Genomic DNA, 72089 nt, shown 5'->3' on the forward strand with positions numbered 1-72089 from the left:
GAGGTCGGGCAGCCAGGGTCCACTTATAAAGGGCCTTGTGCCCACCCAAAAGATCTTATGCTTCATCTTGAGGGTGCTGGAAGGCTCACTCGGGGGCTCTATGCAGGTCAACTGAGGGAGAGAGGGACCCAAGGAGGCAGGGACCATCCTGAGTAGTCCTGGAAGCTTGGTGGTCAGCCCACCAGTCACTCACCTGCCCATGGCAGGCTCTCCCTCTCGTGGGCAGGAACATCAGATCCAGGTGGAAGGTCCTGGAGCTCAGAGATCCCTGGCAAGCCCTTCTGGGCAGTCACGTTAGAAAGCGGTATCAGGAAAGGAATAGTGATGGTCAGAGGTCTTGGCAAACTGCAGTCAGTGGGCTGGAAACATGGAGCAAGTGGAATCTAGTTGTCATTTTGGCGGTGTCCACTGCCCCGTCCTAAGAGAACTCTGACCCCCTCTTTAGAGATTGCCTCATCCCTACTTCCCTCAAAGAGAGCCATGGGGGCCAAATCCTTCCAGCTCCACCCCCACCCCAGCCCAGTCTTGACAGGCACGTGGCCTCTGCCTGATCAATCAGATGTTCTTGCCCAGGACTTCAGACCCTGAGTGCGTGAGCTGAGGGCAGCAGGTGGTTAGAAGTCATTTAGGGAAGGAGTTACAGGAGAGGTGACTGCAGCTTTGGCATCCTGAGTGACCTCTGGGTGGCTAGAGCTCTCAATTCCTGACTTCCCCAAGTCTGGACTCCCTGGTCTCTTGTCCATTTTGTGAGCCCTCCATCCCCTGTGGGCTTCCACTAAATTCTCCTTTGCTTCAAAATTAGCTAGAGCTGGTTAATGGCTTACAGACAGAGAACAGGGCCCGAATCAACCCCTCACCTGATGTGTTGATGTGTTGGTAATTGGGAGCTGGTTGGAGTACCCCACACTTTTCTCTCTGCAGTACATCTTGTACCTAATTCATCCCCCATCACCTCCAGCCAGATCTGTGTTTTCTCACTGCTGGACAACTGCAGCAGCTTGCTAGCTGGGCTCCTTACAGCTCACTGCATCCTAAACTCTAATAAGTGTCACTGTTGCACTTCATCCTGTGGCTTCCCTGCTCAGGAACCTAGTGTGACTCCTGATTGCCTGTAGGTCCAGTGCAGACGTGCATAGCCTTCTGTAATCTGGTCTTGCCCGTGCCATCTGCCCATAGGAGCTCTGTGGTCAGGCTCCAGGTGGGGACCCACCTTGGCTCATTTTGCTGCTGGAAAGCCTTGTTCTTGCTCATCTGTCCAAACCCTGGCAAGGATTTGGGGCTGAGAGTTGGCTCTCTGGATCTGGTTCAGTGCCCTCAAGAACTTGCCTTGGTGAGGGAGTGGTCATTGACTCTCCCTGGGGGTGCTCCTGTTATCTATAGAAGGCCTGGAATGGTTGCTGGTGGTTTCTCACAGTTCTGAATTGAACCAGTACTATTCAAGGCCCCTTCCCCTGCTCCTTTTGTTCACCCTTTTTCTTCCTGAGGCCCTTGACATGCCTTTTTCCTCAGTACTAGGATTTTAAGGCATGCTCAACTAAGAGTTAATGTTTTTGAGAACAAACTAAAAATGGGAATAGTTTTTTTTTTCCTGATAATTAAAGTAATAAATGCAAAAAGTAGAGAGTAAAAGAACTCTCTCTCCTGAAAGTTTTAAAGTGTGATAATGGCATTCGAGTTATACATTAAATATACATTTCTCTTTCAGGGATAAATACTAAGATATTTAAGGATAGACATATGATACGATGACTGGTGTTACTTCAAATGAGATGGAGGTAAGGAAATGGAGAGGTTTAAATGAAAACAAAATTGCCCATGAGCTGATAACTGAAGCTAGAGATGAAAGTTCCTTTTAATATTCTACATTTGTATATATTTGAAATTCTCCATAATAAGTTACCAAAACCCCCTAAAAAACCCAGCCACCCTAGAATCCAACCCCCTGGAGAGAACCTCTATTAACTTCTTGGGACATTTGTCTCTCAGTTTTGACATCTGAACCCACTTCTTACGTTTGGGGGATGCCCTAAGTTGAAGCAAAAATGCCAGGCACTCACGTTCCTAGCCTCCCTTGCACGGGCGCATGACCAAGCCTCCAGCAATCACACCCTTCTGCCTAGGCCTTGAGTCACAGGCTAATAATGATGGGAGGGATTGTGTGGAACCCATTCCAGCCCGAGTGGAACAGGCCAGACTGCAGCGATGAGCTCACCAGCTCTTTTCTCTTGACTCTTCATACTGATGGGATTACTGTGCAAACTGCTCTGTAAGGTGTCTTTTTTCCTCTTCTACTTGATAGCATGTGGAAGTGTCTTTGTGAGTACAAAGACCCCCTCCCTCCTTCATTTTCACAAACACAGTTGATGCTGCTACAGGAGCAAGGGTTTCCTCTTTCTTACCTTTGCCACAAGTGGGTTGGTAGAGGGAAAGGAAGGGTTGTCATAATAAAAGTCACTTTCGTCTCAGTGAGGCAGGGTGGGGACTGGGACAGCCTGAGGGTGTGCCCGGTCAGCTGCTGCCCCTCATATGGGCTCCTGGCAAGGCCCCAGGAGAGGGGTATTCCTCACACGCTATAGGCAGGTTGTGCTCAAGCCCCGAGCAGCTGGTAGCCTGGCCCACTAATGACCAAGGGAGCAGAGATGTTGCTTTCCATGGCTCCATGAGACTGATGGAAATCAGGAGCCTCCAGCTCACAGCCAGGCCTGCGCCCACAAGAACCTTTAGTTTCCCACTTCGGGTCAGGCACCTCATTCAAGGTGTCTCCTAGTCCAGCCCTGTGGCAGCTTTTGTGGGTCGGGTCTGCACTGAATGGGCTCCCCTCCCCATCAGGGGACCATGTCCCGAGGATGAGACGGGCTGGGCAAGGGTGGAGCCCTGGGGCAAGGGACAAGGTCAGGAAGGGCACGAGGGAAGACTGGATACCCCAGTTTGTCTTTAGAGGATCTGGTTCCTCAGGTCCTGGGTGACCCTGAGAGGCGGAGGAAGGAGGGTGCTGCTTGGAGGGGACGCCCTGCCCTAGGAAGGGTTGTCAGATGCCTTTCAATGCTGCTAATGTGAGTAATCCTAATAGCAGGAGCTGGCAGCTCCTGAGCCCTTGCTATGTATGGGGCACTTTTCCAAAGCTTTTTGGACACCATTCGTGATGGTTCAGCATCATAGCAACTCTTTGAGGCAGCTGCATCGCCCCGGTTTACAATGAGAAACAGAAGCATAGAGGTTCAGCACTAACCCAGGGTCGCGCAATGGTATAGACCCAGGGTGGGATCCAGGCTGGTCTGAACCTCAAACGGCTGGGCAGTCATGCTGGGGGTGGCCTCTGAGCTGACAGCCACCAAAGGTGGTATCTGCTGGTCCTTTGAAAAGTGATCCTTGAAGTCCCCTTTCTTGGAGCTTCACAAGCGTTTGGTCACTGTACCCATGTCCCACCCCAAATCAGCTGGAAATGTGTTCTAAACTTAATCATAAATTGCTTTGGACAGGGTTTCCCAGCAGGCTTGGAGAAGGCAGAGCTTTCTCTCTCCTTCGCTGGTGGGTGCCTGCCGTTTGCTCTCAAGAATCCTCCGGGGACAGCCCTTGAGCTGGATCCGGTGTCTGGAGCTTCCCTGGCAGCCAGAGGCCTCCCACACTGAAGCCTGGCCTGCCAAGACTGTGTCCACAGTTCTGGGTGAGTTTCCTACGCGCTCTGTCAGTTACTTTTCAAACACTCCTAGGAGGTACGTTTCCAACTTTTCTGATAAGGAAATTCTCTAAAATAAAAGTACTAGTAACAAGTAACTTTTCAGAGTTAATAGGGGTTTACGTGGCCGGCGGAGCTACTTGAGATTAAACAGCAGCAGCAGTGGGCAATGCCAGTGGTTGAGGATCTTCAAGTGTCCAGCAGATGAGGAGGCCCCTGGACCAGCCTGATGAGAAAGAGCTCTGGAGGCAGAAGGGGTGAAGTTTGGGTCCCAGCACTGCCCCTCTTCTTGGTTGCATCACCTGACAAGTTGCTAAACTCTGAACCTCAGTTTCCTCATCTACAAAATCGGGATAATAATTCTGCAGTCACCCTCCTCCCTGTAGTGATCACGTATATAAAATGCCTGGCATATTGAGACATTATATCTATTATTATTAGTCAGCAGCAGCTGGATTACATGGGTACTTTGTAGTGGGGATTTGTGATTGTATCTAAGACTTGTCAATTATGGGTAAAGTGATGGAACATATAAAACTTGTTGTTTGATCCCCCTCCACTTCCTCTGGGCTCCCTGGGTACAGTCTCCTCTGTAATAAGCTCCCTATTGGCCCACCCCTAACACTCACCTGTCATTGCTCATAGATTCATGTCCTGGATTTTTAGTCTTTTTAATTTATCAGAATGTGCCTGTCATGTGTCCTCGTATTCCTCAGGACCTCTAGGCCTAATGGCTAATCAGTGGAGGCTGCCCCTAGTTTACTGTCTACATTAACATGACTTTATTCTTCTACTGTTCATTGAGATAAGTTTGCTCTTCCAGGACACTCTTGCCCAGACAAATAAACTTGATTGTTGAATTACAGAAATTTCCTGAAAGACCCATCAGCTCTTTAACAGGAAGCATCAACAGATAGTGCATGCTGGAGATACTTCAAAACCCTCACCTCGAAATCCTCACCTTGCTGTTTTCAACCCCAAACTGCTATATCAGGAAGTTGCCCCAGTCCTAGTCAAGCCCCTGAATGGAAAGACCTGTTTTAAGCCACATTTGAAATTCTCATTGAGATATATATGCCCTTGCCTCTCCCCGCTCAGGGTGCGGTGGGAACACGGATAGAGAGCCAAGTACAGAAGTTCCCTGGGGATACTGTTGCTGCATGCCTTGGGAAATGCTGCACACACAATGCTGCATACACCCCATAAAGACCCTTCCCCGGTGAATCTGCTGGTGGGAGAGTCCTAGTTCTAGCCTCAAAGAGGTGACAGCTTTCTATTCCATATGACTTGTTAATTACATGATATTTACATTTCTGTAGTTTAGACCTCACCAAGCCAGAGGTTTACTCAGTGTTTTGTGGAAGAGAGCAACTGAGTTAATTGCAAATACACGTAAAGGTTTTTGGAGCCTGAGCTACCCCACTGGCTAGGCCCCGTGTGACGTGCCATGTGGCAATGTGCTGCCTGGACAGTTGCCTCTTAAGGATGGAGGTGGGAAAGTCGTTCAAAGGAGAATTTTAAAAACCAGCATAAAACTGAATCAACAGTAGAGCATTTCACCTGAAAGAAGATCATTCACTGGTCTTTGGAAGTTGCATTTGCTTGTTTGTTTTGGGTTCCCCTGGAGATGAACATTAAAATACTGCAAAGTTTTTAAATGTCTGACCAAAATGTCTAATGTAGTGACTTTAGGTAGACCTGGCTTCAGTTGGGAACAAACATAGACCACACAACTGGAAACTCCTGGAAGGAGACACATGCCTCATTTCCTTTTATTTAGAATCATATAAAACTTGATACTGAACATCCAGAGGAGATGAATTAGGATTCGGGTCCAAATCTGCCTCAGTCCCATGCGATTGTTTGGTTTACTGAGGTTTCCCAAGGTCTTACATCTATCTTGTATGCTCTGCATTATTATGGAGTTTTTATCAGATAATCTTTCAGTAAGCAGCCCATCGAAGTTCAAACCATCCTTAAGTAATATTTATCCAATTTTGAAAGGACAAAAGTAGCAAAGGTGTAAGAAATAAAATCAGAATTGATGACCTGAAGTCATTTAGTTAATAGGAATCTCTATGCATGTTGGGAGCTGCTTTATACCACAAGCTGGGAATGTGAACCCAGAGCCCACCCAGGCCTGGAGCTTCCATTTACTGTCTGTATGACGTGAGCTGAGTTTCTTAACATGGCTGTGCCTTAGCTTCCTTTACAAAAAATATGAAAATAATAATAGTACCTACCTCACAGAGTAGTTTGAGGATCCCAGGACTTAATATTTATAAACCACTTAGAATAATGTCTGGCATAGAGCAAGTACTATGTACATGTGTAATACTGAATACATAAAAGTAAATTTAGGGACTTCCTGGTGGTCCACTGGTTAGAACTCTGAGCTTCCACTGCAGGGGGCAGAGGGTACAAAATGAAACTATAGCAACTTAAAAGCTTTCCAAAAATTTATCTTCAAATGGCTGAATGTTTTCCATATGGACTATATTCAGTGAATTTCTGAAATTAGGAAACATGAAATGCTGGCAACATTTAAGGGGAAGTGATTCTTTAAGGTCTTCCCTGATGCAGTGTAGTCAGTACTTGTTAAGGCTTCTCATGTGCCTTTTTTCTATTTTTTTGTTCCTTTGATTTTTTTCTTGTTAAGGTGTCTCATATTCTGATAAGGATATTGTAGGGACTTTGTCATAGGGAAGCCAACCCCTCGTTCCATCTTCTCGAAGGAGGCCTGGTCAGGGCCCCTCCCAACACACTGCAGCAATCTCATAAAAGAGACAAATAACCTTCTTTTAAAGCCAGCTTTGCTTCTTCTTGGGCTTCCTTTGTGGCTCAGCTGGTAAAGAATCTGCCCGCAATGCTGGAGACCTGGGTTGGGAGACCTGGGTTGGGAAGATCCCCCGGAGAAGGGAAAGGCTACCCACTCCAATATTCTGGCCTAGAGAATTCCCTGGACTATACAGTCCATGTGTACATGTATACAGCGTTGCAAAGAGTCATACACAACTGAGCGGCTTTCACGTTCTTCTTCTTAATTAGTGACTTATTCACCAAGTGCATTTCCTTCATGCTTTTGTCCTTTTCTTAGACCTCAGGTGATCACACTTTTGGCCTTTCATTGTATCAGCTGCTTTCCTTATTATTAAAACACTTACCTGGTTCGATGGCAGGTTTTTTCACCTTGGCCCCTATTTTAATGTCAGCCCTCAGGATCCAGCCCTTCTTTGCAAAAGACATACATTGCCGGATGCTGGATCATCCTCAGGAGCAGCTGCAGAAACGCTTGTCCAGGCTTGTCAGTGGTACCCAGGGGGATGGCCGAGAATTCTGGCTTTAATAAATAACCAACATAACAGTGTATTCAGAATGTTCCTCAGAGTGTGGTCCCCAGGCCAGCAGCACAGGCCTTGTCTGGGGACTTGTTAGAAAAGCAAGTGTCAGGCCAGCCTGGGACCAAATGAAATAGAAACTGTGCTTCAGCAAGATCTCCAGGGCACACAGGTGTACATTCGAGTGCACGCTGAGTTTGAGAAGTGCTAGATTAGGGAAAGGGGCAACAGAGGATGAGATGATTGGGTGGCATCGCCGACTCAATGGACATGAGTTTGAGCAAGCTCTGGGAGATGAAGGACCAGGAAGCCTGGTGTGCTGTAGTTCACGGGTGCACAAAGAGTTGGACACGACTGAGCGACTGAACAACAGCCAGCTAAGGCACGCACATCATTTGTCATTCATTCCATTGCTTTCAGGCTCAGCTCTGGAATCTCAGAGCTCACAGAAATGCAAAAATGAACAGTACAGTGTGCTGTGGAAGCTTGCTCTAATCCCATCCCAGAAGTTAGTTTTGTTCTGAGCACAGCTTTGTTTCCTGTACTTGTTGAGAGGGGCCCACTGGTCACTTGGGATATAAGAGGGTAGTTCTGGCCTGGGGAGCAGATAGCTAACTAGGGTGTAATCTCTTGGTCCGCCTCTCCTGCCACATTCTGCCCTGGGGGCCGCTGATCCGAGTTCACATCACATTCTGTGCCTCATCCTGTCATCCTCTCTGCTATGTACTATCTTTCTCTCCACCTGAGCAAGGAGCTCTTTGAGGCAGAGGCCATTTTTGTAGTCTCTTGCACCTAGCACAGGGCCTGGAGAATAATAATGCTTCGTCATGCATTCCCTCTAGGAGAGAAACACACATGGGTCATCCAGTTTCAGTTTCTGTGATACTCCCTTCAAATGGGGAAATGAAGTGGGATATTCTAGTCCAGGTCCCAGAGGTTGGAGAGTGCTTCTTGGGTATGTTTCTGACTGTAGTTCCACTCTGACTTTTCTTGCCAAATGAAACTTCAACTTTACCTAGGGCGAGTTGATGAAAATCGGGAGGAGAGGGGGCGAAGCAAGTACATCTCACTGACTCAGTTCTAACTGTAAGCGTTTAATCACTTCCAGTAGCAAATGAAGTTTCAATGCAAATGCCCCCCGGCACCCGGCCTTGACATCTCTAGGCCCCACGTGAAGGAAAGTCTTCAAATTGCTCAGACTGGAGTTTGTCCCATCTTTAAAGAAAAACCCTTCCTTCTGGAAATGACTTATCCTGAGGATGAGGCAGGCGAAAGGAATCAAGGAACTAAATTCAAGGAAGTTGCTGACATGATTTTTATTCCTCTCTTGTACCACTTCCCTTCTCCCCAAGGCTCCTATGCTTCTACCTGTCTTGACAGGACCTTTGGCTTCTTGGAGAAAATCAGAGCGCATAGAAGGCCGCCAGTCTGTTGAATTGTTTTCTTTGAAAACTTGGGTTCTCATGTGCTTAGAAATTTGCAAGGGAGAAAGTCTAAGGAAGATTTTCCATGGATTAGAATGTTTCAGTTCTAAAGTTTTTATTTCGGGAACTCCAGGCTCCAGCCACCAACCAGTGGTATGAAGGTAGGGTAGGTTAAAAAAAGAAAGGAGATGGAGGAACAGGAAGATGATCCAGAGAGGAAAGAAACTGAGGCCAGCTACTTCCAGGTTTATACAGACAATGGAATCCACTTTGGAGATTAGGGTCCAGAAAAGCAGAAAGATTGAATGAAGCCAAGAAGGTGGAAGGCTGGGCGCAACTGGGTCAGAAGAGGCCCTTCTGTGCTGTGAGCCTGGAAGGTCATGCCTCTACACATAAGCTCGTCCCCAAGGAGCCTGAGGACAGGTGGGCCACTTCTGTTTGTCCCATCTCTCCAACCCTCTAGTGTAGAACTGGAGTGACTTGTACACTCAACCACGAGGGGCAAAGAGGCACATCTGACTGAGACCCGCTAAGGGAATCATTCCAAAATTGGGAGCCAATTTCCAACCTTTGTTCTTTGAGATTGGAGGTGGATGTCCCTCCCCTCACTCCTCTGACCGCTTATGTGTGTCAGTGGAGGGCTGAACCTGACATTCATGTGTTAGATCATGTAACACCTGTGTTCAGGTGCTCTAAGAGGGACAAGGAGTTTCAGCGAGGGCCCTGTAGCACCTGAGAGAAGATGAGACAGGTAGAGGGGCCACCACAGTGCTCAGCTCTAGACGAGTGAGGCTGCAGGAGGGGTACAGAGCCAGCTTTGACCACATGGTCCAGTCTACAGCAATACTCTTTACATATGAAAGATTCAGGAGGTATTGGCCCCTTTTTGGTCTAAGAAGATAATTATCATATTCACTTGACTGTGACATCATTTATGGGTCCAGAAGAGGACAACATAAGGGAAGAATAATGTCCTCTTAGGCATAAGCCAAAGTACATGAGTTGTATTGATACACCATTCTGCATTTTCTGCAATGCTATAAATTTTCCTTTACTCCTCTTTCTGTCTAGGCAAGAGATGCATTTTAGGGATAAAAACTTTGATAGCATCTAAACCTAAACTTCACAAGTTACTGATTTCTTGTGGAATCTTCTTCTGTAGAATCATTGAGGAGAATCAGATTGAACTGATGAAAAGACCCAGACTTTGTCAGTTTTATCCTGCAGCTAACAGTACAATAGGCTGCTTTGCAGGTGGATGGTGCTTAAAAGCTGTTAATCACTGAAGACAAGAGTGCATTAACTAAGTTAACCACCTGTGTGTCCTGAAAGGTGACCCCAAACAGGACATTCTCTGTGGACTTATTCCTTCCCGTGTGAAATACAGGATGTTGTGCAACGGCTTGTGTTTTTTCTTCAGCACTAGGTGCCTGGCACTGTTATGATTTTTGCGCAGATAGCCTTGTGCAATCTTCAGATGGTCCAGTTTATAAGCAGGGAAACAAAGGCCCAGAGGTGGGCACCTGCTAACATACGTTAGCACTGTCCTATTCCTAAGCCCCCATCCTCAGGAACTTCTCATACAGGAGATCTTTCGCAGCTCTAGAAAATGTAAACTCCACATACTACTCTTGGCCAAAATAATTTCCTAAAGCTGAAGTAAGGTCTTGGAATAGCTTAAACCAAGAAGATAAAAGCAGGCGGCAATGAAGAGCCTTCCAGCTGTGGGCCAAACAGCCTGCCCAGCCCAAGCCTGAGACTGTTTCCTATCACCTTACAACAGCCTCCCTCCCACGCACTGGGCCGGGGCTGCCTGCAAAGCCCAGCTGGGAGGCTGGTGTCAACAGTGTGAGAAGCTGCTCTGTGAGAGGGTTCCGTGGCTGTGGTGAGTTCTCCCACATGCTCTCCACCTCCGCCTCCGCCTGGGGACTGAATGACTCTCAGTGTAGGAGACCCACAGCAGCCCAATGAAAATGATCAGGATAACTCTGTTTGTAAAAATCTGTTTAATAAATATACATCTTAAAAGTACCAAAATAATTACCGACAAAATACACTATGTGCACTATTTACAGGAGGGGAACACACACCTTGACAGGTGGTGACTTTTAACTCCACCCCCCCGACTGGTTTAACAACACACCTGATGGTTACATGTCACTCAGCTGGTGCAGCCACAGAACCCATGGTGATTCAACCAATAAGCATAATAAATAAGAGTCCTTTCATCAAATTTTGAATAACCTTCCCCCTGAAACCCCACCAAAGGTGACATTTAAAAGAGGTTTTCTCTGAATTACAATGATTTTTCTTGCCCCCTCTTCCAGAGTTTACGAAAATGACAAACTGAGGGTTAATCCAGAGTAAAATGTTCCAGACCAGGCAGTGTGGCTGTAAGTACATCCCTCCCTTTTTTTTTCTTTTCTTTTTTTTTTAGAAAAATAAAACTCTCTTTTTGTACAAATATACAAGTCCATGTTCTTTTAGCTTCTTTCTGAAGCTCATAACGTCAGACGCTGGCCTCCAAGCACACAGTCATCGTAGGGAAGCTAAAAAGAGAAAAAAAGGCATGTTAAACTTGCAGGGCTTTGCCGAGGGTGTTAGGATGATGGGGTGGGCTGTTACTGGAAATAACTCAAGTATTCTTGGACTCCATTCTCTATACACTGAATGTAAATGAATTTCCTGGGCTGAGGGGGTTTTCCTTTAAGGATCCTCCTTCAACAAGAGCCAAAAAAAAAAAAGACATGCTCTTGGGATTCTGCTTACACATACTCAAGCTTGACAGGCTCATTACATTGAGACCCTCAGGATAAGGAGGAACTCTAGGAGCCTTAGAAGGGGGAGGGGGAATGGCCTCTCTCCTTTCTTTTTGCAAAGCCATGAACAAGTTAATTGGGACTCACCTCGTCCTCTGTGAACTCTGATTCGGTGTCATAGCTCTCCTCATCCTCGCTCTCTGGCAGTGTCTGAAGGTTCTCTAGGGTCAGCTGGCTCAGCTGCTGCTGTATCCGGGTGCTGGGGCGGCCCCACGTGAGCTGGTATGGGGAGTAGCCCTGGTAGGTGACTCTGTTGACATCAGCCCCACACTTCAACAGGAGTGACACCAGGTCGGGATTCTGCAGGTCCACTGCCAGATGGAGGGCAGTTCGGCCATTGCAGGGCTCCTGGAACCATAAGGAATTCAAGATGCTTAGGGCTGAGTTTGGAAGTTCTGCTTGCAGCAAAGCCCTCATATTGAGGACCAGGGTGGCCTGATGTACCCCATCTGAAGTGTAAGGCACTGACCTGAGCGTTGACATCAGCGCCCAAGGACACCAACAGCTCCACGATGCCCAGGTAGCCATGAATAGAGGCCAAGTGCAGACACGTGTGGCCTAGAAGACCAAAAGTAAGACAGCATTATAACTACTTGTTTCAACACTCATTTCTCAAGCAGAAGCTTTCACCTATTCTTTTTTTTCTTAATTTATTATTTTCAATTGAAGGATAATTACAATATTGTATTGGTTTCTGCCATACATCAACATGGATCAGCCATAGGTATACATATATCCCTATTCTTTTGAAGGATACATTCTTAATTTGAAGAGCTCAGAATCTGGGTTCTGAATGGACTTTAGAAAGGCATCAACTAGGCCTTTATACATGTTTTCTCCATCTTTCACATGTTGAGAGCTTAGGCCTTGCTTGGCCTCCTTAAGTCAGCCTGCCTCCCCCGTGTCCACCTCACCTGCCCTCTGATGGGCAGGACAGCCAGACGTACCATTGTAGTTGGTGGCTTGCAGAATGGAGTGGAGCTGCTGGGTTCCCCGGGGCTGAGTCAGGACTCCCACACTGGCCAGGCAGCCCTGCTCACAGGCAAGGTGTAGGGGGGTATTTCCTCGAAAGTCTCGGAGCTCAGGATCACAGCCAGCTTCCAGAAGTGCCTCAGCAATTTCTGGCTGGTTAGTGATCACAGCCAAGTGGAGTGGCGTCTACAAACAGAAGAGGGACAGAAAGGATAAGCCATGGATCCAACCCACCATCTGTGTTCCCTTGAACCCCAGAGATATCTTGGTTGTGGGTGCTGCTTTTCCCAGGCGCATACCAGGGGCAAGGCAAAATACCAGAGGCCCCAGATGGGCTTCATAAAGGCCTCCCCAAATCAATGGAGTTTTGTGTTCTAGAATACTGGCTGACACAGGTGTAAAAAATCAGGGCAGATAATGCCCAAACCTTTGTTAATCTAGAAATCATGTGCAAGACCCGGTTTTATCTCGGGGTCAGAGCGGGGAGAGAGGTACGCGGCGGGAGAGCAGTACCTGCTGCAGGTTGTTCTGGAAGTTGAGGAAGGCCAGGTCTCCCTTCACCTGGCGGACCACTTCCATGGTGAGCGCCTTCTCTTCATGGATGATGGCCAAGTGCAGGAACCTGAGGGGAAGAGAGGGAAAACCCCCAGGGCTGGTGAGTGCACTGCGTGGGGCCCGGGGAGGCGCGGCCCGCGGGGGATTGCGCAAGGCCGGGGTTTCTGGAGGCCGAGGCCGCGGTGTTTTCCGCGAGGTTATTATGAGCTGAGTGTTCCTGGCAGGCGCCCAGGGACTTTCCGGCCCCCCGCCCCCCCGCGCTCGGCGGCGGGCGCCGGCCAGACCGCCCCGCCCTCTCGCCCGGCCGGAACGCCCTGTACTTCCCCTCCCGGCCGCGCGGCGCCCGCCAGCGGGGCAGAAACTCCCGCCCCCCCCTTATGCAAGCGGGGACTTCGCGTCCCCGCCGCCGCCCCGCCTCCGGCCGAGGGGACCCGCACGGGGGTGTGCGTGCGGGGGGTGCGCGCGGCTGCAACGCAGAGCCGCGGGACCACAGCCCCGAAAACCAGCGCCGACCCCCGCCCCGCCCCCCCCGCCCCGGCCCCCGGCCCCGCAGGCAGCCGTGCACCTTTGCACAGCCTCGGGGTCGGTGCACGAACCCCGGTGCGCGGCCGCTGCGCGGGCCCCGCGCCTGGGGCTGCAGGCCCAGCGCCTCCACCCGGCCCTGCCACCCGGGCCCGCGACACTTACGAGTCTCCGTCCTCGGTGAGCTGCTGTTTCCAGGGCTCGGCGCCGCGCGGCGCCTCCTGCGGCTCGAGGCGGATCTCTCGCAGCTCCTTCACCATCTGCTCATACTCCTCGTCCTTCATGGAGTCCAGGCCGCTGTCGTGGCGGTCGTCCAGCAGCCTCTCCTTCTTGAGCGCGTCCCGGGGGCCCTCCATGGCCCAATCTTGGCCGGGCTCGGCAGGCTGGAACATGGCGCGGTGAAGGCTCGGGCGCTGCTCCCCAGGTGCACGGGCCGCGGGCTGCGCTGCGCTCTGGCTGCTCTCGGAGTCGCGGGCGGCGGGACGACGGGCTAGGACTGTTGTGGGCTCGGCAGCGCCGCCGCGGCGCCCTATAAGCTCTGGCAGGGGATTTCTCCGGGGCGGGGTCAGGCGCGGGGAATTTCCAAGCCAGTCAGACCAGAAAAGAGAACTGGCCTCGTCCTCTGCTAGGGGGAAAAAGAAGCCTAAACCCCGCGCCCGGGTTCATCAGAGAAACTCCCTGTGATGAGCCACTGGGGTCATGTACAGGGAACTTTTTGATGAACGCTGAGTGGCTGGAAAGTCCTCCTGACCGGGCCCCCTCCCCGGGTACTTCCCTGCAACCTGCACGCAGTAATCCTGGCCCTCTGCAAGAAGCTCTCTTTCCCTGGGTTTTCCCGATTTGATCGATTTGATTTAGGGTCGTCAGCTGCTGAGATCCCAAAGACGCAGGCCTGCAGGCTGGTTCTTCACTGGGGTTTACCGACCTGCAGGTCTTTTCCGTTTTTTTTTAAAAATCTTTTGAAAACGCGAGTGGAAATATTGGCCGGGTGTAGGGATTCACTTCCCCAAAGCTCTCTGCGGGGAGGACGCACTGGTCGGTGGAAGGTGGCTGCCTCTGCCTTCCTGCCAGTACCAGGCTCTTAGCATTGTAGGCACCGGCTGAAGAGCCAGCCCCAGCCCACTCTCCACTCCCACCCCCACCGCCCGACCCCCGGGTAGAAGTTTCTAAAGCTTTTGGCATTAAAAGCCTAAATGATTGCTGCTACTGCTGCTGCTAAGTCGCTTCAGTTGTGTCCGACTCAGTGTGACCGCGAGACAACAGCACACCAGGCTCCCCCATCCCTGGGATTCTCCAGGCAAGAACACTGGAGTGGGTTGCCACTGGGGAACCGTCAAATCACTTCCTTGGGATTATCAATCCTGTTGACTGGAGGAGAGGCAAGCACTCTGCCCTGTATGCAGGAAAACGGTGAAAACAACCATGGTATTTTTCAAGGAAAGCAAGGTATGAGTCTTTGTAGCAGAGGCTGTAAATCCCTTGAAGTAAGGAAATAATTATGGAGGTCGGGTTCCCTGCTCTGCAATGTGCTGCTTCAGGGAACAGACCCTGAGCATACTTCTGGGTCCTCTGCTGAGTGACTTTGCAGAAGCATTTGGGGAAGGTGGCTGAAGAATGGGTAGAGTAGTGCCTTATCCAAGATGAGGCCTTATGGATGGCTAAGAAATTAGCTGCCAGGCATAGTGCAGGAGGCTCAAGGCAGCCCATGGTGCCCTTCATCCTGCCTCTGCTGGCTCCTTGCTCTCCTGCCTGGGAGAGACATGCATGGGACCCATGCTTACCATATGGGTAGCCACTCCAGGCTCACCACCCTCCTCTCACCTGCAGAAATAGAACCTAGGCTCTCTGCCCCACCCCCACCTCCTAGTCAATGAGAGGTATGCATTCATCTATTTCTAGAATTGGTCCAAGCAAAATAAAGAAACTTGGGTCAGAGTTCTTCAGAATAGGTCCCAGGAAGCCTCTGTAGTTTTGCAGAGATTTCTGGTGATTATTGCAATCATCGTCAGCTTAACTGACCATGTACTAACCAAGCCTTCTCCGTTGCTCATCTCTCCTTTCCATTCCCCTACCCCCAGTATCTGAATGTAGGGAATCTGGGTCAATGGGAGTGAGAGACAGAATATGAGGGGGAGAAAAAAGTAAAATCAAGAAGTAAAACTGTCGGGGTAGTAATGGTCATATATTAAAATGAAAACTCAGGGATAGAGTCCTCTGCAGGCCTGTGATACACAAATACATAAGTATTAGGAGAGGTGCAATGGAGGCTCTAGGAGACCTCAGTTCCCAGCTTTACCTCTAATTACCTGCATATTAGTTGGAGAGATTAGCTGACTTTGCTATGGGATACCTGCTTTTATAATAAGATTGGGATTAATGCTGTTTAGATTTTTCTCCAGATTAAAAACTATATTACTCGATCACGAATGCTCGTGTATCTTTGCTTAAGGGTGACCACGGCTCTTAGAAATATCATGGTATAAATTTTTGAAGGGCTCCAGCACTTTCTGCTATACATTGTTAGTTTTCAGAACTAATCTTGTAAGTAAGGAACTGTTGTCCCCACTTTCCTAAAAAGAAACAGATGCAGATAAATTTACCTGGACATTCCATGGCAGTTTATCAAATTTCTATCCCAACCTGTTTAGCCAAAACCAGTCATGATATTAACACTTTTGAAAACACCTTGTGAAAATGAGACTGAATACACTATAATTTGAAAGATATGCAAAGTATTTTCTACTCCAATTGTTAGGTAAAATAGAGAGTAGATGTTCTCCCATCTGGGGATTTTCATATATAAAAAATACATTTAAAAGGTACAGAAATAGCAAACTCTGACTGCCCCGCTTACAAAGGTACCTTAGAAGACAATTGTCAGCTGCAGGTTTGAAAATGATCATTGAAAAAAACTATGCATAAGTCCAGAGTCTTTCAGGAATATGTTTCTTTGCACCTCCTGTGATGGTTTTCTGCAGCTGCTGCTGCTGTAGCCTTGGGCAACTGGAGGGGGGGGGGTCTTTATTTCTGATTGTTTAGTGTGACACCTAGTGGTAAGATTCAGGCCTAGGTAGTCAGTGATTTGTCATGGCACCTTGGAACTTTTGAAAAGACCATGATGCTGGGAAAGATTGAAGGCAGGAGGGGAAGGGGATGGCAGAGGATGAGATGATTGGATGGCATCACAGACTCAATGGACATGAGTTTGAGTAAACTCTGGGAGTTGGTGATGGACAGGGAGGCCTGGCGTGCTGCAGTCCATGGGGTTGCAAAGAGTCGGACATGACTGAGCAACTGAACTGAACTTGGAACTTTTGGGAGGTGCTGAGCTTTGATGACCTGTCCCTCTAGTGGGGATTCCCAAGGAGGTACCTTTTGTTTTCCTGCAACCAGGGAGACAGTTGTGGGTAATGTGATCCAAAAGGTTTTCTCTCTGTCATATGCTCTAAAGGGTTTATATCAGCAAACATTACAGTTTGGGTGACAGAGAACATACTGGGGAAGTCGGAAAACAGCAACAGATGGAGCAGAAGACAGCAAAACTGACTTTTGGTTTAGAAAGAACTTTATACACTTAAGAGTCCTCCCTACCTCACTGTGAAGCATTTTAGCTAATTTTGACCATTTTAAAGATGTTAAAACCTCTTAAAGTCATGTTAAAGCCTTTTTTATTTTTTTTGGCTGTGGCAGGCAGCTTGTGGGATCTTAGTTCTATCCCCACCTCTCCAATGGAGAAGGCATTGGCGACCCACTCCAGTGTTCTTGCCTAGAGAATCCCAGGGACGGAGGAGCCTGGTGGGCTGCCGTCTATGGGGTCACACAGAGTCGGACACGACTGACGCGACTTAGCAGCAGCAGCAGCACCTCTCCAATTGGACCTGGGCCCCAGCAGTGAAGTCCTAATCACTGGACTGTCAGGGAATTCCTTTCTTTTCTTTTCTTTCTTCTTTTTCTTTTTTAATATAAAAGGCAAAAGAATAAGTTAGCCTTGAAGTGGCTCACGAGCAGCCCTGGAGAAGCAAGCATCATGGACAGGATGCCCAGTGATGCTTGCTTGCTTCACTACCAGCAGGAGCCACCTCCATGGGAAAAGGAACACCATTAAGGCCTGGGGACAGGCTGCAGGCACTTCATGTGCTCTTCCTGGGTGGGGCATGCACAGTGTGGACTGAACCTCCTGCCTGAAGTGTCCAGTGGCCTGGCAGCGTAGAGATTTTTCTATACGTTCAACCAGGTGGTCCAGCGTATTTGACTTTTCTTAACAGCATGGGTAGGGTGTCCTGTGTCAGTGGCCAAAACTTGTTTTAGCTCCAGCAAACCAAGCTCCTGAAGAAGGCTGTCCATGGCTCCCTGCGGCTAGGCTGGAAGAGGGAAGAGCTATGACAAGAGCCCCGGAGGCCAGCAAGACAGGCAGGCTGCTGATGGATGCCCCGCTGTGAAATTCTGAATTTATATTCTGCCTCGAATCCCAGTCTTCTTTCCTCCTGTGGTGGTTAGCAACCATTTCTGTCCATCCCTCTCAGAACCTGGGGCTCCCACGCTCTGGAGCATTCTCCATTGAAAAACAGCTGTCAGAACTTTCACAGTGACCTGAAAATAAGACTGTCAAAGCCTTCAGAGGTTTCTTTAGCTATAAATCCTGCAGTTTAATGGGACTCAAGGTTTGAAAGGGTCCTAAACTCCTTCCCGTACTTTCCAGTAGGGCCCAGGCAATTTTTGCAAACGCGTGAAGCTGGCCACGTGAGAGGGAATGGTGACATCTCTGACTGAGAGTGTCTCTCACACTCAGCTCAGATAATTTTTGCCAAGCAGCGCTTGAAGTTCAGCACTGACATGCCATCGTTAAAGAAAAAAAGAAAAATCAGAAAATGGATTTTAATGTGAAAAATCTCAAATCTTAAAGCGTTGTAAAAAAAAAAAAACAAGCAAAATGCATTTCTGCATCCTTTGACTAAATCGAGCCTGCAGGCCCTGAGTTTATAACCTCTTTTTCAGCCAAGGTATGATGATACTTTGGGTACTTTGGGGCAAGGCACCTGCCTTCGCCTCCCTTGGCAACATCAGGTTTCTCCTCTTCTGTGTAACTGTAACCAGGGGCTGAGAGTGGAGTGTGTCCCTCCAGGAAGCTCCGTCTACTCCTGCAGGCAGGGCTGGAATCGCTGGAAGAGAGTTCTCTCTTGTCCCCCATAACTTTCAACACTATCCTGTAAAATAAGTGTAATGAATTCAACATAACTCTGATTTTTCTTACAGAGATTACTTAGGTTTTTAAAAAATACTCATATGGTTTCAATAAACCTCTCCTTGAGGTGTTCTGCTCGGCAGGTCTGCCTGTTGGATAACCAGCTGCTGCCAGGGATGGGGGTGGGGGTGGCCCTCACGTGTTATCTGTGGCCAGAATTCCTGGTTCTCCCTTTCGGCTGTTTGTTGGCAGTAACCAAGCTACAGGTGTGAGGGTGGTTCATGTTCTGTTGTGTTCAGGGAGGAGGACTTGGATTAGGGAGGGGGTGGAGGTTTAAGAGCACATCGCTGCTTCTGTATGCCTGTATGTTTGCTGCTGTTTCTCGTGCGTAAATTCACTCTGAGTTCAGTCAGGGCACAAGGCGGCGGAGCACTGGGGCCTCTCCAAAGGACGTGGGACCTAAGAGAGCGGAGGTCGCTGTTCTTGGCACATAATCAGGGGAGGGGGTCATGACCCCTCTCAATGTCAGAGCCCCTCCAGAAGCTGTATGGGGATGTAGACGTTTTTATTTTTCCTGTGTGGTCTAAAGTTTTGGGAATGGTTTAGGTCAAAGGTAAACAGAATCATAGCTGCATCACAAATAATCATAGATTTGCTTCAGTTTATAAATAGAGTAAGGATTTAGGAACCTTAATCCTTAGCCCTTTCTTGTAATCACCAAGATAATGTCTTGCCCAAACCTCCTTTTTGACCCTCTGTTCTCTGAAGTAGAGCCCCAGATAAGTATTGGATAAGTATTAAAAATCAAGATGTGTCTTGGAGTCTTCTCTCTGAGGCTGTTAATGATGGATACTTATAAAAAAATTGATTCTGAATGTTACTCTTAGGCTTTTTATTTTTAATTTTTCAGTTGAAGTATAATTGATTTACAATATTATGTTAGTTTCAGGTATATTCATATATGTACACATATAATGTATATATTTCATATTATTTTCCATTATAGGTTATTATACTAAATATTGTTCCCTGGACCAAACAGTAAATCCTTGTTGCTTATCTATTTTATATGTAGTAGTGTATTTTTGTTATACTCTTAGGCTGATTTTTAGATGCTGAAAACAAATGAGGGACAGAGAAAGAGGAAGGGTTCCAAACAGAAGCCATGAGCAGGGAGAAAGGGGGAAACTAATGTGGGACATTTTCCCTTTGTTGCGGAGTCTCAGCCATCAGAATCCAGTCCCATGACTGTGACATATTCCCTCTGGATAAATCACTCAGCTTGGCTCCGAAATGCTCATCATTTCCTATATCCCACGGCTGTTTATATAGGCCACAGTTCAGGGATTATTTTAACCAAGAACACCGACATTTTCAGCAAATGAGGCAAATGTATGCGTCACCAAATCTTTAATGCTAATATTTGAAAAATGGGCCATTTAGAAGAGAATATAAAGAGCACAGGAGACAAGTAATCGGTGTACCCCTACGCTCACTGATTGAAACTCAGGAGGCTCGGGGAACGTGCTTAGGAGTGAGAGCACGGGTGCCGGTCTCGGTAAATAATCTATACAAATGTGATGATGGAGAGACGCAGGGAAGCCCACGCACAGCCTGGTGACAAGGTAGGCTCTGCTGTCTGGAAGGGCTCAGAGTCACCCCCAGGTGGCCAGGGCATCAGGGCAGGAGGGAGAGGGCAGGATGAGTGTTCACAGGAGAGAGAGGAGCAGCTGCTGAAATTCGGGGTGGAGTACAGAGCCACAGTGGAATTTTCCTGCTGGAATGGCAGAATCCAGACAGGATGAGGCGCTCAGTATGGATGGTATTGTCTGCAGCGACATCTTCAGGCCGTCCATGGAATAACTTCTCCGAGGACCCACATTTTCTTAAGGATGGGATTTCCGGCAAGTTGGAAGCTGTGCCCAGGGACTGAGTATTTAGGTGTGACTCGAGTGCATCATTTATCACAGTTCCCCGGAAAGCTGTGCATACTCCTGCTCCTGAAATCCCTCTAGCCGGTCAGTTCAGTGTATCCTACTTTTGATATGACTCCAACCCGTGTCCTTCTGTTTCCATTGTCCCCATATTACTATAGGCCTTGTTTTTTGACAGTAGCCCCTCAGGTTATGTATACTAAATTTACTGAGCACTTACCATGGCTGGCACTTGATGTACTTTATCCTATTTAATCTTCAGAAGTGTTGTCCTAGATGGAGATCGTTCTCTGTTTTGAAAGGTTAAGTCACTTACCCAGAAAGCCAAGCCAGCATTCAGACCCATCCCCTGTGTACACTCTGACAATGTGGCTTGACTGTTCCTAGTTAAAACTTTTTCAAAGGTAATGGCACAAATTATGTGTTATATTTTCTGTAGTAATAAAAATATATAAACACAGAATTTGCTCTTGGTTGAAAAAGTGGTTAAAAAATTCAAATAGTATCAGAGGGTTACAATGAGACAATTACATTTCCTTTCACTAACACACATTTTTGTCCTGTTATTTCCTGTAACAGGACCTCTAATGACTTACCATGACCTGCAGGACAGAGTCTTGAGCTCCTCAGGCAGGATTCACAGCCCTCCAGAGTTATAGTCCACCCAGTTTGGCCACCCTGGTCCCCATTTCTTCCCAGCACCACCATTCTGCTCCTGGGGATCTGGTCTGTATTGGGATATATCCTCTGCTGTCCTTCCCTGCCCAGGGACCAGCTTCCTTCTACTACTTCCTTGCCAGGACCTTCCCTTTCCAAGAGTCTTTCCCTCTGTTCCTTTCCCCAGAGGACTCTGGCCCATCTTGAATCCTTCTAATTCTTATGGCCTGGCTTGTACATGGGGTCTGAGGTCACACGTTGACTCTTACTGCTTAGTTATTGCTCGGTGTCCCCTTTCGACTCTAGTTGGACACAGAGATGGGGGTGGAATGAGCCCTGCTGGGAGGGGTGGAGAAAATTCATGTCTTCTGTGTTTCTTTTGTTCAGTCCATTGTTTAAAGTGCAAGCATCCTCTTTTCAGAGCTAACATAATTGTTCTGTTTTAAATGGTAATTTTAAAAATATTTATTTATTTTGCCTGTGTCGGGTCTTAATTGCAGCACTGGGGCTGCTATCCAGTTGTGGTGTGTGGGCTGCGGAGCACTCTGGGCTCAGTACCTGTGGAGCGCAGGCTTAGTTGCCCCATGGCATGTGGGATCTGAGTTCCCTGACTGGGGATGGAACCCCCTTTCCCTGAATGGGAAGGCAGATTCTTAGTCCCTGGGCGACCAGGGAAGTCCCGATACTTGTTCTTCGACTCTTCTGTTAATACCTCATTCTTCATCCAATCAACTCTTCTCTGTCTGGAAACTGTCTCAAGAGCTCATCTGGTCCAGCTTCTGCCGTGGAGTAAGGTGTTACCACTCTCATTTTACAGAGGAAGGAAGTGTTGACTATGAGGAGGACAGGGGGCCAACCCAGAGCCATTCTAGAACTCAGCCCATCAGGGGACTGGAGCATTAATAAGAGGAGTGAAGAGACTGCAAATAGACCTAGATGGTGCCTCACTTCTCTTCTTTCCTCTCTGCTCCATGAGGGTACCCTCTAAGGTGGGACCCAGGATAAATAAGAAGGCAGATGACTCCTCCTCAGAACCTTCAGTACAGAGATAGATGAGGTCCTGGAAGCTTGCTTATGATTTAGTCCAGTTCCTCAGCACAAGAGATCAAAGAGTAAGTTGAGGCAGAAGCTCTAGGTTACAGGAAAGATAAGCATTTGCCTAGAGTATTTCCCATGGCAGAAATCCCTGGGGGACATAATGGAATGAGAAGAAGGCTGAATGGGAATCAACCTAGTTGACTGAGAGGTTGCCCAGCAGGGCGGTGCCTCATCAGAGCTCCCATCAGTGGACTGCAAGGCTGAAGGCCTATGGACACATGGTTGGGCTGGACCCAGTGGAGGGATAGCTGTCCTTCCAGGGTGATCTATTAGAAGCAGGAACATTTTCAACACAAAATATATCTCAAGAGCTTGACCTTGTATCACAAAGCATACAGCAACTAACATTAAGAAAAAAAAGTTGCTCAGTCACGTCCAACTCTTTGTGACCCCATAGACTATACAGTCCATGGAATTCTCCAGGCCAGAACACTGGAGTGGGTAGCCTTTCCCCTTCTCCAGGGCATCTTCCCAACCCAGGGATCGAACCCAGGTCTCACCCATTGCAGATGGATTCTTTACCAGCTGAGCCACCAGGGAAACCCCCCAAATATGGGACGCTTCACGAATTTGCGTGTCATCCTTGCGTAGGAGCCATGCTAATCTTCTCTGTATCATTCCAATTTTACTATATGTGCGGTGGAAGCAAGCACCAACTAACATAATCAGTACTTAAAAAGCCCAAGAACGATAGATGGTGTGTCATATACCTCATTCAGGCAACATCTAGAACAATTCATTTCCCAGATGAGTTTTCCTCCAAGAGCAAATCCTAGTGAGGAGTTCAGGTCATTCAGTGCAGGCTCTAAATCTCAAGAGCCGGATCACAGAGAACTTCATTCAAATAACACGACATGTGACCATACACAAGACAGTTTTGTAAAAGAAGTACAGGGAGGCTTAGATGTGTTAGATGTCAGGGCATCTTTGCAACTTTCCACTGTTAAAGGTTTTTACCTTCTCACTTCAAGTCTGTCTTCTCACTTCAGGTCTAGCAATTCATCAGGCCAGCCCTGGGTGATTCATCTTGGCAAGAGCAGGATTGAAAATTAACATAGAGGTGCATGAGAGGGGTGCTGTCTGTAGGGTGTTGAACTGAGGCTAAAAATAGGTGGGGGTTCCTGGGGAAGGCTCTTTCGTAGCCACAGGCACCACAAAAGGAAAACTCACAGGGGGAAATCTGCCCACAAGAGAAGACAAAAGCCCCCGCCTCTGTCACCCCTTTTGCCCCACAGGAAAAGCTCGAGGTGACAGTGAATTTGGTGCTTTCAAAATGTCACAGCCCCCACAGACAGGCTGGCCTTCCTTCTTACCCCAGGCCTCCCATCAGAGTCTTTCCTGCTGAGCAAATTCGCTTTCTTAGTTTGTGATCCAGGATCCAGCATAGCCGTCTGTCCCAAACTGCCTGCAGCTATGTTTAGTCAAAGGACTGGTTACGCTAAAGGAAATGTGACATACTGACACACTTGACTAATACGAAAAGAGCAGATCCCTAGAGAAAAAGTGTTGTGTATATAAAGAAAAAATAAACATTAATTTGTCAAGCGTTTATTAAGCACTTTTCTGCCAGGCACTGCTGGTGTCTGAAGATAAAAAAAAATTATATATATATATATAGGTTCCTGGCTGTTAGGGAACTTATAGGCTGGTAGGGAGAGAATCAGATCCAGGAGTGATTTGAGTAAGGAGTGATAAAGGCTGAGGTTGAAGTAAGAACAAAGTGCTCTGGGAGCATAGAATTAGGGAAATTAAGGCAGGCTGTGAGGGTTGGTCAAGAAGAGTTTTTTTTTTTAACTGAAGTATAGTTGATGTATATTATGAAAGTTACAGGTGTAAAATATAGTGATTCACAATTTTAAAGGTCATGCCCCATTTATAGTTATTGTAAAATATTGCCTGTATTCCCTGTGTTGTACATATATCCTGGTAGCTTATTTATTTTATACATAGTAATTTGGATCAATTAATTCACATACCCTATATTGCCCCTTCCGCCTTCCCTCTCCACACTATAACCACTGGTTTGTTTTCTGTGTCTGTGAGTCTGTTTATTTTTTGTTATATTCACTAGTTGGTTGTATTGTTTTAGATCCCACATATTAGTGATATCATCCAGTATTTGTCTCTATGTCTGATTTATTTCACTCAGCATAATACCCTCCAAGTCCATCCATGTTGTTGGAAATGGCAAAATTTCATTCTTTTTTCCTGATGGAGTAGTATTCCATTGTGTTGTATTCCATATATATGGAATATATACATGCACGCACACACACATATATATCAATCCTAAAAGGAAATCAACTCTGAATATTCGTTGGAAGGACTAATGATGAAGCTTCACTATTTTGGCCACTTGATATGAAGAGCCGACTCACTGGAAAAGACCTCGAAGCTGGGAAAATTTGAAGGCAAAAAGAGAAGGGGAAGCAGAGGATGAGATGGTTAGTTAGCATTACCAACTCAATGGACATGAATTTGAGCAAATACCAGGAGATAGTGAAGGACAGGGAAGCCTGTGGGACACAAAAAGTCCTACAAGACTTAGCGACTAAACGACAAAAAATATATATACACCACATATTCTTTATCCCTTCATTTGTTGCGGGCCCTTAGGTTGCCTCCAAATCTTAGCAGTTGTAAATGATGCTGCTGTGAATATTGGGGTGCATGTATCTTTTCAAATTGATGTTTTTCTTCCTTTCAGATGTATACTCAGGAGTGGAATTGCCGGGTCATATGGTAACTGTCTGCAGTTTTTTGAGGAACCTCCCATACTGTTTTCCATAGTGGCTGCACCTATTTACATTCCCACCAGCAGTGGGAAAGGGTTCCCTTCTTCCCACATTTTCCCCAGCATTTGTTATTTGTGTTCTTTTTGAAGATGGCCATTCTGACAGGTGTGAGATGATAAAGGACAGGTTTTAAGGGACAAGTGAAAGTCAGTTAGAAAAGTGGGGAGAAGGCCCAGGAGAAGGTGGAGTCTGTGGTGAAGCGCCCAAGTGTGAAACAAGCAGTTGCACGTGGGCTAGTGTGGGGCGGGGAGACAAGAGTGTGGGCAGGAAGGAGATGAGGCAGATCCATGTGACTGAGCAGAGAAGCTGGAACAGTGCCTTGAAACCTATGGAGAGCCCCTGGGGGGTTTTGTTTAAATTAAAAAATTTTTTTTCTTTTCTTTTTTTTGGTTGCACCGAGCAGCATGAGGGATCTTAGTTCCCCACCTGGTGACTGATCCCAGGCCCCTTGCAGTGGAAGTGCAGAGTCCCAACTGCTGGACCACCAGGAAGGTCCCTGGGGGGTTTACGTGGTGGCTGCCATCAGTGTGCTTTGGGGGACAGTGTGGCAAACAGACTGGAGAGGATTAGGCATGAAGCTAGCGGCCAGTGAAAGGCAGTGACTGGAAAGTGAGGAGAGAGATGGCTAAGGAGATCCCAGAGTGGGGACAGAGAGGATGAGAGGCAAGGAGGGAGAAGGAGGCATCAGGAGCTTCTAGTTCCTGACCTGGGCTGCTTAGTGGGGAAATTGGAAGAAGAGTGGGTGGGGGAAGTGATGGGTTCTCTGTCGGGTGTTTTAATCTCAGGGGACCTAGAAATGTGGAGATTTCTAAGAGAATAAAATATTTGGGAGTCGTCAGCTTACTTGAGAAATAGCTGAAGTCAGGGTGAAGGCAAAGTCACCCAGAATTACGTGTAGATTCTAAGAATCAAGATGCGAACACCAGCACTTAAGAAACTGAGGGTAAGAAGCCAGCAAAAAATCTGAGAACAGCTCAAGAGACGGGAGGGAAATCGGAAGAGGGGCTGTCCCAGAAGCTGAAAAAGGCGAGAGGTATGAGAAGATGGTCATTGGAAGAGGCGTCCAGTGTGGCAAGATTGTGTGACTGTACAGATTGCTCACTAATTCAGGAAACTTGAGAAAAGGCCAGATTGAAAGAAAATAAAGTTTTCCTTATGATAGAATGTTGAATTACTTCAAATACACATTTATAAGGTTAAGCAAAGAGGTCCTTCAGGGCTGTGATTGCAAGATTTACCAGTAGTACGTTGAAATCATGGAAGAAAAATTTAGCAGCTATTTTATTTTGTAGGTGAAGAGACAAGGTCATTGAGGTTAAGGGATGTACCCAGCTAAGGGATGTTGGATGTGACCAACTTAGGTCACACAACTAAGTCGACCAGGACTAGAATCCATATCTCTAGATAATTTAGCCCTCCGCTGTTTACTCAGTGGTTAGTTCTCAAACTGCAGCTTGCCTTAGAGTCAACAGAGGGCTTTTAAAACTAGATTGCCTCACCCCCCTTCTCCCATGCCCCCACCTCTGGAGATCTTTGTCCAGTAGGTCCTGGGGAGGGCTTGAAAATGTCTTTCTTACAAGCTCTAAGTCCTTTATTGCTTCTGGCTGGGGACCACACTTTGAGGACCACTGCTCTAGATGCTTCTAGACACTTAAAAGTAGGGAGGATTTTAGAAAGCAGCTGGGTTTCCCAGGATGCTTGACCGTTCTCTAAGAAAGTCTCAGGATAGTAATTCACTTGGAAAGAAATTCATGTGAGTCAGTGTCCCTGTGGAAAGTATGAATATGGAACTGGACTTGATTCATTCAAAGCTCTGCCCTGAGTGCGCACGCTGTTCTAGACACTTTTCTTGGCATGGAAGATACAGTCCAAAACTCTGCCCTCAGGGAGCTTACCTTGTTTAGGAGACAGAAATATACCAGATAAATAAGTAAAATATAGACTACACTAGTGAGGGTGTTTAAGAGAAAAATGAAGTCAGAGAAAGGAGTAGAAATGTCAGGGCAGCAGGACATATTGAAATTTTAAGGAGGGTGGCTGGGAAGAGGAGAGGGCAACGGCGAAGACCTGAAGGAAGGGAGAGAGTGAGCTGGGTGAGTGCAAAGGCCCTGAGGTGGGCCCTCTTGGAAACACGGCAGGGAGGCACTGTGGGTGAAGTGGAGTGAGTCAGGGGAAGAGCAATAGGAAATGAAGTCAGAGATCTCAGAAAGCCAGGTCAATGCTGGGATCTTAGGAAAGGATTTTTCACATTTAGGAAATTCCTCCCTAAAAAGTTACTCCATTTCTCTTGGACTAAACCGTATTATCTATTGCTAAGGGAACATTAGGTCCCAAACTTGAGCTCTGGCTCTAGGGATACTGAAGGGTTATAGAAATTCCCTCCACAGAGTGGCTAAGGAGTTTGCTCAGCTGCTTGTTTTCTTCTCCAAACAATTGCCCACAGGCCCGTCTGCAGAGACAGGCCTAGGAGCACATGCGTTTCTCTGATCACCTTCTCCATGTATCTATGCACGGCCCCATCCCGCCCTCCTCATTCATGCCCTGTCCCACCCCCATCTCTTCACTCAATGCTGAGAGAATTGCCCTGGCAGTGTGTGCCACATTTTTTCTGTATTACAAATGACATTGTTCGCACTTCTGGGAAAAACGGACCCCACCCACGTGAGTCTTGGGCGGTGGCTCAGACCTTCAGTTTGTCAGTCTGCATTCTTTTTATGGTCAAGACTTTTGGATCCTGGCCCACCCCACAACCACCTGTACTGGGGAAAGAAAAAACCCAATGCTTTAAAGGACAGCCTAGGATGTTTGTCTTTCTGGAAGATTATTGAATTTATATTTGAATGTATAGAAGGCAAACTATTAGGCTTGATGGAACATTGTGCTAAGAAAGCTTTGCTTTTTCTTATATTCTCACACATACAGTCTGACCTCGAATAGGATTGGATCTATAGCACAGCAAGGTGTTTGTGGTCTGTGAAGTCTCAGACTAGGTCCTGCCCCAACACGCAGGACCAGAAAGATGTAGTCCTGGAGTCTGGGGGGTTATATCCTAGGCCTCTGAGAATAGAGGAATATTTATGAGAATTTATGTTTTCATGTCGGGACATGAGACGTATTTTCTAGCAGAACAAAAGAGAATTCTAAGCTCCCCCTCACAATTTGGTTTTGAGTCTTCAGAGACTATATCTGTTTCCTTGAGTGGAATATAGTTTTGAAGCTAATACTAATATTGACAAATTAGTAAGTTATCTGTGGGTTAAAATGATTAAGTATTGGATTTAAGAACAAATGAGTTTTCACTGATGACTTTTCTTTCCAGACTTGAATTTCAGGCTCTTAGTGGCCCATGTAGCGTAAAGGGTGAGTTTCCCCACCTCTCTGGAACAGCAACTCTGTCCCATCCAGAAAAATATACCACATGTGGGATGCTCTAGGAGCTTAGATGACCTGTCCCACTCCTGGAGTCTGGGGGCTCTTTGGCACCCAGGGGCATTTTTTGTTGATCTCTAGAATCTTAGGTGGTGGGGGCTGAAGTGACCTTGAAGGTCAGTTAGTTCAAGTACTCCTTTTATGTTTAAAGTGTGTCTCAATATCCTCACTAAGTGGTCTAGCAGCTTTGGTAAAACACCTCTAGTTTGCACCTAGGAAGGACATTAAGTGAGAAGAGAGACCCCAGTTATACTTACTGAAGAAGGCCTTTGTGCGGGAGCTGAGTTTTGATGTGGTTAATCTGCTCAGTTCAAATGAAAGTCAGTTCAATTAAAAGAGAGGAAAAGGAAACTTGGCCAATGTCTCTCTTCTTTTGCCAAATGAAACAGTATTGTGGATGCAGAATCGAGACTACCTTTTTGGAAAACAGCTAAATGGCAAGCACCCTACACTCGTATTTCCCTTCTAATTAAAAAACAATGCCATTAAAAAAAAAAGAAAAAGAAAAAACAATCCCAAATGCCAGACCACAACAGCAAAATGTTTCACAGTGCCCCCACCCCAATAAACCCTCGTTTCTTGTCTCCACCAACAAAAACAAATTTTATGGCCCAGTCTGTACATGAATCACTCTGTGGAAATGATAGCAAATGCAATAACCCCAGACAGCTGCAATTATCTAAATGTCTCCTTATTAGCCATTTGAATGGTTGAAGCCTTATAATCAAATCAGAATGAATGCTAATCGAAATCTAATAGAGCTTACATCCGTTTGATTAGGTATCAGAATTTGATTCCGATATTGTTAAGTTACAGCTATGGCCCATCAAGTCACACTAAAAATACATTTTATAACCTTATTGGCAAAAGGAGATAGATTCTTTCCATAAACAAGGGCAAACTGGAACTGGTTTGCACTGTGCCAGCGCCACCTACCGGGGTTTAGTGGAACTGCAGAGATCATCTTTCCTTGGAAGTGGGGCACAACTATTTGTTGTTTGATTCCGAGAAGGTTTTTGAAAATTAAGCAAGAGATACTGCCCACGTTTTTAATTCTATAATTAAATATGACTACTTATCATGGAGAATATTAATAATGATTATTTCTGGGAAAGTGTGTGTTGGCAAGAACTAGAGGTAAAATTGGCTGGACTAGGTGAGACCAGTTAATGGAGGGCTGCTGGGTGAATAGCTGCAGAAATGAGCCTTAGCACTCCCCATGTCCTAACTGACTCCATTCCTCCCCTTCTCTCTGCTAATGGAAGATTCACTTACTGTTTGTAATACCTCTGGAATAAATAACAGGTACTGAATCTCTGCTGTGGTACAAATACAGTCTCAAAATCCTGTTGAAATATAAACTGTGGTCCCTTCCTGAGGGGGTTTGTAATCAGTTCTGTGAAGAGTTTGGAAAAAATACATGATACCTCATAGTAGCAATTAAGGGCTAACTTTTGTCATATAGTAGCGTGCTAAGAAAGAATGGTTGGGATGTAAACTTTTAAAAATTGAAGTATAGTTAATTTGCAATGTTGTGTTAGTGTACAGCAAAGTGATTCAGTTATATATATATACATATATATGTATATACATATATTCTTTTTCATATTTTTCCATTGTAAGTTATTATAAGATATTGTGTATAGTTTCCTGTGCTATACTGTAGGTCTTTGTTGTTTACCTATTTTATATGCAGTAATGTATATATGTTAATCCCAGGATCCTAATTTACACTCCCCCATCCCCTGCTATCCCTTTGGTAAAGGGATGTAAGTTGGGTGTAAGTTTTTTGAGACTTTACGTGTGTGAAATAAATTTATTCTACACTCAAGCTTAAGACAGTTTGCCCATATAAAGTATACTTTTCTCTCACTCGGTGAATACATAGGGAAGCTTGTTTGTAAAATATATGCCCCAGGAGTTTGAGAGGTAGTAGAGGGATGGTAAGTCAAATTTGTTGCTTAATTTACTAACTGCCTAGAAACTTAAGGTCTATATATTTGCATACTGGATTTGACCTGAATTAGCCCTGATCTTTTTTCAAATTTTTAAAATTGTGAAATACACATAACATAAAAATTGCCATCTTAATCATGTTTAAGTAACAGTTCAGTGGTATTAATTACATCCATATTGTTGAGCAGCTGTTACCACCATCCATCTTCAAAACTCTTTTCATCTTAGAAAACCGAAACTCCACAGCCATTAAACAATGACTTCTTATTTCCCTCTCCCCTCAGTCCCTGGCAACCGCCATTCTACTTACTATAATTTTGACTACCTCATACAAATGGAATCATACAGCACTAGTCTTTTTGTGACTGACTTACATCTTCCCTGGTGGTTCAGACGGTAAAGCATCTGCCTACAAGGTGGGAGACCTGGGTTCGATCACTGAGTAGGAAAGAAACCCTGGAGAAGACAATGGCACTCCACCCCAGTACTCTTGCCTAGAAAATCCCATGGATGGAGGAGCCTGGTAGGCTCTAGTCCACGGGGTCGCAAAGAGTCGGACACGACTAAGTGCCTTCACTTTTCAGTTCAATTAGCATAACAGGCTCAAGGTTCATCCATGCTGTAGAGTATGTCAGCATTTCCTTCCTTTTTAAGACTGAAAAATGTTCCCTTTATGCATAGAGCACATTTTGCTTATTCATTCATCTGTCCGTGAACTCTTGGGTTGCTTCCAAAATTTAGCTTTTGCAAATAAAGCCGCTGTGAATGTGGGTGTGTAAATATATCTTTGAGACACTGCTTTTAATTCCTTTGAGCATATATCCAGAGTGGAATTGTTGGGTTATATGCCAAGTCTATATTTAAATTCTTTTTTTTGAGGAACCACCATGCTACTTTCTACAGTGGCTGTATCGTGTTATAGTCACGCATGTAATGCACACGGGTTCTAATTTCTCCACATCCTTGCCAACATTTATTTATTTCTTTGATGGTAGTTACCTAATGGATGTGAAGGGGTTCCTCATTGTAGTTTTGATTTGCATGTATATAACGATTAGTGATGTCGCCCATCTTTTCATGTGCTTATTGGCCATTTGAATAGCTTTTTTGAAGAAGTGTCTATTCAAGTCCTTTGCCCATTTTTGAATTGGCTTATTTGTTTTTTGTTGTTTAGTTTTAGGAGTTCTCTATAGACTCTTAATATTAATCCCTTATCAGATATATGATTTGCAAGTATTTTCTCCTTTAATGAGTTGCATTTTCACTCTGAGTGTTTTTTTTGGAGGGGCTACCAAATTGCTTCATTTGAAAGAATGGTACAAAAGAATTTAAGTAGATGTTTGGGTATAACCTATAGAAAAGGTAAAGGTTACCCTCCAAAAAACGCTTTCAGAGTGTTGTGAAGTCCATCTTGTGTAAATCAGTTATGTGGTCACCCAGTTCTTTGTATTACCTGGCTTATTCAGGTAATGAGTCTCAATGAGGTCAACAAGTGGGGGTTGATCTTATTAGTGGCCAGTTCTTGCAGCTCCAGTAGCAACTGATTCATGCTTCCCAAGGGTAACATACACTCCACTGCGTTCAGCTCCTTCTCCCGGTCCTTAGGATCTGGTTCCTTGGTATCTTGGAAGATGTGGTCACCTCATTGATTCTGCAACTTCATCAGTTTCTCAGCATGTTTCCCCTCCTCACGAGACTGGTGAAGAAACTATTTGGCAAAGTTCTGCCGAGCCACAGGATTGCAGCCAAAGTAGTGAGACATGGACAGGCAGAGGTTGGAAGTGTAGGGCCCCGGGTTGATCTGGCAGTTGATGGTGGCCTCTGAGTCCTGTTGGAGGTTCTGGCCCTCCAGCGAGGGACCTTAGTGGTCAGGGAGGTGACAAGGAGAGGAGGTGAAGGCGGCCCAACACTAGAGCAGCCGCAGGGGCCGTGGGGTGGGGTGGGGTGTGGGCTTTGGGGCAGCTCTGTAAGGAGAGTTGAAGGGCTGGCTCTGAGCACCAGCAGGCATGGGAGATTAACACCTGTTCTGTCCAAGCGCTGTTTTACTTATTTATTTGGTTGCCCTAAATCTTCGTTGCTGCATGTGGGATCTAGTTCCCTGACCAGGAATTGAACCCAGGCCTCCTGCATTGGGAGTGTGGAGTCTTAGCCACTGGACCACCAGGGAAGTCCCTGCCCAAGCATTGTTGAAGCAGGAAACCATGGTTGAAAATGTCCTTTTATGCGCAATAGTTGTCAATTTTCATGAAGTCCAACTTATCTAGGTTTTCTTTTGTTGCCTATGTCTTTGGTGTCATCTCCAAGAAATCACTGCCAAATCCAATGTAGTAAAGCTTTTGCTGTTTTCTTCTCACAGTTTTATGGTTTAGGCCTTATGTTTAGTTCTGTGATCCATTTTGAGTTAATTTTTCTGTTTGGTATTAGGTAAGAGTCCAGCTTCATTCTTTTAATGTGGCTATCCAGTTTTCCCAGCACCACTAGTTGAAAAGATTGTCCTTTCCCCACTGGTTTTGCTACCCTTGTTGAAAATCAATTGACCGTATATGCAAGGGTTAATTTCCAGGTCTCTATTTTATTCTGTTGGTCTATATGTCTACAGACCAGTACCATACTTTTTGATTACTATTGCTTTGTAGTAAGTTCTGAAATCAGGATGTATGAGACCTCCAACTTTGTTCTTCTTTCTCAAGATGGTTCCTTGAGATTCCATGTGAATTTTAGGATAGATTTTTCTATTTCTGAAAATAGTGTCATTGAGATTTTGATAGGAATTGCCTTGACTGTGTAGATCATTTTGAGTACAGTAGGCATTTTAAATATTAAAAATTTAATATTTAGTCTTCTCATTCATGAACCTGGGATGTGTTTCCATTTATTTATGGCTTCTTTGATTTCTTTCAGCAATGTTTTATAGTTTTTATTGTATGTCTTTAACCTCCATAGTAAGTTAATTCCTAAATATTTTGTTTTACAGTTTCCTTTTCAGTCTGTTCATTTTAGTGTGTATTAATAGAAATGCAACTGAATTTTCTGTGTTACGTTTGTATCCTGCTATTTGCTGAATTTATTAGTTCTAACAGGTTTTTTGAGGACTCTGAGGGTTGTATACCCACTCTAGTGTTCTTGCCTGGAGAATCCCAGGGGCGGGGGAGCCTGGTGGGCTGCCGTCTATGGGGTCGCACAGAGTCGGACACGACTGAAGCGACTTAGCAGCAGCAGCAGTGGCAGGGCTGTATACATATAAGATCGTATCGTCTGTGAACAAAGATAATTTTAATTCTTCCTTTCTGGTTTGGATGCCTTTTATTTATTTATTTTCTTTCTATTCCTAGTTTGAGAGGTTTTTCTTTATATAGTGAAAGGGCATTGAATTTGCCAAATGCATCATGAAGGTTTTTTCCTTCATTCTGTTAATGTGGTGTATTTGTAATGGTCAATTTTTCATATGTTGAACCCTCCTTGTATTCAAGGAATAAATTCCACTTGGTCATGCTGTGTAATCCTTTTAATATGCTGCTTAATTTGGCTTACTAGTATTTTATTGATGATTTTTGCATCAGTGTTCATAAGAGATATGTAGTTTTCTTCCAGTGTCTTTTCCTGGCTTTGGTACTTTTCTGGCTTTGGTACTGTAGTAATACTGGTCTCATTGAATAAGTTTGGAAGTATTCCCTCCTAGTCAATGTTTTGAAAAGTTTGAGAATGTTTGGTATTTGTTCTTGTTTAAATGTCTGGTAGCATTTACCACTGAGCCATTAAGCCCAGCGCTTTTATTTGTTGGGAGGGGAGGTTTGACTACTGATTCAATCTTATTAAGTCTATTCACTTTTTCTATTCCTTTATGATTCAGATTTGGTAGGTTTTGTGTGTCTAGGAATTTGTTAATTTCATCTAGGTTATACTGTTTGTGGACATACAATTATTCATAGTACTTTCTTACAATCCTTTTTATTTATGTAGATTCACTAATAGTGTCCCCACTTTCATTTAGTTTGTTTTAGTAATTTGTGTCTTCTCTCCCTTGTCCTAGTCATTCTAGCTAAAGGTTTGTAAATTTTGTTGGTATTTTAAAAATTTTGTTGGTATTTTTGGTTTCATTGATTTATATTTTTCCCTACTGTTTTCTACCCTTTATTATGGTTATCTCCGCCCTAATCTTTATTATTTCCTTTCTTCCACTAGCTTTTTTAGTTTCATAAGTTGTAAAGTTAGGTTATTTATCTAACAAGAGAAATTTCTTATTTTTTAATGTAACTGCTAGTAGTTATAAAATTTCCCCTTTCCACTGCTTTTGCTGCCTTGCATAAGTTTTGGTATGTTGTGTTTTCATTTTTACTAGTTTGCAAGTATTTTCTAATGTTCCTTGTGATTCCTTTTTTGATTTTTTTTTAAAAGAGTGTGTTGTTTAATTTCCACACATTTACTGAATTTCCAATTTTGCTTCTTTTATTGATTTCAAATTTTACCTTGTTCGGAGAAGATATTTTAGGTAATACTATTATTTTAGTCTACTGAGACAATTGTGGCCTAACATGATTTATCCTGGAGAATGTCTCATGTGTACTTGAGAAGAATGTGTTTTCTGTTGTTGGGTAAAGTGTTCTATTTATATATATCTGTTGGATCTAGTTGTTTGTTGTGTTGTTCAAGCCCTCTTCTTACCTGTCTTCTACTCTTTGTTCTATCAGTTATTGAGAGAGGAGTACCAAAGTCTTCAACTGTTATTGTGGAACTATTTTCCCCTCAATTTTGTCAATTTATGTATTTTGGTGGTCTGTTATTAGGTGCATAAAATTTTATAATTATTATGTCTTGATATATGCAACATTTGTTAACATACACTGTTCTTTAACTCTTGCAAACTTTTTTTTATTTAAAACATTTTGTCTGATACTAGTATTGCCATCTCTAATCTTTCTTGGTTACTATTTGCGCTGTTTTCCAATCCTTTTACTTTTAACTTATTTTTGTTTTTTGATCTAAAGTGAGTCTTGGGGACTTCCCTGGTGGTCCAGTGGCTAATACTCAATGTTCCCAATACAGGGGTCCCAGGTTCAATCCATGGTCAGGGAACTGAACCCCACATGCTACAATTAAGACCCAGAGTAGCCAAATAAATAAATATTAAAAAATAATAAAGTTAGTCTCTTGTAGAGAGCATCTAGTTGGATCATTATTTTAAATCCATTCTGCCAATCTCTGCCTTTTTTTTTTTAGATTTTTAAAAGTTTTGGCTGTGCCAGGTCTTTGTTGTTGCGAGTGGGCTTCTCATTGTGGTGGCTTCTCTTATTGCAGAGTACAGGCTCTAGGTACTCGGGCTTCAGTAGCTGTGGTACTCAGGCTCAGTAGTTTCAATTCAAGGGCTCTAGAGCTCAGGGTCAGTAATTGTGGCATGTCGGCTTAGTTGCTCTGCGGCATGTGGGACCTTCCTGAACCGTGGGTCGAACCCATGTCCCCTGTATTGGCAGGCAGATTCTTTTTATATTCTTTTTATTTACCTATTTATTTTTGGCTGTTTTGGATCTTTGTTGCTGCAGTGAGTGGGGACTACACTCTAGCTGCGTAGCTATGCGTGCACTGCTCATTGTGGTGACTTCTCTTGTTGAGGAGCATAGGTTTTAGGCACATGGGTTTCAGTAGCTGCAGCTCCTGGGCTCTAGAGCACATGCTCAGTAGTTGTGGCACATGGGCTTAGTTGACCCACGGCATATGGGATCTTCTTGGATCAGGAATTGAATTTGCGTCTCCTGCATCGGCAGGAGGATTTTTTACCCTCGAGCCACCAGGGAGGCCCAACAGGCAGATTCTTAACCATTCTTCCACTGGACCACCAGGGAAGTCTGCAATCCCTGTCTTTTAATTGGAGAGTTACTTTGGCCACCTGACGTGAAGAGCTGACTCATTTGAAAAGACCCTCTGATGCTGGGAAAGATTGAGGGCAGGAGGAGAAGGGGACGACAGAGGATGAGATGGTTGGATGGCATCTCTGACTCAATGGACATGGATTTGGGTGGACTCCAGGAGTTGGTGATGGACACGGAGGCTTGGCGTGCTGCAGTTCATGGGGTCACAAAGAGTTGGACACGACTGAGCGACTGAACTGAACTGAATCTATTTACATTCAAAGTAATAACTGCTAATTTTATTTTGCTGTTTGTTTTCTATATGCCTTATACTTTTTTTGTCCCTCACTTCCCACACTGCTGTCTTCTTTTGTGTTTAGCTGATTTTTTTTTTTTTTTAGTAAAGCATCTTAATTTCCTTCTCTTTTCTTTTTGTGTATATTCTTTAACTATTTTCTTTGTGGTTGCCATGAGGATTACATTTGATAATCTAAACTGCAGCATTCTAATTTGAATTTATACCAGTTTAAATTCAGTAACATACAAACACTCTTCTTCTGGTACAGCTCCATCCCCATTCCTTTGTTATTGGTGTCACAAAATTACATCTTTATACACTGTGTCCAAAATCAGTTATAATTTTTATTTATTATTCATCACTTAAATTGAATAGGAAACAAAATGTGGAGTTACAAAGCAAAGTTATAATAATGCTAGCTTTTAGACTAGTAATTATTTTTTAATGTATTAAAAGCAGAATTACAAAGCACTTCTATAATAATACTAGCCCATGTATATACCTTCAGTGAGATATTTATTTCTTCATATGACTTTGAGTTACTGTCCAGTGTCCTTTCATTTCTACCTGCAGAACTCGAGCATTTCCTGTAGGACAGGGCTAGTGTTAATAAACTCTCTCAGATTGTGTTTACCTGGGAATGTCTTAATTTCTCTCTCACTTTTGAAGGTTACTTTTGCCAGGTATAGGATTCCTGGTTGACAGTTTTTATCTTCTAGTACTTTGACTGTATCAGTCCACTGCCTTCTGGGCTTCAAGGTTTCTGATGAGGAATCTGCAGATAAACTTACTGAGGATCACTTGTACATACGTGATGTGTTGTTTCTATGGCTGCTTTCATGATCCTGTCTTTGTCTTTCAACCGTTTGATTACAATGTCCTTTGGTGTGGCGCTCTTCAAGATCACCTAGTTGGAGTTTGCTGAGTTTGGTTGTTTATATTCATGCTTTTTATCCAACTTGGGAAGTTTTCAGCTGTTATTTTCTTCAAATAATCTCTTCCCCTTTCTTTCCCTTGTTTTGAAACTCTTGTAGTGTGCATGGTGGTTTCCTTAAAGGTGTCCCACTGTTCCCTTTAGCTCAGTTAACTTTTCTTTAATCTTTTTTCTTTCCATTCCTCAGACTTGCTAATTTCCATCATCCTATCTTTAAGTTTGCTTATTCTTTCTTCTGCCTGCTCAAATCTGCCTTTGAAATTTTCATTTTAGTTATTACACTTTGTAACTCTAGAGTTTCTTTTTAGGTTTTCTATCTCCTTATTGACATTCTCTGTGTCTTCTTTTAGTTCTTTAACCATCTTTTTGACAGTTATTAAACAGTCTTTGTATAGTAGGTCCACCATCTGTTTATTCTCTGGTACAGTTCTGTTGGTGTGGGTTTTTTCTTTGAATGGGCCAACATTCCTGTTTCTTTGTATGCCTTGTGATATTTTTTCTGTTGCTGTTGATAACATGGACATTTCAATATAGTGATATGATAACTCTGGAAATCAGATTCTCTCCCTTCCCCAAGGTTTGATGGCTTTTGGTTTTTATGGGGAGGGAGGTGGGATGGGTGTCTAGGAGGGAGGGGACACGTGTATGCCTATGGCCAATTTATGTTGATGTATGGCAGAGATCATCACAATACTGTAATTATACTTCAATTAAAATGAGTTAATTTTTGAAAGAAAGGGCAAAAAAATTGCTCTAGTCTATCTCTGCCAAAAATCAGCCTGAAATGTAAACTTATGGTCGTCTTGGGTCTCTTTTTCCCTAGATTATAATTTAAAATTTTTTTTAATTAGAAAATTTGAAGTATAGTTGATTTATAATGTTGTGTTAGTTTCAGGTGTATAGCAAAATGATTCAGACATATGTATCCTTCTTCAGATTCTTTTTCCTTATATGTTATTGCAATTCTCAGGTCTTTTTAAGTCTGTGTCTTTCCCCAGGCATGTGAGGTGACTTTCTCATTTCTCCTATATATACAGTTGCTTTTGAATTCCTGGTGTTTTGGTTCCCAAAATGGAGGATAAATAGTCTGTGCTATGCTGAGAGTTGAAATTGATGAAAATAGTTTCATGGAAGTTACAAACATTCAGTGGACTCTAGAGTTTCAAAATAGTTACATCAGACAGATTCTACCAGCACAATTGTTGTCCAGGTGGGGAGACATATTCCTGGTGCTTCTTATCTATTATCTTCTCAGAATCCTCCCTTCAGATTTGATTTTTTAAATTGCAATTTACTATCCCATAGTACATATTCTGAAATCATACCAAATTTTTAAGAACAAGGCAGGAGTATAAAAATATAAATGAAAAAGTTTGGAATTGATAAGAAAGGAAAAGAAAGGTCACCTGAAGTGATAAGAAAAGATTATTTCAATGCCAGCAATTACAGCTTGTGGTAGGCAGAACAATCTCTACCCCTATCCCAAGATGTCCATAATTCTCAGATCCATGTGAAAATTTGAGATGACATGGTAAAGGGGAAATTAAGTTTTCAGATGGAATTAAGGTTGCTAAGCAGATGATCTTGAGATGGGGAGATGATCCTGGATTACCCTTGTGGAGCTAATGTAATCATAGGGTTACTTATAAATGGAAGAGAGAGGCAGAAGAGAAAGAACCAGAGATATGGCAATGTGAAAAAAACTCGGTTGATGTTCCTGGCTTTGATGGTAGAGCCAAGGAATAAAGATAGCCTTTGGATGCTGTAAAGAGGTGAGGAAATGAATTCTCTACTAGGGTGTCCACAATGAACATGAGCCCAGTGAGACTCATTTTGGACTTCTGACTTCCGGAACTGTTAGATAATACCTTTGTATTATTTAAGCCACTAAATTTGTGGTAATTTGTCATGGCAGCTTCAGGAAAACTAAAAGGGGATGGACAGGAAGGAAAGCTGAAGGTGAGGAGGCAGTAAAGATCAAGGCCACTATTATAGGGCCGAAAGCAGTAAACCATTGAGGTTCTCAGCTCTACCAAATACCATCTGTGTGACCCAGATCAAGTTACGTAGCCTCTCTGTGTCTGTATATCTTAATCTATAAAAAGCAATAGTAATAACACCTCCTTACATGGCTGCTGTGATGATGAGATGAGGCAATCTATGGGAGACTTTAGGGCGGTGCCTTTGGTAAATCCTAATAATATGAGCTGCTGCTACTGCTATAACTACTCTCACAGTTTAAATATATATATATATATATATATATGTATATGTATTTTTATAATTTATTTGGCTGCACAGGATCTTAGTTGTGGCTTGTTTAATCTAGTTCCCTGACCAGGGATTAAGCCTGGGCCCCCCTACATTGGGACTGTGGAGTCTTAGCTACTGGACCACCAGGGAAGGGTCTCTGGCAGCTTTTATATGTCTTTTTTGTTTTTCAGTGATCCAGTGTTTATTTACAAAATTATCTGTATAACATATACAAACGTAGCCAAAATTCACCTTCCATGTGAAGTAATACCGATTGAAATTATATTAGAATTTTGTGTATAACAAGGTTTTATTTAAGTGAACATTCAGTTAAACCTGCCCTACTTCTAACCACATTTCAGGTGAGATGACTCCTGCCTTCCAGACAGGAAAACCAGACCATCACAGTGGAAGCAGTTACTCTTTAAAGCCCGATTGGTGACCACAGCTCCAGGTTAGTGAAATGAAGTTTACTTCTTCTTAATCATGGTTACCAGGTACCAGTATACCTGCCCTTTTCTTAAGTTTTTGGAGTGGTTCAGAACATGTAGATCTATAGGATATGAAATATGGCTCGAATGTTTGCAACTGATGGTCGTCCTGATGTGAGTTTTTTACTTGGTAGCCCTTCTAATGGGAAGTCTGCCATTTTCTTTTGTGTGTACAATTTTACATAATTTAAACGTGTAACTTGAAATAATTTTGTGGTCATAAAAGTTGCAAAAGTAGAAGAGAGTTCCCATGTATTCTTTACTTGGCTTCCTCCAATGATAACGTTATCAAAACCAGCAAATTGATGCTGGTACAATGCTAACAATAATGAACTGCGGAGTTTTCTCAGATTTCAGTCTTTACATGTACTGTTGTTGTTGTTGTTGTTGTTTGTGGTGCAATTCTATGCCATTCTTTAAAATGTATATATTTGTATAACCACTGTCACAGCCAGGTTATTGAACTGTTCTGTTTCCACAAAGAAACACCCTTGTACTCCTTCTAGTCACACCCTCCTCTGTCACCAATGCCCGGCAATGACTGATCTGGTCACCATCACTATAATTTTGTCACTTCAAGAATATCATGTAAACAGAATTATATGTAAGATTTTGAGATTGACTTTTCTTTTCCACTGAATTTAAAGCCCTTGAGACCCATCCAGGTTGTTGCATTTGTTACTGCTGCTGCTGCTAAGTCGCTTCAGTCATGTCTGACTCTGTGCGACCCCTTTGACAGCAGCCCATCAGGCTCTGCTGTCCCTGGGATTCTCCAGGCAAGAATACTGGAGTGGGTTGCCATTTCCTTCTCCAATGCCTGAAAGTGAAAAGCGAAAGTGAAGTCACTCAGTCATGTCCAACTCTTCACAACCCCATGGACTGCAGCCCACCAGGCTCCTCCGTCCATGGGATTTTCCAGGCGAGAGTACTGGAGTGGGGTGCCATTGCCTTACTAAAATGGTCTTTTTTTTTTTTTAACTAATGGGTAATATTCTGTTATAAGGGTATACCACAGTTTATCCATCCACCTAATGAAAGATATTTGGTTTCTAGTCTTTAGCTCTTACAAATAAAACTGCTACAGGCATACCTCCCGGTATGCAGGTTTCGCTCCAGGTCTCCACAATAAACTGGATATTGCAATAAAGCAAGTCACATGAGTATTTTGGTTTTCCAGCTTATATAAAAGTTGTGTTTATACTATACCATGGTGTATTCAGTAGCATTTACGTAGCAGTAGCATTATGTCCAAAAGAATAATGTATATTGCTTAATTTAAAGAGTACTTTATCTTAGTTAAAAAATGCTATTTAGCTAAAAGATGCTAACTGTCATCTGAGCTTTCAGTGAGGTATAGTAGTAGCATCGGTGATCTTGGATCGCTGGTCATTATAACAAATATAATAATAACGGAAAGTTTGAAATATTGTGAGATGTACCAAAATGTGATGTGGAGACATGAGTGAGTAAATGCTGTTGGAAAAATGGTGCAGATAGACTTGCTTGGCACAGGGTTGTCACAGATCTTCAATTTATAAAAAATGCAATTATCTGTGAAGCGCAGTAAAGCAAAATAGTAAAATGAGGTATGCCTGTATAAAATTCATGTGTATTTTTTATGACCATAGCTTCATTTGTCTATAATAAATACTTAGGTTTATAAGATTTTTAAGGGTTAAGTAAGATCATTAATGTTAAGGTACTTTGTAAATGGCAGTGCTCAATTTAAACTTAAGGCATATTACTCTGAGTTGTATTAATCATGATAGATAGTGATAAAAGGCTGAAAAAAATATAGGAAAAGAGGTGATAAGAGTTGGTGGCAGATGGGATGGGAACAGTGAACACAGTTTTGGGCTTTTCTTTTGGAGAAGATAAGATGATGTTTTTCAGGTAACAGAAGGTGTTAGATTCTGGGGCAGCCTTTCATACAATGGAAATGTGGGATTGAAGTAAAAACAAAAGGTTGAAATATCTTGGGACAGTGGTGATGCACCAGCCTCTGCAGGATACCCACAGTTCAAGAGGGAATATTAATAGGAAGAAAGATGGACAGAGAGAGATTCTTTCATACATCCGACAAATATTTACTGGGCCCCTGCTGTTTTCCACACATTAGTCAAGACCCTAGATACACCATGATGTTCGCTACCAGACAGGGTCCCTGCATTAATGAAGCTTATATGCTAGACAGAGCGCAATCTAAAAAAGTTAATGTATAAGATAATGTCAGGTGGTGATAAATGCTATGAATAAATTCCCTTCTCAATTCCCTACTTCCTCACCAATAAAAGAACTAGAAAGGAATTCCAGGGAAAGGAACTGGAGAGAGACTGGAGTTGCTCTTTCAGAATGTATGGTCAGGAAATCTTCTTCAAGGAGGTGATTACTTTTGAAGTTTCTGGGGAGCTGAGGTCATCGGAAGATAAGAATTGCGCCAAGACTTGGTTCAGAGGAAGTTGTTGGAGACATTGTGTACAGGGGAGGCAGGTTTTTACTTCTACCCTCTTAGAGTTTTTCAGCTGAGCCTGAGAACTAAACTGACATAGAGAGTGATGAGAGGAAAGCATACAGATATATGTTTACATGACACCAGAGACCTCATAAGAAATGAAGACCCAAAGCAATGGCCCTCCAACTTGCATTTGTATTATTTTTGTTAATGCATTTATATTCTATTTGAACATAGAGAAGCAGGTATGGAAAAGTGACCTACGTGAGGAGACCAAAGGAAGAGAAGAAGGACTTTAACAAGGTCTAATGCGTAGAATTCTCTTGGTCTCAGCTTCTCATCCTTGGTGAGAGGAGGAGGAGGAGGAGGGGAGGACCTCTTTCATATAGGAATTTCATCTTTGGCTTTTAAGAGAAAGAAGGAAGGTCATAAGCTTTTCTCTTATATTTTCTGTCTTTCAAGTGCCTTTAACTCAAACAGTCAATATGTTAAAGCAGTATATTTTAGGCTAATGTGCTCTGAACTCCTTTGCATTCACAGGAAGAAGGAAACTTCTTACCCCTTGTCAGAGCCCACACCTAGGGTTGTCAAATCAGAGCAAGTTGCCTTTCTCTCCTTTATGTAACTGTTTTTTTACTCCAGTGAAATGGGTGAAAATGGAAAAGTACTATGGAAATACAAGTTGTGTTGTTATTAATGATATTGTGGCCCCTCCTGTGCCTCACATACACCATGATGATAAGACATACCTCTTCTCTAAAGAGAGGAATTACCCTTCTCACAAGTACTGGTGTGATTCAGGTTCTCTTTTCCTTTCTTCTTCCTTTCCTTTCTTCTCTCCTCTCTATCCTGTCCTATCCTTCCATCCTTCCCATTTAGGTACATACTGGTATCTAAGTTGTTTGAAAGACCAGAGAAAAAGAAACAAAAAATAGCGACATAGACCATTAATCCTGCATCGTTTTACCCTGCAGACAGGGCTGCTCCCACTGAACTATCCTTTGCAGCTTTCCTCTAGACAGGATAGGGGCATCTCACTTTTTCACTGCCCCTTTGCTCTCTCTTTTCCAAGGTGAGAAGGAGGAAATTGGGAAGGAGTGAACTTGAGGCCAGTTTTAAACAAAATATTTTGGATACAATTGAAGCTCTCTTTTGAACCCATCTCAGTCTTAATTCCCTACTTCCTTGCTCATGTGTATCCTTCCTATCCCCGTTTTCATACTTTTGGTACCTATAAATGTATCCATAAATAGAGATTATTCTTAAAGATTTACATTAAAGAGGGACTTCCCTGGTGTTCCAGGGGTTAAGATTCCGTTCTTCTAATCCAGGGAATGGAGGTTTGATCCCTGGTTGGGGAACTGGGATCCCACATGCCACACGGCACAGCGGGGGGGAAAAAAAAAATTTACAGAAATGGCATATTAAATGTATTCCGTTGCAACTTGCTCTTTCACTCCTCATTCTGATTTGAGATATATTAATACATGTTGTTCATTCATGTGACTGGATTGCCTGAATATTCTGCATTTACTCATCCATTTCGTTATTAGTGGTTTCTCGATTTTAAGAACTGTGGACAATACTATGGTGAACATTTTTTGTGTGTGTCCTCTTAGGTACCTGCATGATGGTTTCTCTAGGGCAGTGATTCTCCAAGGACAGTGTCTAAATCAGCAGCATCAGGCTCACCTGGGACTTGTTAGAAATCCAGATTCTAGGACCTTCACCCAGGCTTACTAAGTCAGAATTTAGGGGTGGGGCCCACCAGACTACTTTAACAGGCTTTCCAGTGATCCTGATGCAAGCTTGAGTTTGAGAATTATTGCTCTAGGTGTACATTTTTATAGTAGGATTGCTGGGTTATAGGATAGGTGTGTTTCCAAATTTATGCGATTTAGACAAATTGCCTTGAAAGTAGTTGTGGCTAATTTACATTCCTAAATATCATCTCTCAGTCTGCAGCTTTTCTTAATCTTTTTTTTTTTATGATAAATGTTGCCATACAGAGGCTTTACATTGGAATGTAATTGAATTTATTAAAATTTTTCTTTGTGTTTTGTGGTTTTGGTCTTATTTGTGTCTGGATGTCAGAGAGAGTATCCTAAATGGCCTTCTGATCATTTAAAAGTTTTACCTTTCCCATTTAGGCCTTTAAATTTTCTAAAATTAATGAAGAAATAGTAGTGCTTTTTTCTGACCTACATACGCTAAAGAAATAGGGCTTTTGCCAACTTTAAAATACCTGGACAGTTGCCTCAAAGATAAAGGTATCATTATAGGTAAATATTTGGTGAGGGTAGGGTGGATGGTGGTGTGGGGAATACATGTATATGGTGAAAAAAATGTAAAGAGCCAAAAGTTTTACTGTAATGAAAAACACAGATTTAGTTGAATTTAAGATCACTAAGGCAGAAGTTGGAGCTGTGTTTTCTATGATTGTTTTAATTATAGTGCTGTGTATTTCCTGAGCTTGTTTGTTTTCATGCATCATAGATGCCATTGTATATGCGGTCTTGTTAAAAAACACACACAAGCTGTGAAAATTATACTATTTTACAATACTACATTGCTTTCTGTCTATATTTGGATCCTTAAGCCCTCTGAGTAAGTAAGTGATAGTCCCTCAGTTGTGTCTGACTCTATGTAATCCCATGGGCGGTAGCCTGCTAGGCTCCTCTGTCCATGGAATTCTTCAGGCAAGAATACTTAGGCCCTCTAGTGGCCCCTACATTAGTTGGGACTAATTAATAATTAACCCGTGAACTTGGTATTATACATTCTTTGATATGAGGTTCTTCATACAAATTCCAAGAAAACAGAAGATTTAGGGGTAACTTATTGTTAATTTGGAGAAGGAAATGGCAATCCACTCCAGTACTCTTGCCTGGAAAATCCCATAGACAGAGGAGCCTGGTAGGCTACAGTCCATGGGGTCAGAAAGAGTTGGACATGACTGAGCGACTTCACTTTATTGTTAATTAGGAAGGAATCTTCGAATACTTTTCTGATAGAGATCAAACATTTATTTTATTGAAGTATAGTTGATTTCCAGTGCAGTGTTAATTCCTACTGTATAGCAAGGTGATTGAGTTATATATATGTATATATTCTTTACCCAGTGGCTAAGTGGGTCAAGAATCCACCTGCAGTGTAGGAGATGCAGGAGACGTGGATTCGATCCCTGGGTTGGGAAGATCCTCTGGAGGAAGTCATGGCAACCCACTCCAGTATTTTTGCCTGGAAAATCCCATGGACAGAGGAGCCTGGTGGGCTACAGTCCAGAGGGTTGCAAAGAATTGGACACTATTGAAGACACACTGCAGAGTGGCGGCGGGGGCGGGAGGCTCCCATCTACTGGTAACTGACAAGCGCTTGCTACCATGGCCCGGGGTCTCCCTCTCTCCCCAGGGCACCAGCACCTTTCCACCCAATTTTCCTTGTGCTTTGTTTTGCTCTTCCGGGCTCAATTCAGGGCCTCATGATATAATGTCTAGAGGTTCAGTTTTGTCATTGTAGAAAATAAATGAGCCTAGAGGTTATTTGGTTTTAATTATCATTCGTTAACATGATCAATGTAGAGGATTTAGTCATTCAAATGGGTAATGGTGGGACATTTAGGTAATTACAGCTGTTGAATGTCCTCTCTTTTGCTAATTGTTTTATTGAACAAGATTTATAACTAGGTCTTGAAAAGGAGTGGTTGGAGCTGAGGGTATCAGAAGCCAGCGTTTTGGGAGGAAGTGGTGGAGAGACAACCTGGGCCTAAGCCTTCACTCTCCACTGTTTCCATCTCTTCATATTCCTAAGAATAGATGTACAGTAAACAATCCCTTGAGGCTGAAGGAAAAGACCCAAGTCTGATTGTGTCTATATCTGGACACTTGTGACCTCAAGGAGCCCCCTAAACTAGTCAGTGCTAATTAATAATTAACCCATGTACTAATGTTTTCTCTGATGAATGGTCTTGGTTTATTTGTGGTTCTCCCTTTCTCGAATGTTCTTCTCTGTCCTTTCTAGTGATCCAGGTCTTACCCTTTCTCCACAGGCTGATTTCAAAACCACTTATTCATTCAAACCCCTTTACTCTGTATCCCTTCATTCAAATTTGTTATTTCAGCCGACCAACTATGCACCAGATTCTGTGATGGCCCTGGAGATTACAAAAGTGAGAAATTAAAAGAAAATTTAAACTTGCTTCCTGACACTGCCTATGCTTTTGTTTATTGTGAAGAATTCTTCCATGACACTAGAGTTTGTGTTATTATGGTTTGAGTATTACCCCGCCTTACAGTTATCAAACATAAAATGATGATTACAATGCACAAATAAAATCCTGAAAAGTATAGTTGAGATTAGAAGTGGAATAAAGATGAAATGTGGTTGGGATACTGATAGAAAATAATTCACGGAGACTATGCTGAAATAATTAGAAGATTGACCATTTCAAAGTCTCTTTTATTTCCATGTGGTATTAAGTTCAGTTTTGGCCAAATAGACGCATTCCTAGTTGTTATCTTATGCTCCATTTCCTTGATCCTTATCTCCATGTCTTCATATCACCATTTAAGCAAGTTTCATAAATTCTGCTAAATATCTTTTAGAAATAGCTCACCTCTCCTTTAGCTCCTTGGGGAGCCTTCCTTGAGTGCCCTCATCCTACCTTCCAAAAAACAGACTGGCTGATGTAGGCGGTTCAGTAAATCCTTGAACTTGTCTCTGTCAGACTGAATTAGAAATGTTTAGTCACTCATAACTTTTATTTATCTATGAGTTCCTTAAAAGTAGGCATCATGTCTTATTTAACTTTTGTGTTAACACCAGCAAAGTGCCTGGCACAAGGTAAATACTTCATAAATGGTTCCTGAATTTAAAAACATTAATAAACCAAGGAACAGTTTCCTTAAAACTCACAAGGGGGCAGCAAGGAATACAATTTTTTCCGTTGTCTGCAAAATCATGCATCTTTAGAGCTAGAAGGACATTAGGTTAGTTGAATGAGAATGAACTTTTCTTCTTAGAAGGCTCAAACATTTCTGTTGAAAAGGACTTCACTGCATGTAAGGCACTCTTTAAGGTATCCTATAAAGGCAGCCTTTGATAGCTGCCTCAGTTACAGGCTTTTAACATGCAGTCTATTGGCAGTCTTCACAAACATGCGTATTTAGTCTAACTCTGTGCTTAGTTGCCTTAACAGATTCTTCTAAGATTGTGTAAAATAATATGTACTGCCCTAAATGAAATTTTTTGAGTACAATGTTTGCTTGGCTTATTGGTTTCTTACATAATCACATAATTTTATTACCTTATTTAGTATCAACTCCCCATTTTTAGTACCCACTTGCCAATGCAGGAGACATAAGAGACGTGGGTTTGATTCCTGGGTGGGGAAGATCCTCTGAAGGAGGGTATGGCTACCTGCTTCAGTATTCTTGCTGGGGAACCCATGGACAGAGGAGCCTGGCGGGTTACAGTCCATGGTGTCTCAAAAAGGCGGGCACGACTGAACACGTACGCATGTGCTATATAAAGATATGTCTCGTTCTTTTTCATAGCTTTAAAGTATTCTAAGTACTGTACTAATTTAACCAACCTCAGTGAAAGGACAGTTGAGTTATACTAGATTTTAAAAATTTTATAAACAACGCTATGCTAAACACCCTTGACTACTTGAACATTTCCATGAGATGAATGTGTCTGTTATTAGAAGTAGATATGTTGAGTCAAAGGAGATGAACATTCAAAGTGTAATATAAATATATATACAACAAGAGTATTTCTTCATTTATGTTTCCCTACTTTCTTTTTTAAAAAATTTTTATGTATTTTTTCCCTACCATCTTTTAAAACGCTTATTTATTTGGCTACCTCTGGTCTTAGTTTGGGACACGTGATCTTTCATTGTGGCACTTGGATGCTCTGGTTGAGGCACACTGACTCTACAGTGTTCAGACTTAGCTGTTTTGTGGCACGTGGGATCTTAATTCCCTGACCAGGGATCGAACCAGTGTCCCCTGCATTGCAAAGCATATTCCTAACCCCTGGACTAGCAGGGAAGTCACATTTTCCTACCTTCTTGCTGACACTGAATATCATTAATGTTTCCATCTTTGGCAATCTGATAGGTAGAAATAATCACATTATTGTTTTAATTCTATTTGATTAATTTTAGGGGAAGTTGAACAGCTTTTAATGTTCATTAGCAATATTGGTGTGCATGACTTGCCTATTCATGCTCTTTGCCCATAGTTCTGTTTGAGGTGTTTTTCTTTTCCTTATTGATTTTTAGATGGTTAATAAATTTTTGTTTTGAAAGATCTTTTGGGTTCTCATTTTCAGTAGACTATTATCCTTCCCTGGCCTGGAAACACATTCTCTGGTTCATCTGTGGTAAGAGCTTCCAGGCCATTTAGTTAATGAAACCCTTTCCTGCTCAAGAGGGCTTGGTCTCTGATCATCAGAAGGATGATAATATCCAGTTTCCGTTCCTTTTGGAGCCAACATCTTTTTCTCTCACGTTAATTGCTTTATGTTCTCCCTGCTTGATGCATTTGACCTTAGGTTTTTCATGTAGTTCTTTCTTGTAAATATCCAGCTGTATTATATCAGAGGAAAATTCCTTTGGAGTTTTGAGTGCATTAGATAAGGAAACTCCATTGTATCAGTATTTCTTTCAAGATGTGTCAAATTTTTGTCTCGACCAAAGAATCCCCTTTGATCAAAACTTTGTTCTTTGGAGTCCACCTGTTCTAAAGCTCTTTGGACTCCCACCTCCCCTCGGAGCCAGTGACAGCCAGTATTTCTTTGTCAGGGTGAGAATGCCTAGATTCCTGGTCATATGTAATTGGTCATAGGTAATTTCCCTGAACTCCCTATAGTGGGAATGCTTCTCTGTTTCTTAATTCAAATAACTGTCCTGGGTTTCTGTGTGCTATCAGGTTCTGCTTTGCCCCAGAAGCAGCAACAGTGACCTCTGGGGCTAGCCTGAGAAATTAATGAAGCCTTGTGGGATCCTTCACAAAGGAAGAGTTGGCATAAATGGGAGGTGTATTCTGTATGGTTCTCAGGGGAGTTGAAACAAACTAAAGATGAGAAAATGCTGCCACAGCTGCTGTTGCCTGTGAGTAACGTGAGGGTGAAGTGTTGATAGCACACGGATCCCCAGAGAAAACTTGGAGGGTGAGACCCTCATGATACTGCAATGCTGTTTTCATGGTCTTAGCATTGATTTTCAAATAACACATTCACTTAAAGCCCAACTGACCACGGACCAATGCAGGATGGGTGGTTATGCAAAGCCCACCCACAGCAGCCTGATTATCTCTACCACCAAGCAGCAGGGTGGAAACAAACCAGGAATTCCAGGTCCTTTTCAGCTCCCTGCTCATAAATAAGCTTTGTTTGGAGACAGGCTGAAAGAGGGAAGCCAACAAGAATTTTCCCTCCGTGCCTTTGGCAATGAATAGAATGAAATTTTGTTCTATGTTATTTTTATGAGGAAGCATAATATTATTCAATCACCTTTCCCTACTCGCCCCCACTTACCTTTCCATAAGTGAACCTGTGTACTCATCTATGTGGTTTTTCATATGGTAACTTATGCCGCTGGTACCTTTAGAAATATTAGGGTCCGCCCTTAATGGTTTCCTCAGTAACTAAGGTCTTTTCTTTTTTTTTTTTTTTTGGTGTGATCTATTTATCATGGTCTTACATTTATTTATTGCATAACTAAATTTTCCTCAGTTGTATATATTACACATGTTGCTGATAGAAAATGCGGCAAATATTGCAAAATACTAGAAAAAAGAAAATAAAAATCAGCCACCTTCTTATTAAAGATAGCCACCATCATTATCTTGATATATATCTTTCTGTGTTGTATGTACATAAACAGTTCTCATTATTTGTGGTAGTTATGTTCTGTAGTTACTATAAACAGTGTATTAGCAAATATTGAACCATTGCTCCTAGAAAAAGTATTGGGTTAGGTTCCTGTGAGTCTCTGGTAACTACTCTTATAGTAGTCCAGGCTATGAGCACACCATGATTTATTTAACCATTTTCCTAGTCTTCGACACTGAGTCTGTTTTTGCATTTTTGCTCTTTCACTGTCATCCTAGAATGTTGAGCTTTATTCATACCTGTTATTTACTTGGATACTGTCTTCCAAGTGGAAGTATGATTCTAGTTCCTAAAGACAGAATGTTATACAGTTCTGTCTTGCACAGATAATCTAGTACATGGCTTATATTTTTATGTACATGTGTAGTCAAGGGTTAACTCAGGAGGCCTAGGTGATTAAATCATGTATATTCCAAAGATATTTATGGCTGGACTTTGGTCAGCTCCTGGGAGAAAAGCTCTAAGCCCTTGGAATATCTGCCTGATAAGAGTGTCTTTGTACAATGACCATGCATGCGAGCTGAGTTCTCAATCGTGTCTGACTCTTTTCAATCCCCTGGACTATAGCTTGCCACGTTCCTCTGTCATGGGATTTCCCAGGCAAGGATACTGGGGCAGGTTGCCATTTCCTACTCCAGGGAATCTTCCTAACCCAGGGCTTGAACTCACGCCTCCTGAATTTGCAGGCAAATTATTTACCACTGAGCCTTCTGGGGAAGCATAGTGATCACAGGCCATGCCAGATAGTTTATGTTGACCATATGATTTGTGGTGAATACCTGTTTTGGTTCAGCTGAGGTTCTGGGCCACACTGTATTAGCTAGACCTCTGGGGGTGCTGGAGACTGACTAGCTGAAGTTAGTCATGTCCCTGCTCCATGTCCATATGATTGATTTGCAATAAACACCTTGGTCACCAAGGCTCAGGTGGGTCTCCCTGGTTGGCAGTATGTTGTCACACATGTTGCTGGGAGAATAAGTGCTGTCTTTCCTGGGAGAGGACGCCTGGACGCTTGCACTTGATTTCTCCTGATTCTGCTCTATGGAATTTTTCTTTTGCTGTTATATCATAACCATGAGTATAAGAGCTTTTCTTTTTAAAAATTGAAGCATAATAGTTGATCAGAAGATGAGATGGTTGGATAGCATCACTGACTTGATAGACATGAGTTTGAGCAAGCTTCAGGAGTTGGTGATGGACAGGGAAGCCTGGCATGATGTAGTCCATGGGGTTGCAAAGAGTTGGACATGACTGAGCGACTGAACTAACTACAGTGTATAGTTTCAAGTATTGTTCATTTGCTAAGTTATGTCCAACTCTTTGCAAGCCCATGGATGGCAGCACACCAGGCTTTCCTGTCTTTCATTGCCTCCTGGAGTTTTCTCAAGTTTATGTCTATTGAGTCAGTATGCCATCTAACCATCTCATCCTCTGTTGCTCCCTTCTCCTCCTGCCCCTTATCTTTCCCAGCCTCAGGGTCTTTTCCAGTGGGTCACCTCTTCATATCCGATGGCTAAAGTATTGGAGCTTCAGCATCAGTCCTTCCAATGAATATTCAGTGTTTATTTCCTTTAGGATTAATTGGTTTGATTTCCTTGCAGTCCAAGGGACTCTCAAGAGTCTTCTCCAGCACCACAGTTCAAAAGCATAAATTCTTTGGTGCTCAGCCTTTTTTATGGTCCAGCTCTTACATCTGTATATGACTACTGAAAAAACTATAGCTTTGTCTATATGGACCTTTGTTGGCAAACTGATGTCTTTGCCTTTTAATATGCTATGTAGATTTGTCAGCTTTCCTTCCAAGAAGCAAGTATTTCAAGTATATAGAACAGTGGTTTAGTTATATCTGTCTAGACATAGATTCTTCTTCAGATTATCTTCCCTTATAGTTTATTATAAAATATTGAGTATAGTCTCCTGTGCAATACATATAACAACTTTTCTGAATTTTGTGTATCCTCCTAGTGAATTATTGAAACTGAGGTGGTCTTAGAAATCCCCCTGATGCAATATGTTATATATTTATATATACATGTAGGATTCTGTGCACCAAATCATGTATACTTATTTCCTGGGAGATTTAAAAGATTTCCAACTATACTGCACTTAATTTTTGCCTTACATACTGTTTTTAGAAATCAATCTGTATTAGCAATTCCACTATTGAACGTTTTTTTTTTTTCAAATGCTTATTGGCCATTAGAATTTCTTCCTCTGTGAATTGTCTATTCAGATTCTTTTTCTCAGCTGAGCTATTTTTGAATTTAGAAAACAGTAAGCACATTCACATATACACAAAGGAAATCAAACTTTATTTCCCTATTGGTACATGGAGCTTGGTGTTGTCTATATAGCTAGTGATTTGCTTTATCTAAATAATCCCTAAAATTGCGCACCCCTCAGGAATACCAGCTTTCTTCAATATCTAATTTTCTTCTGTCCTGCCTCTACCTTTAAGTCATGTCAGTCCCACTGGCAATCTCTGTTAGACCCTTTTCTCTTGGCAAAGGTTTCATTCACTAAATTCATTGATTTTTTTTCCTTTACAACATCTCTAATGTATGTATCTTTCTTTGCATTGCCATCATGCAAGCTTAGACTTTTAGACACTCACATTGTATTGTTACAAGAACATTCCCATGAATTCTGTAACTTTTGTCTTCAAATCCATCTTGCAGAGGTCAAACTAACCCTCTTAAAACATGAATTTCATTGTGCCACTCTCTTGCTCAAGACCTTCTAATACTTTCTTTAAGGGCTTTGGTTAGACAGGGGAACTTCTGAGTGTGCTAACCACTCCCCAGTTGGTTTACTCCTGGAATCACCATCCAAGAGGCAAGTCCTGAAATAAGACAGTGGTCAGTTTCTGTGTGGTTTGTCTAGATGTACGACCCAGGAAGTATCAGTAGGTGAAATGTGACCTAGGAAGTTAAAATGGTGAGAGATATTCAAAGCCTGGTTAAGGTTGTCTAAGCACTTTATGGTAAAGCAATTATGGTATTTACTGATAGAATCAAGCTTGAAGCAGGCTGAGAAGGGTGTGATCCATAACAGGATTGCATGTAACGGATGTGTGTGTGCTAAGTCGCTTCAATCGTGTCCAACTCTTTGCAGTCCTATGGACCGTAGCCTGTCAGGCTCCTCTGTCCATGGGATTCTCCAGGCAAGAATACTGGAGTGGATTGCCATGTCCTCCTCCAGGGGATCTTCCTGACCCAGGGATCAACCTGCATCTCTTGCATCTCTTGCACTGGCAAGTGACTTCTTTACTTGTAGAGCCACCTGGGAAGCATGTAATGAATGCCAGCTCCTAATTGTAGCATGTTTTTATATACGGTCTTCACTTTCAGGGGTCTCACTCCTGGTCTCTCCTTTTAGTCTTCACTGAATTGGGCTGGACTCTGGGTTTCTCCAAGTTCATTCAAGAGAAGCCTACCAAAAATTAGGAATATTTGTTAGGCAGGCTGCAGGTCTCCTATGTATTACCCTCAGGGGTCTATCCATTCTTGTCTGTCTGTATTTCACCTGGGTACACGTGTATTCAGTAGGAAATCAAGAGATACCTGGAGTAACAGGCAAATTTGGCCTTGGAGTACAAAATGAAGCAGGGCAAAGGCTAATATAGTTTTGTCAAGAGAATGCACTGGTCATTGCAAACACCTTCTTCCAACAACACAAGAGAAGACTCCATACATGGACATCACCAGATGGTCAATACAGAAATCAGATTGATTATATTCTTTGCAGCCAAATATGGAGAAGCTCTATACAGTCAGCGAAAACAAGACTGGGAGATGATGACTGTGGCTCAGATCATAAACTCCTTATTGCCAAATTCAGACTTAAATTGAAGAAAGTAGGGAAAACCACTAGACCATTCAGGTATGACCTAAATCAAATCCCTTATGATTATCCAGTGGAAGTGACAAATAGATTCAGGCGATCAGATCTGATAGAGTGCCTGAAGAACTATGGATGGAGGTTTGTGACATTGTACAGGAGGTAGTGATCAAGAGCATCCCCAAGAAAAAGAAACGCAAAATGGCAAAATGGTTGTCTGAGGAGGCCTTACAAATAGCTATGAAAAGAGGAGAAGTGAAAGGCAAAGGAGAAAAGGAAAGATATACCCATTTGAATGCAGAGTTCCATAGAATAGCAAGGAGAGATAAAAAAGCCTTCCTCTGTGATCAATGCAAAGAAATAGAGGAAAACAATAGAATGGGAAAGGCTAGAGATTTCTTCAAGAATATTAGAGATACCAAGGGAACATTTCATGCAAAGATGGGCACAATAAAGGACAGAAATGGTATGGACCTAACAGAAGCAGAAGATATTAAGAAGAGGTGGCAAGAATACATGGAAGAACTGTACAAAAAAGATCTTCATGACCCAGATAACCACAGTGGTGTGATCACTCACCTAGAGCCAGACATCCTGGAGTGGGAAGTTAAGTGGGCCTTAGGAAGCATCACTGCGAACAAAGCTAGTGGAGGTGATGGAATTCCAGTTGAACTATTTCAAATCCTGAAAGATGATGCTGTGAAAGTGCTGCACTCAGTATGCCAGCAAATTTGGAAAACTCAACAGTGGCCACAGGACTGAAAAAGGTCAGTTTTCATTCCAATCCCAAAGAAAGGCAATGCTAAAGAATGCTCAAACTACCGCACATTTGCACTCATCTCGCACGCTAGCAAAGTAATGCTCAAAATTCTCTAAGCCAGGCTTCAACAGTACATGAACTATGAACTTCCAGATGTTCAAGGTGGATTTAGAAAAGGCAGAGGAACCAGAGATCAAATTGCCAACATCTGTTGGATCATCAAAAAAGCAAGAGAATTTCAGAAAAGCATCTATTTCTGCTTTATTGACAATGCCAAAGCCTTTGACTGTGTGGATCACAACAAACTGTGGAGAATTCTTCAGGAGATGGGAGTACCAGACCACCTGACCTGCCTCCTGAGAAATCTGTATGCAGGTGAAGAAGCAACAGTTAGAACTGGATGTGGAAAAACAGACTGGTTCCAAATAGCGAAAGGAGTATGTCAAGGCTGTATGTTGTCACCCTGCTTTTTTAACTTATATGCAGAGTACATTGCAAAATGCTGGGATGGATGAAGCACAAGTTGGAATCAAGATTGCCAGGAGAAATATCAATAACCTCAGACACGCAGATGACACCACCCTTATGGCAGAAAGTGAGGAAGAACTGAAGAGCCTCTTGATGAAAGTGAAAGAGGAGGGTGAAACAGTTGACTTAAAACTCAACATTCAGAAAACTAAGATCTTGGCATCTGGTCCCATCACTTCATGGCAAATAGATGGGGAAACAGTGGAAACAGTGAGAGACTTTATTTTAGGGGGCTCCAAAATCACTGCAGATGGTGACTGCAGCCATGAAATTAAAAGATGATTATTCCTTGGAAGAAAAGTTATGACCAACCTAGACGACATATTAAAAAGTAGAGACGTTACTTTGCTGACAGAGGTCTGTTTAGTCAAAGCTATGGTTTTTCCAGTAGTCAAGTATGGATGTGAGAGTTGGACTATACAGAAAGCTGAGCACCAAAGAGTTGATGCTTTTGAACTGTGGTGTTGGAGAAGACTCTTGAGAGTCCCCTGGACAGCAAGGAGATCCAATCAGTCCATCCTAAAGGAAATCAGTCCTGAATATTCATTGAAAGGACTGATGCTGAAGCTGAAACTCCAGTACTCTGGCCACCTGATGTGAAGAGCTGACTCATTAGAAAAGACCCTGATGCTGGGAAAGATTGAAGGCAGGAGAAGGGAGCGAGAGAGGGTGAGATGGCTGGATGGTATCATCAAGTCGATGGGCTTGAGTCTGAGCAAGCTCTGGGAGTTGGTGATGGACAGGGAAGCCTGGTGTGCTGCAGTCCATGGGGGTCTCAAAAAGCGTCAGACACGACTGAGAGACTGAACTGAACACATGTATAGACCCTGCAAGGGGTGGAATATTGTGGAATATGTAGGGTTACTAAAAAAACTAGTGGGCCAAGTATTCCTCCCTTATGAAATCCAGACTGGAGGCTGGACTGTAAAGAGTAGTACATAAAAACAAACAAACAAACAACACTATTGCTGCTACCGGAGGCCTTTATGGCCCATAAAACTGTAGTAGGTAAAATGGCTGGAAAATAAATGCCAACAGAGACGGATAGGGCCACATTCCTGTGAAATCCCAGCTGGGGTAATGCAGGTGCTGGGATTCTGTTCTATAATCTCTTCTGTTCTATAATCCATTTCTGGGTGAGGACCCAGTGGCCTGACTGACTGCTTCCTTCAGAAGATTTGAGACTGCGTTAGACATGGATTACTGGAGGAACAGAGACACTTGTGTTAGTTTTGACCCAGCTGGCAGGAAGCCCACGATCAGCAGAGATGTCTCAGATGTTTCAGGAGGTGAGCCTCTTCCAGCTCGTGTTGAAGGTGGTCGTCAGTAGGAGCTCTTTCACTCCAGTGAGCTGACAAAGAGATGCATTTATAAAAGAAGTATGTTTTAGCTGTTAGAGCATTTGTCTAGAGTAGATGACCGGATCTTGTCCCTGGAAATTGTAACTTTTGATCTAGATGTGGGCCCAGGAACATGGTGTTTTTATCCTCAGGGAGGCTCGGAAAGCACTGGCCTCAGGTTCATTTGTGGAAAAAGAGCTCTGACCGAGGTCAGAATTGTTGGATTCTTCCAGAAACAGGCATTGTGGGGCTGGAGGGGGTTAGCATTGTAGTATGGGTGAAGTCTAATTTGCTAAAGAGCTGGGAAGTGTCCAGTCCAGGAGCTGCATGGGTAATAGCCCTCCTCAAATAGATTCATCAGCAGTGTGCTCACACTGATGAAATGAGCGATAAACCCAAGGAACACAACTCCTTGGTGAGCTGGGAAGCGGGATTCCTCTTTAGGACTGTGGAGATTTTTGTTGGGATCAATCATATGAACTTCTTGGATTAGGAGACATTGAGCTCTAAGAATCCGATCTCCCAGGTTCCTCTAATCATTTCTTTGCATATACATTCCCGGAAGGAACAATACTGGGTGGTGTCAACTGAGGGTTTATGTAAGGTCAGACCTGGAGAGTAATTTGTCATCCAGAGGGGACAGGAGAAGGCATATGTTTGTACTAAAAACACTTTGCAAGTGATTTTGATGTTCTGTCAAGAATTCTTGCTTTTGAGGAATCTGTGATCTCAATTTGAGATTTAGTGTAACCTGGCTACAGACTCAGCCTTGTCTGGCTGCCTCATAATAATTCTCTTATTTTATTACTCTGACTTTCCTGATGCTTTAACAGCCTGGCATCTGGATTGAATAAATTCTCTTGCCTTGTGGCCTTTATCCATATGACTTGCATGGGGCTTTCTGGTGTTCCGTTACTTTGACCTGGCAGCCCGGCCAAGATTTACTCTCAGAAGCAAACTTGTCTGCGGTGGTTCAGCATCCTAGACCTATTCTACTCCAGTCTCAGAAAGCAGGTCCTAGCATTAAACCGGCATCCAAGGCCTTCATCAGATTCTAGTTTATCTTTCTAAGCTTCTCTCCCATCAACCTCTAGTGAGAACTCTTGGTATCAGTCGGACTAGCTCAGTTACTGCATTAAGACCATGTCTAACTTATGATGCTATATTAAGGCTACACTTCCCCACCAGTGGCTTTGCCCAAAGCCTTCCATACACTGGGAATGCCCTCTTCCTGCTTCTTAATCTATCTGAACTCCTCTGGTTTTTAGAATAGCTTTTTTTCTGAATATAATGCTAATCTATGTATGTATGTGTGTGCGTGCATGCTAAATTGCTTCACTCGTGTCTGACTCTTTGCAACCCTTTGGACTGTGGCCCACCAGGCTCCTCTGTCCCTGGGATTTCCCAGGCAAGAATACTGGAGTAGGTTGCCATGCCCTCCAGCAGGGGATCTTCCCAACCCAGGGATCAAACCCTTGTCTCTTACTTCTCCTGCATTGGCAGGCAGGTTCTTTACCACTGGCGCCACCTGGGAAGCCCAATCTATGTATACTATGAGGAAGTGAAGTGAAGTGAAGTCGCTCAGTTTTGTCTGACTCTTTGCGACCCCATGGACTGCAGCCTACCAGGCTCCATCCATGGGATTTTCCAGGCAAGAATACTGGAGTGGGTTGCCATTTCCTTCTCCAGGGGATCTTCCTGACCCAGGGATCAAACCCAGGTCTCCCGCATTGCAGGCAGATGCTTTAAAATACTGGATAAATCATAAAGGAAAAAATAATCCACAGAAAAGATAATCCACTGTTGTTTCTTCCCACCTCTTTCTTTTTCTTATGTGCACAAGTGCATGTGTGGAATTAACAGTTAATTGTATTTATATATTTTGTTTTCATTTCCACTTAATAGTTCTTCAGTGCTTCCTCTTCTTACTTTTCCTCTCCAGAACAACAAAGTCCTCACTCAATCTCATGAAAGAGGTATTTTTACCTCTGTCTCTAATACCCTGGGGACCCTATCTTCTACTTCAAATACTTTGCAAAGAAAGATTGTGTTCAAAAAAGATTCTGATGCTAGTTCTCAAGAGAATAATAAACCTTATCTTGTAATAAGAGTACAGATAATACAGATATTTAAAAATATTTTTGAATTTTACATATTCATTAGGGTCAACGATCAATGTTTGCATGTTGGAGGAAAAAATGGAAGGAAAAATCTGTAAATGATCAAAATTGTGAAACTATAGGAAAGTGTAGACTACATCTACTCTAAGAATCCAGAAACGTTAATGTTTTCTTTGTATTCTACAGTTTTTTTTGTATACATTTGAAAAATAGAATTGGAAATCTGCCTCACAGTTTGCACCCTTTTTTATTACTACTATATCACTGATACTTAAACAATCTTTATAAACCGACCAAAGTTATTGGCTTTCTACTTTACTAGAACAAACTCTCCTATGTTTGCATACTGGGTTTGCATTGTTCTTTTTGTGCAAATTGTTAAAATCTAAATTAAATATAAATGTTCATGATAGTTTTTAAAAGTGCAATTTTTATATAGATAGAATATAAATACTAAATATAATTAAATCATACAACTCAAAGGTGGATTTTTAATCATTTAACAATGTCTGAATAAGCCATTTATTCTCCATTCACCTCTCGTTTCTTGACAGTTGATCTCTCCAAGATCATTTCTATCAAATTCTGTTTTTGATTATGTACATGTTATGTTTGTCAAATATAAATATATATGATTGAAGAAAGTAAAATTGCAGATGCTTGACCCTTTTTGACTATAGAAACGACAATTTCAACACACACACGACACGCTTAGCGTTTATCCTGTGTCTTAAGCTCTGAGTCTTCAAGAGAAGCAGGCTTCACTAGTTACTCAGCCTGTGCCGCATAAATGCCTTTTTCAGGGATGCTACTGCTGCGCCTCCTCTCACACACTGCCCGCCTGGCTGGCACTCAGTCCTCACCGTGAACTCAGTTCGCATAGGCGGTGGGGGTGGGGGGCAGAGGGAGGGGCGTTGGATAAATGTCCTGAATCAAGCAGCCTTTGTGCTGTGGTCTTCTGTCACTCTGGATTTGCTCACTCGCCTTTTCTGATGATAACTCTGACTGGCTTAGAAATGTCAGAGGCAGCTGTGGTTGAATCAAACTAAAGAGTGAGGCTCCTCTCAGTGGCCTCTGTTTCTTGCTTTCCTCTGGGGAAACACACTTTAAATGTGCCTGAATTGCATTTTTTGGCAGATTGTTACAGTAGAATATTGACGCTCTGATCTGAAGCCAGGCTTGTCCCAGGGATTGTCTGCTTTTCTGAGAGCCAATAATGAGAATTGATCAATGGTGGTGGTGCGAGGAGAGGGTGGGGTGGAAGGGAGAAGAACAAACCCTGATAGCCGTTCAGTGAACACTCGATTCTGAAGCCGTTTGGCAATTTATCTCTATTCTTTTGCATTATTTTTTCTCATCAGATGTAAAGCAAGTATTCAATAGACACTGTACAACTGAATTAAAGCAAAGTAGAGTCAGCCAATCAAATCTAATTTCTGTTCCTTTCTTTCTGCTAATTTCTCTATCCTTTGGTTCTCATCACCACCGTATCCATATAGGTCAAGTCTGATTACAGCCAACCCCAGTGGGAATTACATCATTTTCAATGTAATGGAATTTCATTATTGCAATAGGAAGCCTGGGAAGATGGAAGATCGGGTTCCAATTCACCCCCTGGGGAAGGAAAGATAAATACCTACCCTTCTGATTAATCATTATTCCACAACCTCAAAACAAACAACAGAAATCCATCGGTATGAGAGGGGACAGGGTGGTAGAAATGCAAGCCAGGGATGATTTCTTTTTTAAGTTGAAACTTCCTTCTTTTTGATAAGTGATCTTCTTCTGACAGTTTGATCAGTTTTACTTCATTTTAAAGCAGTGTTTCTCTACTTCCTGTCTAACTCAAACCCCTTTTTATAAAGGTAACTGTCTCATCCCATCTCTCCTACAGCCTACCATCCAAATTCTGATATGATTCTAGAAGTGCCATGCCCCTCCCTTGTTGGGAAGCACTGTATCACCTCTGGCAAAATACTTTTCTTGAGCTTTACTTTCTTTGTTTGCATTGTGGGCACAGTAGGTTGTTTTCTCCCAGATATGAATTTATAGTATTGTTGATTCAGTGCTTCTTCAAATTAGATGTGCTTCTCTACCTTACTAGCCCCTCTACCTTAAAATGATGATGTCTTCCAAGAGACTTCTCAGAAGATACTGACTTGAAAAGCATTTTTCTTTGGTTTTTAAGTGTGCTTGTTTGTGGATGACATATAGGAAAAACTTCCTTTTATATATATATTTTTGTTTTAATTTTTTGAGATCTAACTGACATATATTAGTTTCAGATATGCAGCATGAAGATTCAATATTTGTATATACTGTGAAGGATCACTAACATAAGTCTAGTTACTGATCACCACAGGAAGTTACCATTTTTTTTTGAGAGCTTTTCAGATTTACTCTCCTAGCAACTTTCAAACATACTTATGGTATTATTAACTATCATCACCCTGCTGTACATTACATGCCCAGGACTAATTTATTTTATAACTGGACATTTGTCCCTTTTGACCTCCTTCATCTGTTTGCCCCCACTAACCTCCCTCCCACTGCCTCATCGCCTCTGCCCAGGCCTCTGGCAACCATCAGTGTTCTTTACATCCATGAGTTCCGGTTTTTCTTAGTTTGATTTTTGGATTGTGCGTATAACTGAGACAATACCGTATTTGTCTTTCTATGTCTGACTTATTTCTCCTAGCACAATATCCCCAAGGTCCATCTGTGTTGTCACAAATGGCAAGGTTTCCTTCTTTTTTATGGATAATGTTCCTATATATGTATATATACAACATTTTCTTTATCCATTCATCCGTCGAAGGACAAACACATAGGTTGATTGTATATCTTAGCTGTTATAAACAATACTGCAATGAACACGGTGGTACACATATTTTTTCAGGTTAGTGGTTTTTTTTTCCCCTTTAGATAAACACCAGGAAGCGTAACTGCTGGATCATATGGTAGTTCTGTTTTTAATTTTTTGAGAAATCTCCACACTGTTTCCTATAGTGGCTGCACCAATTTGTGTTTCCACCAAAAGTGTGCAAGGGTCCCCGTTCTCCACTTTTCTACCAACAGTTTTTCTTGTGTTTTTGCAATAGTTATTCTCACAGGCATGAGGTACGACCTTATTGCGGTTTTGATTTGCCTTTCCCTGACAGTTAGTGATACTGAGTCTCTTTCATGTACCATTGGTCATCTGTTGTGTCTTCTTTGGAAAACTGCCTATTCAGGTCCTCTGCCCATTTTTAATTGGGGGTGGTTTTACTGTTGAGTTGTGTGCATTCTTTATATATATATTGGATATTAACTACTTATCAGATACGTGATGTGCAAATATTTTCTACATTCCAAAGTTTCCCTTTTTATTTTGTTGATGGTTTCTTTTGCTGTGTAGAAGCTTTTTAGTTTGTAATTCCATTGATTATTTTTGCATTTATTGCCTTTGCTTTTGTGGTCAAATCCAGGGAAAATCATTGTCAAGACCAATGTCAAGGAGCTTATTGCCTCTATTTTTGTCTAAGAGTTTTATGGTTTCAGGTCTTACGTTCAAATCTTTAATCCATTTTTGAGTTGGTTTTTTGTGTATGGTGTTAGATAATGGTCCACCTTCATCCTTTTTCATGTGGATATCTAATTTTCCCAACACGATTTATTGAAGAGACAGTCCTTTCCCCATTGTATATTCTTGGCTCCTGCATCGTAAATTAATTGACCATATATGTGTAGGTTTGTTTCTGGTTTCTCTTTTCCATTCCATTGATCTATGTGTTTATTTTTATGCCAGTATCATATTGTTTTGATTGCTAGGCTTTGAAATATAGTTTAAAATCAGGAAGCATGATGCCTCCAGCTTTGTTCTTCTTTCTCAGGATTGCTTTGGCTATTTGTAGTCCTTAGGATTATTTGTCCTGTTTCTGTGAAAAATGCCACTGTGTTTTTGTATTCTTCCTTGGAGTCTATGCCAGAAAATCAGGTGATATTTTTTCCCTTCTTGGTGCATACATATATTTATAATGATAATGTGTGCTGTGCTAAGTCACTTCAGTCATGTCTGACTCTTTGTGACCCCATGGACTATAGCCCACCAGGCTCCTCTGTCCAGGGGATGCTCCAGGCAGGAATACTGGAATGGTTTGCCATGCCCTCCTCCAAGGGATCTTCCCTACCCAGGGATCAAACCTGTGTCTCTCATATCTCTTGCACTGGCAGGTGGGTTCTTTACCACTCGTGCCACCTGTGAAGCCCAAAATAATGATAATACTTAAAGCTTATTGAGGACTTTGCATGTGCAGGCTCTAAATGATTTAATTCTCATAATATCCTATTATTTCCATCTTAAGATGTAGAAACAGAGGCACTCAGAAGTGAGGTGGTTCACCTAAGGTCATGCGATTAGTAAGTGGTAGAGTCAGAACATGAACCCAGACAGTCTGAGCCTTGAGTCCTTGCTTTTGATCTTCTTTTCAGTTGTGTGGTTCAAGACTGAGGGAAAATACATTGTGCTAATACCAATAATATAGATCAAGTCCAGTAGCATAAATAATATTAAAACAAAAATTTCTTATCAAATATTTTAAGCTTCATTTGTTGACTTTTTACATTTCAAGTAATTACACATTCTTGGTACAGAAATTATAATAAAACAGAAGTCTCTTGGAATTTCCTATAGTGGAACTTACTGTGTAATTTATACTGTAACAATACAAAAAAGCTTATCTGTATTCTGATAAATTAAAAAAAAATCTGATTACAGTAAAATTACCTACACTATTTTTTTAAAGGCCACACTATTCAGCATCATTATATGTACTCTAATGTGATTTTTAAAAATAGTGTTGTTTAAGCCAAGAAACCTTGAAATTTAAAAAAGGAACAATTATTTTGGATTAAAATTTTAAGAATCAAAATTTATAAGTGAGTGGATAAAATATCATTGGAATCTATCTACATGTTCTCTGTGATCCTTTCTACCATTTAACTATGAGCTATAATAAATTCCAATGATATTTTATCCATTCATTTATAAATTTTGATTCTTAAAATTTTAATCTGAAATAATTGTAAATTTTTTAAATTTCAAGGTTTCTTGGCTTAAACAACACTATTTTTGAAAATCATATTTTCAAAGATTAAAAGATACATATTGAAGAGTCACGTTATGGAGATGTGAGTACAACTCTCATATCTGGCCCTGTCTACCTGGTTCCCAGCCCTCCACCACCAATTGCTGTTTTATTTTCTTCTGAATCTTTCCAGACATTTCTAAATATACAAGTAGAAATATGTAGAATACATATTCTCCCCTTTTCTTACACATAAGATAGCACTATCCTATACTTCAAATATTTAAGTATCCTGGAGGTATTTTCCCATATCAATATCAGAGTTGTCTCACTGTTTTTGTACATCTGCAAAATATTCCAACATGTAGATATACCATAATTTAGTTAGCTCATTTCCTATTAGTAGACACTTAGATTGTTTTCCAGCCTTTTGCTATTACAATGTTTCAGTGGATAACCTGTGCAGTATATCTACAGAATAAGTTCCCAGCGGTGGATTCGCTACGTCACAGGACATACACATTGGTCATTTGGATAGGTAGTGTAAATTCCCTCCATAGCAGTTGTATTAATTTACGCTTCCATCAGCCATGTGTGAGAGTGCCTGATTCTCCATAGTTTTGCCAACACTGTGCAGTCTCAAACATTTGGATTTTTGCCAATTTAATAGCTGAGAAATAGGATACTTTTAATTTGCATTTCTCTTATTATAAGTGAGATAGGATATTTTCTCTTGTGTTCAAAAAACATTCTTGTTTCCTTTTCTGTGAACTATTCATATCTTTAGCCCATTTTGCTATTGAACTAGATCAATAGTCTGTTTTCTCTTTCTGTTTATAGGACCTCCTGGATAAGGGAGATTTGCCTTTTATCTGTGGAAAGAATTACTACAGACATTTTCCTCCAATTTGTAATTTGTCTTTTGATATCACATATAGTTTTGGTTTTTTATTTTTGCCATGCTGGATTCAAAAACTGTTTTTAGGTAGTTAAATTTATCTATATTTTCTTTAATGACATCTGACTTTCAAGTCATAGTTAGATCTTTCTCTAAGCCAAAGTTATTCTATAAAGGAATTCTCCTTTATTTTTGTACTTCTATAGTTGACTGGCTCTTTCTTCTATCTCTCTTTTCTTCCCCCATCCCTCTCCCTTCCTCCCAACTCTTCCTCCTTCCCTCCCTCCTATCTGTCATCTATTTGGAATATTTCTAGTATAAGGTATGGGCAATACTTTGTAATATTACTTTGTTTTTATATCTATGAATTTTCTTTTTTATTTCCTCTGTTTCAGGTAAATATCCTACTCAGGGTCTCTAAAGGGCAGAAAGCAGGAGTATTACACAAGACTCTTTTGGCTTTAGTTTCAAAAGCTTAAGCTCTTGGAAAAATTAAGGGGGCTTGTGGAGAAAGAAAAATGAAGGAGATTTTCAGGTAGAGGTAGAAGGTACTGGAAAAGTGGGGTGGAAAGTGAGCCTTCTCCAGAGCTTTAGGTATATGGGATTAGATACCAAGTCCTGAATATGTTGATGAAATAGAGGAGAACCACCAAAGGTGCCATTTAGATAAGACCATGGAAGGCTTAGTGGTAACCTGTGCATAGAAGTGACTGGTTGCTAGAACCAGTCCCATGCCCATTTGCCCCCCCCAACACACAATATATCAGCATCTTGACACAACTCAGAAGAGATGAGGGAAAGGCTTTAAAAAGAACTAATCTTAATTTTCTGCTAGCTCAAGAGATTGGGGAGCTGGAGTCAGAAATTAAGCTTTTCTATAAAATGAAGTGATATCTCTTATTTTTTGAATTTTTGATCATGCCCACTACATATGCTTTAATTTAGTTGCACACTAAATGTTGTATCTTGTATTTTATAACTCATTACAGCAAAATTTAAACTAAAAGATCAGCAAATTCCAGCTTTTGAGAAGGCATGAACTTGGATCCAGCCTGTGGGACTACATGTATCAAGCTGTCCTTGAGTGCACCTGGGCCGCAGGTTTTGTTTGGGTTGGTGAGTGCTCAGGTGCACAGAATTGAATTAGTCAGATGCCTCAGTTCTTGGCACACAGTGGTGATTCTATTATAAGGTCTCTCTCTCACTTCCATTCTCTTCAAAGGTACCCAATCCAGAGTCTTTCCCCATGGTTACCCATAGAAATTTAGAATAGTCCGAATATCTCTTACAAAAAGTAATTCCTGTTGACTAACAGAGGTGATTGGGAAAGAAACAAGAGCATGATAGGCAAGCTGCAAAAAGAGTGTAGCTGGAGTTGGATAGTATTCAACTGGACTTTCTTCACCTGTGAAAATGAGGTTAATAATAAACAGCTCCAGATCTAACATAAAATATACAATAAAGAAAAAAGGATTATGTAATGTTTACAAGATTTGAAGAGAAAAGAAGTATTAGAGAACTTTCAGATATTGAATAAGCTAAATAAAGCAACAGATCTTTGAGTACTAATGGGAAACCCCAGAAGTCTTTATTTATTGGTATGTCAACTACTGTAAGATGGTGAGGGTAACTCACTGACCTGAAAAAACACATTTCAAACCAGTGTGAGATGTGGCTAATTGACTAATCAGAGTAAGAAAGACCCAGATGACTTTTTAGAATAATTCAGATCAGAGTGGATATTGACAGGGCAGATGGTGAATGGCACTGAAAGGCAGATTTAATTTATTTACTGTTTGCATTCTAGTTTCTGTAATTTTAATTAAAGTGAGTTAAACAAAATCTTGTCTAAGCATTTTTCCTTCCCAATATGAAAGGTGTTGACACATCACATCATTGAGTTGGGAAGATAAAGACAGGGGAAAGGATTGGAATTTGGTGTGAATTAACATATCACAAGGCTCTTGTGTCTGTAAAAGGTGAGGAAATAAACACATGTGTTGATGTAACTCCAACTGTATAGAAGATTGTCAAGGCATGTGTGTGTGTGCTTGGCCAAAAGCTGTTGATTCCAGAAATGTAATTTCATTTGATGGATTTTATTGTAATTAACACAGGGAGTTGTACTAACTCAGAACTCTTTATTATCTTGGGAGAAGACTTGTGAAATGTATGCACTTACAAAATAGGATTCATGTTTTGCAGAGGGTTTATAATGCTAATGGATCTTGGGAACCTTCTGGGATTATATCAAGCTTGCAATTAGGGTTTCTCTTTTGCAATCTCAAGTGTGGTTTACCTGGAGCGTTTCATCTTAAATGGTATTTAATAGAACTTGGGAGCTCTTGAGGGCAGGGACTTGGGTTTCGTTGTTGTTGTTACCTATTGCAAAGCACCAAGTCCACGGCTACAGAAAACGAGCAGTCACTTTTTATGTGTAATTTTGCTTATTCTTCAAATCCAGTAGAGATCATCTCTAACATTTAGCAGTTCACAAAAAGCATAAAGTTTACATGAGCACATTAATAGTATGTAGAGGATTCACTGTCTGTTTTAAGAGGGCTTCCCTGGTGGCTCAGATGGTAAAGAATCTGCCTGCGATGCAGGAGGCCTGGGTTTGATCCCTGGGTCAGGAAGATCCCCTGGAAAAGGGAATGCCAGCCCACTCCTGTATTCTTGCCTGGAGAATTCCATAGACAGAGGAGCCTGGCAGGCTACAGTCCACGGGGTCGCAAAGAGTCAGACACATATGTTAGTAATTAAGCAGAAATCTTGGGACTTGTATGAAGATAAGGTAGATAGGATAAGCAAAAGGAAAACTAATTCATGAATTTCTTCACGTAGTGGATGGAGTTAGCTCATTTCCTGAGATATCCAGAATAAAATTCAAGATTCAGAAAAAGAGCTACCTAGAAATTTTAAACCTCAAGTTTGAGGACAAGATCCACCTGCAGTTCTGAGTTCAGCTGACAACTTGGATACTGTCAAAGCAGAGTCTGCCCTTTCAAACCTCTCCTTGGGAAACTAATTAGCAGAATAATAAAAAGGCAAGATCAGCTCTTGTCTTCCTTGTTGGGGATATAAAAAACAGTAGTTCTAATTAGCAATAATTAAAATTTAATTAAGAAGCTCTTTGCAATCCTCCTTCCCCCTCCCTCAACTGGTGCTTGCCAGCTCTTGGTCGTGGAGCTGTTTTTATCCCTGTGGTGCTGAATCACAGCTTAATCATAAAGCCTTAGATCACAGCTTACCCAGTCCCAAGCACTAATCACCACAGCCTTCAAGAGTGACAAGTACATAGTCTAGCTTTTAATAACATGAGCAATTACTTTCTTCAATTTTGTAATCATAAATTATGATTCTTCTGTCCTCTTTATCAGCTGATTGCAGATGCCATTGCCCTAAAAAAAAAAAAAGATTTGTTCCCCCAGTTCTACCGCTTGTTGAAATGAGGATAGTAGGAGGCCTCCAAAGATATTAAATATTTGAACTTTTATGCTTTAAAGCAGAAAATTGGCTTTAGAATAAAAGGCTAAAACATTGGTGAAACCAAGCATTTAAAAAATAAAAGTAGGGACTCCTCTGGTAAGCCAGTGGTCAAGATTCTGTGCTTCCAATGCAGGGGCCTTGGGTTCATGGTTGGGGAACTAAGATCACACATGCTGCATAGTGTGGCCCAAAAATTAATAAATGAAAATAAGAGTATTTGACTTAAAAATTAAAACAACATACTGCAGAGGGAGGTTCAGGAAAGCAGATATAGTATTTGATGCTCTTCACAAGCTTTATAGAGTCATCTAAGTATTAGTTAAAATTTAGAATATTTCAAATTATAAAAAGGAGTGTCTCTGGATTATATGCTTTAACATTACAATGATGAATTTTATGTTAGTGAATTTTATCTCAATAGAAAAAGCCACTCAAACTCTGGCTTTGTCCTAGTTTTGGGTATGAATATTAATCACATAGTTTACAGAGAGAGGAGAAAAAAAAACAAGACCTGATAGATCATTATGAGCAAAAGAAAAAGGAAATAATCAAGAACAGAGGAAAATTAGTTTTTTAAAAGCCATCGGACTAGGAAATATAACCCCAGTTCTTTAATTATTAAGGGAAGGGCTCTGAATCTGCTCCATTATCTTAATTATGTTTCTGGAGCAAACATTATTTCAATGTGATAAAAGATGACATGACACTAAAGGTAAAGGCAGAGCAGATGTTACATGAGTAACAAGCCAATAGGCCCACATTCTGGTAATTTCTTCCCCACTAGACATGTTCTCATTAATCTGTGATTAATAGGATTTGAGTATAGTAAATGATGATGATCTATTGTCTGTCTTTGTCGAGCACCACGGAGAGAGTAATTTGTCAGCTCAGCTTTTGTGTGACTATTTAATAGCAAAGAGGGAGAGAGAAAAGACGCTAATCTTCTAATTGGCATCTATAGAGAAGGTCTAGGAGAACACTGCCTGTACGGAAATAGCCCCGAATAATTCCTATGCCTGAGCCAAGCAAATGTGGACTATGTGTATCTTTTATGTAACAGTGCCTTCCATAGAATAAAAGGCAGGGCCAGGGGAAGAAAAAGCAGCAATGAAACAATCTGAAGAGATCATAGGCTAGTATTCACTTACTTTTGAGTCTTTTTCATCTGTAGTGACTTGCCAAAAAGTGGGTCCCCCCAAAATCACTTTTGTTTAAAAATTAGTTGCCCAGCTGGACCGAAAAACAGCATATAAAATAAAAAGCCACCGTTGTCACTCCCACCAGCAACAAAATAGAATACCCTGAACTTACAACTTAAAAAATTTTAATACACCAATTAATCAGATATTTTGAACTAAAATGGTTCAGTGGTTAGTCTTATCTGTTCTGGAAGTTTCTTCAAATGCCTAAACCTTGGTCAGAACAAGTATAAGTACAGAGTTACTCTTTTCCTCCTTCCCTCTCTCGCTTTTTATCTTTAAGGACTTTCTGCATGTTTTTCCATATTCTGAGTCTTTCCAGGTACTCTTCTGATTGCTGGAAATGAGTAAGACAAGGCCTTACTAAGAGATATCTACAATGTGTAAAAACAGCAAAAAAAAAAAAATTAGTAAATGCAGAGTATATAAAGAACTACCTCTGATCAGGTTTGATAGAAATTGGTTAAGAATAAAAATAGACGATTGACGGAAGAAGAAGTTCAATGTGGACAGTGAACATATGAATAGATGTTCAATATGCCTAGTAATCAGCAAAATTTAACTTGAAACATAAGATTTCATTCATACCCATCAGATTGACAAGTCCAAATAGGGACTCAAATCTAGTTGGGAGTGAAAAATCAGACAACCCCTTTAGATAGCAATTTGTCAGTATCTAATAGTTCAGTTTCAATTTGTCAATGTTTATAGCATTTTTCTAGAGCTAGGCCCCAAGAAACCCTTGCACATGTACAGTCAGGTGAAAGTATTCATTGCTGCATAGTTTCATTCAAAGTGAAAACAGTAGTTAGTAGTGTAGTTATATGGCATTTTTTTGGCAAAATGTCAGAGACAAGATTCCAGCTTCTAACAACAGTGCTGAAATTATTAGACAGGCTTATTGTCTAATTTTATTGTTTTCATGAACTTGAGAAGTTACTTTCGTTACTTTGTGCTTCAGTTTCTTTATCTATAAAATAAGGGGGTTGGATAGAGAATCTTTTAAGGTCTCTTCCAGTTCTAAAGTCTTAAGATTCTATTTTTATTCTAAAACACCAGTCCTGATTTATATGGAAACAAAACAGATGACCAAAATTTTCCCCCACAGTAGTAATAAAAGTGTATTTATTCATAAATACATGTAATACAAATAATAAAAGTATATTTATTGGCTGTTTTCAAAAGGCAAAAGAAAGCTTTCTGTCTTGAAATCGGAAGCAAACCATTCTTGAGCAGTACTAAAAGAGTTAATTGGTCATGATTAGAGTTGGAGAAGGAGATTTCAAGATTTGGAGATTTTATTTATTTATATATAGGGGCTTCCCTGGTGGTTCAGTGATAAAGAATCTGCCTGCCAGTGAGGAGATGTGGGTTCAATCTCTGGGTCGAGAAGATCCCCTGGAGAAAGAAATGGCAACATACTGCAGAATCCTTGCCTGGGAAATCTCACGGACAGAGGATCCTGGTGGGCTAGAGACCATGGGCTCACAAGAGTCGGACCCAGCTTATCGACTAAACAACAACCGCATGTAGCATGCACGCACACACACATATATATACATATGCACCCACATATTTTCATACTTACACATTTTCTTTCTTCAGGGAGTTCATGGGAAGGTAGGGTTCAAGAGAGATGAATTAGATTTTAGACAGTAACATCTGCAGATACAAGGCAAAGGACCTGAATAGACATTTTTCCAAAGAAGACATACAAATCACCAATAGGTACATCAAAAGCATCTTGACATCTCTATCAGGGAAGTGCAAATCAAAACCACAATGAAATATCACCATATACCTGTTGGATGACCCATTTCAACAAAGCAGGAGATAAGTGTAAGTGAGGATGTACAGGAAAGAGAACCCTGTGCAATGTTGGTGGGAGTGTGAATTGGTGTAGCCACTATAGAAAAAAGTATGACGTATGGAAGTTCCTCAAGAAATTAAAAACAGAACTACCAAATCATCATCTGTAACTTCTGGTTATAGATCCAAAAGAAACACAATCATTATCCTGAAGAGATACCTGTACTTCCATGTTCATTGGAGTGTTCCTCACAGTAGCCAAGGTATGGGCACAAATGAATGTCCATCAACAGATGAATGAATAAAGCAAATGTGGTATAGATGCAAGGGAAATTCACTCAACTTAGACAAGAAGGAAACTTTGTCATTTGTAACAGCATGGATGAAATGTTACAAATTTCATCCATGGCAATATGCTAAGTAAGATACGTCAATTATTGCATGATATCAACTATGTGTGGAATCATTTTTTCTTTAAAGTCAAACTCATAGAAACAGAAGAAAAGCGTT

General features: G+C 42.0%; 1 protein-coding gene across 1 annotated transcript; it reads right to left on the reverse strand.

Moving 5' to 3' along the window:
• On the reverse strand, positions 10426 to 13927 carry NFKBIA (NFKB inhibitor alpha). The gene is made up of 6 exons (XM_018066509.1): positions 13472 to 13927; positions 12743 to 12851; positions 12205 to 12415; positions 11727 to 11815; positions 11345 to 11605; positions 10426 to 10987 (listed from the first exon to the last, which is right to left on the reverse strand). The coding sequence occupies exons 1-6, from the start codon at positions 13696 to 13698 to the stop codon at positions 10940 to 10942; spliced, it is 945 nt and encodes a 314-aa protein (XP_017921998.1). The 5' UTR covers positions 13699 to 13927; the 3' UTR covers positions 10426 to 10939.

Source organism: Capra hircus, chromosome 21 (assembly GCF_001704415.2).
Source record: "Capra hircus breed San Clemente chromosome 21, ASM170441v1, whole genome shotgun sequence".
NCBI lineage: Eukaryota > Metazoa > Chordata > Mammalia > Artiodactyla > Bovidae > Capra > Capra hircus.

What these genes read in the sequence shown, in the direction of transcription:
- NFKBIA (XM_018066509.1), bottom strand. Translation starts at nt 13,698, where the DNA reads ATGTTCCAGCCTGCCGAGCCCGGCCAAGATTGGGCCATGGAGGGCCCC. An exon ending in CTCACCGAGGACGGAGACTC is followed by an intron (nt 12,852 to 13,471) that starts GTAAGTGTCGCG and finishes TCTTCCCCTCAG; the next exon opens with GTTCCTGCACTTGGCCATCA. An exon ending in GCGCTGATGTCAACGCTCAG is followed by an intron (nt 11,606 to 11,726) that starts GTCAGTGCCTTA and finishes TTATGGTTCCAG; the next exon opens with GAGCCCTGCAATGGCCGAAC.